Below are 72089 nucleotides of genomic sequence, written 5' to 3'. Positions count from 1 at the left end.
CAAAAAAAATTACAGACCACAAGACAACCTTGCAAGTCAATGACAACATCTCCCTTCTAGACTCTTGTAAACAGGTGTACCGTGGAGAGCATTCTGGCTGATTGTATCACTGCCTGATATGGAGGCACCAACTCTCAGGACAAGAATAAACTCCAGAGGGTTGTTAACTCAGCCTGCGACATCACAGGCACCAGACTTCACTCCATCGAGGACATCTACATGAGGTGGTGTCTTAAAAAAGCAGCCTCTATCCTCAAAGACCCCACCACCCATGCCCTCTTCACTCTGCTACCATTGGGGAAAAGATACAGGAGCCTAAAGACAAGCACTCAGCGGCACAAGGACAGCTTCTTCCCCGCTACAATCAGATTCCTGAATAATCAATGAACTAAACACACTGCCTTACTTTTTATTGTTATTTTTTTATATATAGAAATGTCATAAAATGGTTATAATATGTATGCTTGTAATATGAGGCTACTGCAAATCATCAAATTTCATGAGTTGTTCATGACAATAAATCCTGATTCTGATTCTGATTCTTCCATGCGTGGTTCAATGAGAAGAACAGGCTGACTCCACAAAAGGACTGTCTGCTCTGTTGCAAAGTTACATTTTCGTCTTGCAGGGGCTCTGGCAGAAATATTTAAAATGTCCTTAGCCACAGGTGTGGTGCTGGAGGATTGGGGGGTAGTTCACATTGTTCCATTGTTTAAAACAAGGCTCCAAAAGTAACTCTGGAAATTATTGGATAGCCAGGAACTGATTAGGATAGTCAACATAGATTTGTGCGTGGTAGGTCATGTTTAACCAAACTTACAGAATTTTTTGAGGAGGTTACCATGAAAGTTGACAAAGGAAAGGCTGTGGATGTTGTCTACATGGACTTTAGTCAGGCCTTTGATAAGGGCCTTTGATGGGAGATTGATCAGGAAGGTTCAGAGGCTAGGTATTCATGGTGAAGTAGTGTGGTGGTACACCATTGGCCTACTGCAGGGGGCAACCTCTGTACCTGCAGGAGTGTAAGGGGACAGGACAACACCTGGCCGGCTGTCAATCAGTCGGCCTGAATAGATCAAGCCCCACCCGATCGGGAGTCAATCACCCTCCGGGATATAAGCCTGCGCCAGCCTCCCGAGGCCTCACTCAGAGTTGCTGCAGCCACAGCCAGCCTGGCTCTGTGGAAGTCTTTGTGGATTAAAGCCTGTTGTACAGTCTTTATCTTTGTGTGTGTCTGATTCCGGCTAACAGTGCACCACAAGTAGTAAAATGGTTCAATAATGGCTGGATAGGAGAAGCCAGAGAGTAGTGGTGAATGATTGCTTCTCAGACTGAAGGCCTGTGACCGGAGGGTATGCCTCAGAAATCAGTGCTGGGACCATTGTTGTTTGTCATCTATGATCTGGATGATAATGTGGTAAGTAGAATCAGCAGATTTGCAGATGAAACTAAGATTAGATGATGAGTTGTGGACAGCTAAGAAGGTTTTCAAAGCTTGCAGAGGGATCTGGACCACCTGAAAAAGTGGGCTGAAAAATGTCAGATGGAATTTAATGCAGAAAAGTGTGAGGTGTTGCATTTTGGAAGGACAAACCAAGAAAGGACATACACGGTAAATGGTAGGGAACTGAGGAGTGTGGTAGAACAGAGGGATCTGGGAATGTGGATACAAAATTCCCTGAAAGTGGTGTCACAGATGGATAGGCATCTTGGCCTTCATAAATCAAAGTATTGAGTATAGGAGTTGGAATGTTATGTTAAAGTTGTATATTACATTGGTGAGTCACAGGGAAAGATTAAACAGGTTAGAACTTTATTCCCTGGAGCATAGAAAAATGAGGAGAGATTTGATAGGGGTATTTAACATTATGAGGGGGATAGACAGAGTACATGGAGATAGGCTTTTTCCATTGAGAGTAGGTGAGGTACAAACCAGAGGGTATGGATTAAGAATGAAAGGGGAAAAGTTTAAGGGGAACATGAGAGGGAACTTCTTCACACAGAGAGAGGTGGGAGTGTGGAAAGACCTGTTGGCTGAAGTGGTGAATGCAGGCTCAATTTTAACATTTAAGAAGAATTTGGACAGGTACATAGATGGGAGAGATATGGAGGGGTATGGGCTGGGAGCAGGTCAATGGACTAGGCAGAAAAAATGGCTTGGCACAGACCAGAAGGGCTGAAGGGGCCTATTTCTGTGCTGTAATGTTCTATGGTTCTAAAATAACTGTGAATATTTATTAGCTCTCTTTTGTATTTATTATCTCCTTTTAGTTTAATTTAATATATTCCATTATAATATTTTTTCATAAGGTACCTGTTTAGTTGCAGCAAGTAAGAATTTTAGTGCAGCCGCACATGGTACCACAATATATGACAATGATCTCATTTTCATTATCTTGCCGTTCTATTGGGTGGAACAGTTCGTGTCGTAGTTAGCACAAAGCTATTACAGCACCAGTGACCCGGGTTCGAAACTGCTGCCTCTGAGGAGTTTGTATGTTCTCCTCGTGAAATGCTTAGGAAATTCTTCTGGGTGCTTCAGTTTACTCCCATGTACCAAAAATGTACAGGGTTAGCAAGTTAATTGGTCACATAGATGTATCCAGGAGGCATGGGTTCATGAGCCAGAAGGGCCTGTTACTGTGATGCATCTCTGAATTGAAAATTAAGATTAAGTACTACTAGGGCTGAAATGCCAATATGGGAGAAAATGGTAGCTGCAGAACCTGAACCTACAATGTCTCCATCAGAGTCTAAGTTTAGTTAGTTCTTGGTCTTGGTGAGTCACTCCTGCTCTCGTGTTGCTTTGCATTAAACATTAAGATGTGTTGATCCTAACTCAGGCAGAGCCGAGAGATGGCTTGTTTCCCTCACAGCATCACAGACTGAGTCGGACGCAATCATTCCTTTGATCCAAGGCATGGCATTTCAGTGGATGATTACAACCTTCTCTGGGGAGCTTGCAGTAAGAAACCACGTTGATGATGTGAGGATGTACGCTAAGCTCTGACTCTCTTCACATGGAATCTATAATGGATTGAATCACAATTACATTTTTCCCATTTCTCTGCTTGACACTGAAAATTAAAATAGGGCCAATTAATTCCATTACATATTGCCACTTGCTCATGACGTTGCTACAGGACTTTTGCTTCCATACAAGGCTATGGTGGGTTCTAAAGTGGCAGATAAGACTAAACTCTGTAAGGGGGGAGGGAGAAGAACACAAGAATAATGCCCAAAAATATAGGAACAGGCTATTCGGTCCTTCAAGCCTGTCCTGGCATTCAATACGATCACGGCTGATCTGCCCAAGGTCTCGACTCCTCTCCTGAACCAGTTCCCTTCAGCCCTCAACCCCCTGATCTTTCAAAAATGTATTTACCTTCACCTTAAATACTTCCAATGACCCAACCTCCACTACTCTCAAGGGGAGTTCCAGCGATTCACCGCTCCTCATAATAGGAAATTTCTAAAGGGCTTGGTTTTAAATGCCCGACCCCTTGTTTTTAAACCATATGCCCTCGTTCGAGATATTTCCCCAGTGAAAGCATCTCAGCAACTACTCCGTCTTTCCCCTTCAAGATCTTATATGTGGCAATAAATTAAATTAAATCTTATTCCTCAAAACTCCCAAGAAAGAGCATCACTAGATGGGTAGTTTCTGAGGTGGGAGATATTGTTGCAGTTTACCCAGGGTTTTCATGTGTTCCTAATGTTAAAGCATAAAATTGCTGGAGGAACTCAGCAGATCTCACAGCGTCCATAGATGGTAAAGATATATAACTGATACTTCAGGAGAATTTCTTCACGGTAGGCGTCCCTCAAGGGGAGTACTTCCTTCTATGAGTACTTCCTTCTATGAAGATTCCTTCTGTGAGATGGAATGGAACCATGTCCAAAAGATGAAGCAGGTTCTGAAGTGGGGTCAGCTCTGTGAATTGGCTTGGCAAAGGGCCTTCTTATGGTGCACAAGATGCAGCAGGTTCTTTTGAGTGAATCATATGGGTTGGGGCAGGGCTTAGCCTGCTCAAAGGCCTTCAAAAAGCTTTAAATAATCTCCGACTATCAAGAGACACTTGAAAGTCATTCAAACAGTTTTAAGTAGTTGATCAATATGACTTAAAAATAACCTACTTAAAAAATGAAACATAAATTGCTTAAAAATATTAAAATCGCACTAAAATTATGATAGAGCAAACATCATGTAAACAGGTACTTAGCCCCAATGTCAATTCTGACATTCTACCTCCCTGTGTTCATCACATTTGTCTGCATTCAGCCCATATTTCTCTCAAACTTTCCTTCTCATGCATCTGACAACTTTCTTTAAAACTTTAAATTGTCTCTGTCCCTACCATTTCCTCCGACAGCTTGTTCCATACACCCACCACACGCTGTAAGAAAAAATTGCCTCTCAGATCAGATACCATTTCTTTCTTCTTCTTTGGCTTGGCTTCGCGGACGAAGATTTATGGAGGGGTAAAGTCCATGTCAGCTGCAGGCTCGTTTGTGGCTGACAAGTCCGATGCGGGACAGGCAGACACGGTTGCAGCGGTTACAAGGGAAAATTGGTTGGTTGGGGTTGGGTGTTGGGTTTTTCCTCCTTTGTCTTTTGACAGTCATGACTGTCATGAAATAAAACAAATGCAATATTGCACAAAATTGCCTTTTGTCTGCCATAAGGCAGACAAAGAGACATCATTAGCACTGGCTGCCACACCTCACTGTCAGAGAAAGAGAAGCCAATCAGAGTGAAGTGTCCGTGGCTTCTCCTCCACCGCTCCCGCAGCCTCCGCAGCTGCATAGACTCCATCAGCAACCCAAGTTCAGATCCAAACCACTGACATGACAAGGAAACCTTCAGCACTCAGGGCCCTTCGGGAGCCCTCTCGAATCCTGGTCCCCCGACATACGGCTCCCACGAGTCAATCTCCAGCAGCCCGTAGCCTGGTGTGAGTCCTTTTTATCTAATGGCACCAGCAGTCCGTAGCCTCTGCGGTTCCTCACCTGCAAGTCACCAGCATCTCATTGCATGTACATTTCCTTCAGCCGCAGAACCTCTCCGGTCCCTTTGAGGTCTTTGCCTCCCTCATCTTACATTTGTACCCTTTCGTTTCAGACTCCCCTTCCCTGGGGAAAAGGCTATCATCCTCATCCGTTTCCTTTTTGATATAGCTCTGGACCTCTTTAGCAAGATCTGTTTCCAAGCTCACATGATTGATCTTATTTAAATTAAATTTATTAAACTTGGACCCATTCTTCTCTTCATCAAACTGCATGTAAAATTCCACTTGACCATAAGACATAGGAGCAGAAATAGGCAACTCAGCCCATTGAGTCTGTCCCACCATTCAATCATGAGCTGATCCATTTTCCCACTCAGCCCCACTGCTCGGCCTTCTCCCCATAACCTTTAATTCCCTGGCTAATCTCTGCCTTAGATGCACACAATGGCTCGGCCTCCACAAATTCCACAGACTCATCATTCTCTGGCTGATGAAATTCCTCTGTTCTAAGCAGATACCCTTCAATCCTGAAGTTGTGCCCTCTTGTCCTGGACTCTCCCACCATGGAAACAACCTTTCTACGTCTACTCTGACCATGCCTTTCAACATTCAAAATATTTCAATCATATTCTGATCCTCTCTGCCTCAGAACTAATTATGTACTTTTATGACATTGTCACATTGCCTATTTGTACACAGCAAGCTCCTACAATTTTGTCATATTTCTTTAGAGCAGACTGGGAGGTTCATCAGCAAAGTTGGCATGTTACTATTAAGTCCCACCCTTCTCTATTTTCCATGTCACTGGTTTTCCTCTACGTACCCTCCCAATTCTCCTACAACCACTTACATTGGAGGTCATTTAAAGTAGGCCATTCACTTAACATCCAATAGGTTCATGGGATATGGAAGAAAACCGGAGCACCCGGGGGAAACCTAAATGGCCAGCGAGAGAACATGCAAACTGCACACAGGCAGTCCTGAAGGTCTGGGCTGCACTACCTCCATGGCCATGTGCTGAACGTCATCAGGGACTACTCCGTTAGCCACTTGTGAGTTGGATCTTTTGAATGGGGCGGGCAATGCCCAGGTTGCTTTTTGCTTGAGGATTAGTCACTACCCCCATTTCATTTGACAGCAATGTGGCAGCGCAAAACTCTGGTTTCCTCCCACCATTCAAAAACGTACTGGAGGGTTGTAGGTCAATTGGTGTAACTGAGCAACATGGCTAATGGGCTGAAAAGGTTTGTTACTTTGCTGTTTATCAAAAGAAAAAACGCTTTCTCATGGAAGAAGCTGGATTGAGACCCACTCCATGGCTCTTCCTCTATATATAGATGTACACACACACACACACATTAATAGGCTAAATGCAGAGACAATGTTTGTCCTGCTTGGGGTTTGTCGAATGAGGGTCACAGCCTCAAAGCACTATGAGAAAATAAATCTTAACTCAAAGCATTCTCTTCCCTAGAGGGCAATAAGGTCAAGTCACTGAGTATACTTAAGATAAACGCTGATCTTGGGACATTGGGGTTGGTGCAGGAAAGCTGAACTGAGTCGAATGATGAGCGTCCTTCTGCTTCCATGAGTCACAGCTGCAATGGAAAAGCACGTTCAGTGAAAACACTGCCACATATCCTTGCTGACCTGCAGGTGGGCTCTGGTACCGGATCCTGCTTATCAATGATTTAAAACAGATGGAACTGTTGATTGGAGGAAGTGTTGATTGAACTGAAAGGTCAGGACAACATTGAAAAGAATTTTCAAGCCTAGTAGAATTCAATTCAAATACCATTCATGTGTTATCACTGTCAAAGATATTTTAATTGAGATAAGAACACTGTAATGATATGGTTTATTGTATGTACTGACCAGTACAGGCACGGGCTGGCCCGCCCTCCTGATGACATCTTCTCCTAGACTCCTCCCTGGACTCCTCCCCTGTGACCCAGGCCATAAAGGTCGAGCCGCCTCTTCCTTCCCTTCATTTTCCTAGCTTGGACCCGGCCAGCAGTCTTGTGTGTTATAAAGCCTATCGTTTCCCTTCAGTCTTTGTCTCTGTAATTATTGGGGCAACTGGTAGTGCCCAACAAACACAAGGCTGGAGAAACTCAGCAGGTCAAGTAGTGTCCTTTATGCAGTAAAGGTAAAAGTACATATCTGACATTTCGGGCTTGCCTGGTTATGTATTTTTACCTTTGCTGTATAAAGGACACTCCTTGACCTGCAGAATTTCTCCGCTCTGTGTTTTTACTTCAATCACAGTTGCCTATAGTTTTTCATCCTTCTTTAATTGAGATATTCTACACACCTTCAATTCATTAATTTCTCTCTCCTTCACAACCAATCGCATTTTGCACTTTATTGTATGAAGGACTCCATGATCATTATTTCTTTTGGTTTTATAATCTTGATTCTCCAGCAACAAGAACACTGGAAGACAAAGATCCGGATTTTCCCCTATTTCTTCACATCTTCTGTGCAATTAGATGGAAATCCAGTCAAACAAAACCTGAACCTGAGGGTTAATTGTCACCATGAATTGGTGGGATCTGGATTGGGGAGGGGGGTGGGGGTTGTTGAGGATATAAAATGGGATTACTGTAAGTGGGTGGTTGGTTCCTAACCAGCACGGAGATCTCTCTCTACAAAATGATTCGATGACCCTTTATTCACCAACATGTTTGGAGTAATTGGCCAATGACTAGCATTTGTTTAATTACATCTAGGATTGAGTTTTCGCAGTCAACTTGAAAAATGGAAATGATCTCAGACCAGTTCGTGCAGCTGAAAACGTCTTGGTAAGTTTTATCCCTGAATGAAAAATAAGCTTTTGAAACAAAATATACAGCAAGATGATCAAAACTCTCCCATCCTCCCAACACAGGAGCCTACTCTTTGCCCACAAAGAGCTGTTCAAGATACCATTCTTTTGATCCATTAACAACCTATCTCTCAATGACCTAGTCAGGTTTTTGCTCAAGTGCATCTTCAATATATTAGAATCAGAATTTATTGTCATGAACATGTGTCACAAAAATCATTGTTTTGTGGCAAAATTGCTATAAATTACACTTTTTAAATAAAATAAATAAACAAGTGGAAAAGAAGAGAAAAAGTGAGGTAGTGTCTGTGGTTCACTGTCCGTTCAGAAACCTGACGGCGGAGGGGAAGATGTTTTCCTTGTGCTGCTAGGCGTTTATCTTCAGGCTCCTGTACCTCCTTCCCGATGGTAGCAGTATGAAGAGGGCATGGCCTGGTCCATGGAGAATATGAGTTTATTACAGCTTGACCCAGTTTGTTCCTCCTGCAGATTGTGTTTGGCTTCATATTCTAGCATCCTCAATCTCTAGTGTGTCTTAAAAATTTTGGTGCACATGTACCAATGGATATGACAACAAACTCTCATTCTCATCAGCTTCTGACTTAACCCACCAGCATTTCAAATTGCAGTTGTTGACTGTTAACTGCTCAAGGACCTTCACCTCTCAGGCCATGCCCTCTTCATGCTGCTACCATCAGGAAGGAGGTACAGGAGCCTGAAGACAAACACCCAAAGATATAAGGACAGTTTCTCCTGCTCCGCCATCAAGTTTCTGAATGGACAATGAACCACAGACACGACCTCTCTTTCTCTTTCTCTCTTTATGCACTAATTTATTTTTTTTAATGTCATTTTGCAACAATATTTGCACCTGTAACGCTGCTGAAAAACAACAAATTTGATGTCACTTTCATGACTATAAATTCTGATTCTCAACTGTTTAGTTCCAAAAAATCCAGGTCAGTTTTTATAGGCATGGAGTGGGAGAGTGAGTGGGAAAAGTAATGGAAAAATGCTCCATATTTGAAAAACCTAATAACATCAGTTCCACGGCATGTGATGTAGAAGCTATTCAGTTATAGCAATAATGTGATAAAAACTCCATTATCTGCTTTTATTATTTCACTGGGTTCCAAGGAGAGTAATCTGGAGGAGAATGCTGATATCTTCTGAGCTTAAGAAATGCCTGAGCCAGTTCTCCGATGATGTCACCAGGCCTGCAGTCAGTCTGTGCTCTCCTATGGGGACCAAGAACACAGTTAACACCCACATAAGCAGCAAGATGAACTTCAGGAAATTGCTGCTGAGCTGCAGAGAAGACAGACAAAATTACAGAAAGTTAATATTTACCTTTATTGATTGTGGGTAATTTACAAAAGTGTGGAGATGTGGGGATGGGGGAGTAAAAGAAAATTAAATAATCTTCATTTCTTGTACATTAAAGTTCTGCAATTAAATTATGCCTGCAAAATGTTTTACCCCTGTAACTAATTGCATTTTGTCCAATGTACATCTCTTGGTCAGGACCATCGACGTGACTGGTTCAGTGGGAGCAGGTGACCCTGGCCCTGTTTTTTTTAAAGCCTTCTTATGTCCTGAAAAATTACCCTTTCAAAAGACAGCATACAAAGGATTACAACTAAGTGAAAAACACTTGTTAATAAATGGATATATCAGAAAATGAAGAAGCGAAGTTTCAACCATCTGCCAAATTGACAATGTTAATTAGGCACAGATTTTATGGTGAACTTTTTGATTGTAAGAGTATTCTGTTCAAATTCATAATCATATGGCTTGGAAATCAATAGGGAAAATCATTGCTTTAATTTAAACTAAAGCTGGTTTCTTAAATCTATTACACAAACATAAAATACAATGGATACTGGAAATATGAAATAAAAACAGAACATGCTGGAAATATGATACAGGTTAAACAGTATATGTGCAGAGAGAAACAGAGTTAACATTTTAGGTTGATATCCCTTTATATGAACAAGTTACATTCCAGGAGCTTGGGTTGAGATACTGGAACAAACGCAAGTTTCACTAGAATGATTCTGGAATTATTCACTTGAACGATTCTTTAGGTGGCACAGTTGGCACAACGGTTAGTGCGATGCTGTTACAGCACCAGTGAAACGGGTTCAAATCCAACGCTGTCTGAAAGGAGCTTGTATGTTTTCCCTGTGTCTGTGTGGATTACTTCGGGTGCTCCAGTTTCCTCCTACCCTTCAAAATGTTTGGGGGTTGTAGGTTAAATTGTGTATTTGGGGGGCAGGGGCTCGTGGGCTGGAAGACTCTGTGATTGTGTTGAACATCTAAATTTAAATTTAAATCAGAGGTGATACTAAATGGGAAAGAATAAACGGGTTGCATCACGTCCATGGAAATTTAAGAAGAATTTGAACAGGTACATAGAAGGGAGATGTATTGAAGGGTATGGACTGAGTGCAAGTCAGTGGGACTAGGTAGAAAAATGGTTCACCGCATAGTAGAAGGGCCAAAGTGCTTGTTTCTGTGCTGTAATGTTCTATGGCTCTATGGTTCTAAAGGTGAAGAATGAAGGTGATGTCTTGGTGGTCTTCATAATTACAGAAAAGTTTTATAGAATAAACATGACGGACATGTCCCCATTCATGGGGATGCCAAAACTTGGTGTGTAAAAACTTAGATATTTAATAGTAAAACATAGAACATAGAAATCTTTAACAAAGGCCCCTCATCCAGGTATCACACCTTGACAAAGGGTTCACGCACAAAACTTTGGTGATATATCTTGACCTCCTATGGATGCTTTGGGACTTGCTGAGTTTCTCCAGCACTTTTGTTCATTCGGATGACTATTGTTCAGTTCTCTAGGTGAAGCAACAAGGTGAGTGAAATTTACACTTTAGTTATGGAGCATGAGTCACTGAACCTGATCAAGGTCTTTGTGTCATTGTCATTCGCATGTAGCTGCTGTGAAAGAAAATCAATAACTGGCTGGTTCTGGTGACAACGCTTGTCAAAGAACCAATAGAATGCTGATTTACAAATAGTATCCTGGCAACTTGTTTGAGTTTCATTGACACATGACCCGAGTTTGATTTATTCCTCTTTTTTTCCCCACAGGCATAAAGTTAATTGGGAAAATGTCAATATAATTGGAAAGCAGAACCCTCTTGCCCAAGTTCTAACTTGCACTAAGACTACCACCACCCTCTGCTTGGCAACATTGGCTCCTGGTCAAGCAAGGAATGAATGAATGAACATATTAGAGTTGTAGAGTTATTGAGTCACACAGCGTGGAACAGACCCTTCAGCCCCACTTGCCCACAACCACCAAAAAATGCTCCACCCACACCATTTCCATCAAAATCAAAATCTATTTTCATGAACATGCCTGCATTTGGCCTTATCCTTCTAATCCCATCCTATCGATGTATCTGTCCAATTTTTCCTTAAACATTGAAATAGCACCTGCCTCAACCACCTCCTCCAGCAGCCCGTTCCGTACACCCACCACCTTCTGTGTAAAAAAAGTTACCCTCACATTCTTGTCAAATCTCTCCCCCCCCCCCCCCCCCCTACTACCTTAAACCTACGTTCTCAGGTTATGGATTTCCCTACTCTAGGCTATAGACTCTGCATTCACCCGATCTGTGCTTCTCGTGATTTTGTGCACCTCTATGAGGTCACCCCTCATTCTCTTGCAAGTCAAGAAATAAAGCCCTCACCTGCTCAACCTCTCCCTACAGCTCCCTGAGTCCTGGTGACATCCTTCTGAATCTTCTCTGTACCCTCTCCAGCTTGATGACGTTTCCTGCAGCATGGTGACAAAAACTGAACGCAATATTTCAAATGGGGCCTTACCAATGACTTATACAAGTATAACATAACCTCCCAACTTCTATACTCAAAAAGTAATTTAAAAAATACTCTGACTGATAAAGGCCAATGTTCTGAAAGCCTTTTGACCACCTTTTTTGCCTGTGCCATCTTGGAATTTTCAAACATACAGCATTAACATTGATTTCTCCAAGTTCTGTTAACCCCTCCTCTGGGTCTCTTTCATTCCCTAACCCCTCTCTCTCCTTTCCTCCAACTCCCCACCCCTTCCCTTCCTTCTCCTATCAGAGTTACCCTCTCCCTCTATCACTTTTCAGCTTCCTTCTTTTCTCCCTCCCACCTGTGTCCCCCTATGACCTCTTACCTGATGGCCTGTGCTCCTCCTATGACATCTTAGCTGTTACCCTTCCTCCCTCCTTTCCTCTGCTCCTCCCCTTCCCTGCACCTGTTCATTAAGATGGCTGCCTGTTTTTGTCTTATACCTAATGAAGGGGCCAGGCACAGAAGGTTGGTTACCCTTTACTTCTTCTTACGGATGCTGCGTGTCCTGCTATGTTTCTTTGGCACGTTTGTGCATTGCAGTCGACCCCAGCATCTGAAGATTTTCTTGTTGAACTGAATGTTCATGCTATTGGGGCTGAAGCTACCCAGACAGAACACAATCTGATCAAACAAAAAAATTGCTGAAGAATTCAGTGGGACAGATGGCATCCACGGGTAGAAATGATCAGTCAACAATTTCTAGAATATGATGTGATGTTCTTTAAGCTTATATTTGGCCTCACCCAGACAATGATTGACATCAAGGACAGACAGGTCTTAATAGAATGGCAATGCTAACTCAGTCCCACTACCAAAAAGATAAAGCATCCTGAAATGGGCAAGTAGTGATAAGAAAGTGTTCAAAGTTCAGATTTATTGTCAGGGTACATGCGTGACATCACATACAACCCTGAGATTCATTTTCCTGCAGGTCAGGCAAAATTTCTACTTATTGGTCGTGAATTTCTACTTGTCGGTGTGCTACTAAATAGAGATAAAACCTTGATCTCTGATCATTCACCAGAGGAAATGTTAATAAAAATGAAACAAATGTCTGCAGGTAGTTAGGAAAGAAGCAAACCAGCTGTGGGCTACCTGTGATGGACAGGAGCTGATTACAGGGGCCTTACTGTGTACAAATTAGCTGTAAGCTCCAACAAATATAAGTTAATTGGGGGTATTTGTGTGACAGGGGCTTGTGGGATGGAAGGGCCTGTTACTGTGCTGTATTTCTAAATTTAAGGAAAAAAAACTATCACGCAATAAATTGACCCTCTCTTAACTGAATGGTGCATTAAACCCAGTAAAAAGTGTGAAAGGAATGAATGAATGTTCTGCCACATGGATTCCAATGTGAAAGAGTGCCACAGTCACTTTCTATTGCCACTAGAGTTTACTGTCATGGACAGAAGTGCACAGAAATTCCTACTTGCTGCAGCCATCGGCAATAGTACAAATTAAATCACTACAATCTGCCAAGACAGAAAAAGAGGTTATAAATAGATAAGGATGGATAAATAAATATTCACAGTTGCAGATAGTGCCCTGAGGTCTTTCTTTGGCTTGGCTTCGTGGACGAAGATTAATGGAGGGGTAATGTCCACGTCAGCTGCAGGCTTGTTTGTGGCTGACAAGTCCGATGCGGGACAGCCAGACACAGTTGCAGCGGTTGCAAGGGAAAATTGGTGGGTTGGGGTTGGGTGTTGGGTTTTTCCTCCTTTGTCTTTTGTCAGTGAGGTGAGCTCTGCGGTCTTCTTCAAAGGAGGTTGCTGCCTGCCGAAGATGCACGGTTTGAGGCGATATCAGCCCACTGGCGGTGGTCAATGTGGCAGGCACCAAGAGATTTCTTTAGGCAGTCCTTGTACCTCTTCTTTGGTGCACCTCTGTCTCGGTGGCCAGTGGAGAGCTCGCCATAGAACACGATGTTGGGAAGGCGATGGTCCTCCATTCTGGAGACGTGACCTACCCAGCGCAGTTGGATATTCAGCAGCGTGGATTCGATGCCCTGAGGTACCCTTTGGAAATAATGCATGGTCTTTCCACAGGGTAATAAAAATGGGAAAGTTTGTCCTTCGGAGATCTCTATGCAATTGTTGCAGCAGCGAGGGTGGCTCTCCTAATTAACATTCCCAAGTTTCTGGATGGGATTCTAGTGAAGGACAGAAAGGCTGCAACCTCTTGTTCGCCTATAAAGAAACGTGCCCAGCACTGTGTCACAGACGAGGGAAGAGCAGCGAACAGGAACTGCATAATCTAATTATTCCTGGCGCTTCCTGTCTTCTCGCTCAGTTCTCAAGGTTGAAGCAGCGCTGAGTTTGCTCACACGGTGCTTGGACGAGGGGAGAGGGTCTGGTGATGTGCATGGGAGCCGTTCAGGGTGCCACGGACAGTCAGCTCTCCGGCCAGACGGGGATCAGCACCGCTCAGACCTCAGGTCAGGGATTCGTCTCTTCTGGGACTGACAGCTGGTGCATGGCATTGCAGCTTTAGAACGTGCTGTTGCAACAGGTAACCCCCCCTCTCTCTTTGTTACACGGTCGTTCTTTCTCACTGAGAGCCAACCCCTCTGTCAGTTCACACCATGTAGAGGTGATGTGAGCTGGAACTCGGATCCTCATTCGTCTTTATTAACATCTGCATTTATGCCAGTCGTGCTGTTTTACAAAGAGTTAAAAATAATCCCTCAGGGTTAAAGTCGGAGATTGTCCCTTTAATTATCGTCCTCCCATTTCTTTCATTTCTTACCTGCTTTCTGTCGAAATCCTTTCAATTCCGTCCAATGTTCTTCAGTGTTCTACCGTTAATTACCTCTGTCCTTGAATCGGTTTTTGTTTGGCCTCTGCTCTTGGTACTCTCACTTTGATTCTTTCTTACTCCCACTTTTCCTTTGGCTCGCTGTACTAAATACAAACTCTCAAATCTCTCCCCATCTCTCCACCTCATTCCCCATCTCTCCCCTCAGACCCATCTGTCCTCAGTTCCCATCTCTCCCTTCCCCATCTCACCCCCTCACTCCCCATCTCTCCACTCAGACCCATCTCACCCCTCACTTCCCGTTTCCCCCTCACTCCCCATCTCACCCCCTCACACCCCATCTCTCCCCTCAGACCCACCTGTCCTCCGTTCCCATCTCTCCTTTCCCCATCTCACCCCCTCACTCCCCATCTCTCCCCTCAGACCCATCTGTCCTCAGTTCCCATCTCTCCCTTCCCCATCTCACCCCCTCACACCCCATCTCTCCACTCAGACCCATCTCACCCCTCACTTCCCGTTTCCCCCTCACTCCCCATCTCACCCCCTCACACCCCATCTCTCCCCTCAGACCCACCTGTCCTCCGTTCCCATCTCTCCCTTCCCCATCTCACCCCCTCACTCCCCATCTCTCCACTCAGACCCATCTCACCCCTCACTTCCCGTTTCCCCCTCACTCCCCATCTCTCCACTCAGACCCATCTCACCCCTCACTTCCCGTTTCCCTCTCACTCCCCATCTCACCCCCTCACACCCCATCTCTCCCCTCAGACCCACCTGTCCTCCGTTCCCATCTCTCCCTTTGCTATCTCACCCCCTCACTCTCCATCTCTCCCCTCAGACCCACCTGTCTTCAGTTCCCACCTCTCCCTTCCCCTTCCCCATCTCACCCCTCACTCCCCATCTCTCCCCTCAGACCCATCTTCCCCCTCACTCCCCATCTCTCCTTCACTCCCCATCTCTCCCCCTCATCCCTCTCCTCACTCCCCATCTCTCCTCAGTTCCCATCTCTCCCTCTCACTTCCCATCTCACCCCTCACTCCCCATCCCTCACCCTCCACATCTCTCCCCCTCAGTTCCCCTTTCCCTCCCCATCTCACCCCCTCTCCCCTCATCCTGCACTCAAGCCCATTACACCCCTTAATTTACATCTCTCACTCCCCAGCTCCTCTCAATCTCCTCCCCCTCCCCATCTCTCCCCTCATTCCTCTCACTCCACATCTCACCCCATCTTCCCTTTCCCCATCATCCCTCAGTTCCCATCTCTCCATTCCCTATCACCTCCTCACTTTAATCTCTCAAACCAATCTCTTCCCCACAGTCCCCCCTCTCCACTCCCCTTCTCCCCACTCAATCTCCTCTATTCTTACTGAGTCATAATCTCTGCCTCTCATTCCCTATCCTCATCACCCACCACCCCCTCTCCCCTTCATCCCATCTCCTTTCTTCCCTCCTCACTGCCATCTCAAACCCCATACTCCCCATCTCATTGCCTCACCCCCAACCCCCTCACTCCCCATCTATCCTTACTCCCAATCTCACCCCTTCATTTCCCATCTCATCCCCTCTCTCCCCCTCACTCCCCATCTCACCTCCCTCACTCCCCATCTCACCCTCCTCACTCCCCAAATCAACCCCCTAGCTCCCCATCCCCTACCTCTCTTCCTCATGCCTCATCTCTCCTTGGTGACTCACAGCTTCAGTGACCTGGGTCCTGGGTTCAGTCCTGGGCTTCCAGTACTGCCATAATTCCATGTCAATTCCCCTCCACTTTAAAAAAAATCTTCACCAGATTTACCAGGCTGATGCCAGGATTTAAAGAATACCTGCAACATGATGAAAACAGGTCCATTCTCAACAGACAGCGCAGTCTGCGCTATCATAACAATTCCATGATTCAAGGTCATGTGAGCCAGGCCAATTAATGTAAAATGATTCAAGTTGATTGGACAACTCACTGGCTCATCTTGTGAGTGGGTCATGCTGTTAACATCTGGGTCAGGTTTGCTGGGGTCATATCAGGGAGAACCTTTTCATGCAGAATAGGGATATGGAGCACTCTCTTCTAAAAGCCAGAAATCAATTTAAAATCCCAAAGCAGCCTAAGAGAGATTTCAGTTGTATAAAGGTATTGATGGAATTGGAACTGGGGAAGGTGGGTAGAAATTAACACGCAGAACACCCACTGAATATGGAGCAGATCCAATGGGCAGAATGGTCTCCTCAGTTCAATAAATTTGAGAAGTTCTTGGAACATTATTTTATTCGCTTGTTGTGTACACCTGCACTTGCTCCATGCTTTACCCATCATCCCTGGAAAATGACACTGAGGGGCGAGCTGAACAATTCGGGAAGGGATCATTAACAAAGTCTGCTTTGCTTATGAGTTCATCCAGGCAAAGATTGCATCTTCCTGTACTGTTTTTCTTGCCGAAAAAAATCAGCTGGTCAAGTAGCATCCATGGAGGGAAATGAACTGTTAACAATTTGGGGTGTCTTACAGCAGATTCAAGGAAATTTTGTGTAATACAGGTACACGATCCTTTATCCGGACATCTAAAATCCGGAAAGCTCCAAAATCCGCAAGTGGAGACCGGCGATTGGGGGAGGCAGCTGAGGGTCTGGCGGTTAGGGGAGGCAGCGAAGGGACCTGCGGTTGGGGGAGGTGGCTGGGTGGCCAAGGGACTGCAGTTGGGGGAGGCGGCCGAGGGACCGGCGATTGGGGGAGGGGGTCGAGGGACTGGAAGGGGATGTGGGTGAATACGGCAGCATAATTTGGGTGGGCTTTCCGAAATCCAGAAAAATCCGAAATTCAGAACACACTGTCCCCCAAGGGTTCCGGATAAAGGATCGTGTACCTGTATTACATTTTCTGTTTTATTACATGACAATAAAAGAATCTTGGAAACCCTGTTCTAGACGCCGGCACCTGTGTCTCTGCCTCTTCTCTTATTCATTTCTTGTCCTCAGCCATGTCCAGTTTATCTCTCCTTCCTTTGTATTCTCACTGTACATTTTCTCTTCAATTCCTTTCTCTTGTAGTCCCTCAGTTAGCATTTTTAATCATATTTTCTCAAATGCATCTCTTCTTTATTTTAGCTAATTGACCTGAACAGCTGTTCTTTTCCTGTAACTTTTTTTTAATCATTCACTCCAGCTCTTTCTAATTTTAAGTAGTGTAAAATAGTGGAGCATCATATAAATCTACAACTGATCCCTTGATGGTTGACATAAATGATACTGAAAATCACTGATTGTCAAATTAACAAATTCCTTCAACTCGTTTTACAGAATTAAATTATATGCATTCACTTGGTATGTGGATTGTGTGTACAATGTGTGTGTTTATATGTGTGTATCATATTCATGTATTTACATGTGAGAAAGATTTATATGCTGTAAACAGGATTATTTGTGCGTGTGTCTTATTTTATTGTGTTTATGTAAATATCTTCCCAAATGTCTATCTATGTCTGACTGTCATCTGACTCACTGGCAATATTCTCTTGCCATATTTTTAAGAATGCATCCCACTTGCTGAATAAGAAACTTCCTGTCAGATTATTTTAGAGAAAAAGCATAATAAATGGGGAAAAAAATGAAATAAATGGAAAAATGCCATCTTTTATCTTCCCACTCCCCAAATGTAGCAGCTGTGGAATTTTCGCCTTCTTGCCTTTCTTTACCAACGGTGACCTTAAACCAGCAAATTAGCAGAATAAACTAGCAATTAACATAAAAGTAGACGGTGAGACTCTCTGCAGGTAGTTCGACAGAGTACAGCATGGTTAACGTAATTGTTAGAGTGATGCTATTTCAGCGCCAGTGACTTGGGTTTGAATCCGGCGCTCTCTGTAATGAGTTTGTTCGTTCTCCCTGTGTCTCCATGCTTTTCCTCTGGGTGCTCCAGTTTCCTCCCACCCTCCAAAAGGTTGGTTAATTGGGATGTAATTGGGCAGCATCAGTTTAAATGGCTGGAATCGGCTTCTACTGTGCTGTAAATAAAATTATTTTAAAAATTTTAATAAAGTAAACTTAACTCCACTGGATCAACCATTCTCCACAGGGACCACAGGGGGCCACAGACTGAAACATAAAATATTTTTGAATTTTTTTTAATGTAGTCGGTAGGAGAGAAGTACGGAGGAAACCAACTGCTTCTCAGGGAAGGGGGCCCATAAACTTTGAGTAAAGTCCTAAGCAGCCATAGCTAAAATAAAGGTTTAGAATGGTTGGTCTAGAGAAATAATGAGAAATAGAGAAATGGCAGAGGTTCTAAATAATTATTTTGGTTGGGTCTTGAAGGATCTATAATCATCCCAATATCAGGAATCAACAAGCTGTAGAGATAGCAAATGAATCTCTAGAACAAAGAAGAAATATGCAAGGAACTAAAGGCCAACCAGTTCCTTGGAAAGTGATGGTCTACATTCTGGGGTCATATAAAGGACATAGCTTTGGAGATAATGATGTTCTGCCTCAATTCCCTCTACTCTGGAGAGGCTCCAGAAGGTTTAAAGACCCATAATCTAATGTCTCAATTAGAACATCAAACACAGAGCATAGAACATTACAGCACAATACAGGCCCTTTGATCCTCGATGTCTCTATATTCCTACCAAAAAAAAATCTAAGCCCTTCCTCCCTCGTAGCACTTCTATTTTCCGGTCATTATTGTGCCTGTCTAAGAGTCTCTTAAATGACCCTAATGTTTCAGCCTCCAACATCACCCTGGCAAGGTAATGCAGGCACCCACAACTCTATGTGTAAAAAAAAAACACCCCTGACATCACCCCTGAATTTACCTCCCTTCATTTTGTACAGATGTCCTCTGGTGTTTGCTATTCCTACCCTGGGAAAAAAGCACTGGCTGTCCACCTTATCTATGCCTCAGAATCTTGCAGACTTGAATTAAGACCTCTCTCATCCTTCTTCACTCCAAAGAGAAAGCCCCTAGCTCTGCTAACCTTGCCTCAAGAAAGGAGCAAAATAGAAAGTAGGAAACTATAGGACAGTTGATCTAAAGTCATTGGGAAAAGTTTAAAGATGTGTGGTGGGGGGGTGATGTTTTAACACAGAGAGTAGTGGATGCCTGGAACGGGCTGCCAGGGATGTGGGGGAAAGCATTTAAGAGGCTTCAAGACAGAGTCTCGGTACAAGCAGCAGAGTTTTAATGTAGGCATCATGTTCGGCGCAGGACATCAAGGCTGAAGGGGCCATTCTGTGCTTTTTCATCTTTGGGAAAATGCTGGAATCCACTATAAAGGGGTTTTTTGAGGAAATTCTGCCACATGGATTTTCACAGTATATTTCTATTCTTTCCCCATTCTTCTTTCATTACATTTCTTAGAAGAAGGCCATTCAGCTTATTGAGTCTATCGCCACTCTCGGATCAATCCCATCAGGGCCTTTCCCACACATTTTCCCACACCTATCCTGCCTCACTTCTCTCTAAACTCCCTTGGACATAATTTCTTTACATTAAAGGGCACTGTGAGGAATTCACTGTACAGTACTACAGTATTTTAACATCAGTCGCTGTAAAACTCCACGTTCCATGTTCTATATAGTACAGAGACCAGCCTTTCTGCCCAACTATATGGTTCTTAGGAACTTCAGTAAAAGGTACCTTGGCATAGTGACAAAGGGGAACAGAGGATTGATCCCTGAGGACTCTGGTCCAATATGCATTCAATGTCATAAGTACAGTCAATCTGCCCATTATTGATTTGAGTTTAGAGATACAGCATGGTTACAGGCCATTCCAGCCCACGAGACCAACAAGCCAACAAGAATCACTAGAGTTTGCATCATGCCATATTTCCTTACTGTGCTCCTGATACCAGTCATTTCTAGCAGGGGTCATACATTCCCCCGGGGCGCCACAGCATTTTTAGCAGGGGCCATACATTCCCCGGGGCACCACAGCATTTTTAGCAGGGGGTATACATTCCCCCGGGGCGCCACAGCATTTTTAGCAGGGGCCATACATTCCCCAGGGGCGCCACAGCATTTTTAGCAGGGGCCATACATTCCCCCGGGGCGCCACAGTATTTTTACCAGGGGCCACCAATTGAAATCATAAATTATTTTTTTTATGTAGTCGTTAGAAGTATGGAAGAAACCAACTAAAGTTGACTGCTTCACAGGGAAGGGGACCTATAACCTTTGAGCAGAGTCCAAAGGGGTCCATAGCCACAAAGAGGTTGAGAATGGCTACCCTACCCTACACAAGTAATTGCATTTCAAAAGCCCTTTATTCAAAGGACTTACATAAATACATGTATCTCTCTCTCTCTCTCTCTCTCTCTCTTTACTAAATCAGTGAATACAGATATTGAATCTTTGCACCCCCCACCCACCCCCATCCCAATCTCACTGCCTTCTTCCACTTCAGGTTTGGCACTGCGTCTACCCTGGGGGAAGAAAAGGCAAAGAGTTGGAGTGGGGTGAGCAAGGCTTGCTCAGGTTCCTGAGAACATTACCAGGTCTGGCAGGCTGAGATGTTCAATATGCTGGAAACTTTCTCCCTGGAATGTACAGGGGGGGATCTTCTAGAGGTTTATAAAATTATGAAGGACAAAAATAAGATAAATAGTCAAATCTTTTTAAAAAAATCCCAGAATAGTTAAAACTAGAGGGCACAGATTTAAGGTGAGAGCTGAAATACTTAAAAGGAAGTTGAGGGTCACCTTCTTCACACAGAGTGGTGGGTGTGTGGAATGAGCTGACAGAGGAAGTAGTAGAGGTGGGGACAATTGTAACATTTAAAACATTTTGACAGGTACACGGAGAAGAAAGAATCAGAGATATGTGAGTGAACGCTGTAGCTTAATCGGTATGGACAAATAGAGCTGAAGGGCTATTTCCGTGCTGTAGAACACTATCAACCCTATGATTGTGAACTCAAAGAAGTTTGCAATATTTCAGAAGTGTTGCCATCGTTTTAACCTAGGGACAGAAGCAGTCTTTCCAAGTGAAGCAGCTCTTCTCTTGTGAATCTGCAGGGGTCATCTACTGCATCCGGTGCTCTTCTTGTGGTCTACTCTACATCGGAGAAACTGGGTGCATGCTAAGAGATCACTTTGTTGAGCACCTCAGCACTGTCCACCGCAATATTGTGGATCTCCAAGTAGCCACCCATTTCAATACCCTGTCCATTTCCCTTTGCTGAAAAGTACGTCCATCCATGGTCTCATACACTGCCAGACTGAGACCAAGATGTGAAGATCCCTTGCCTGTTTTCAATGAACTAGCAAATTGGAGGAACGTATCATGGGCACCAGCCTTCACTCCATCGAGGACACCTACAAGGGCAGTGTCTTAAGAAAGCAACCTCTATCCTCAAGGACTCCCACCACCCAGGCCATGCCCTCTTCACTCTGCTACCGTTGGGAAAAAGGTACAGGAGCCTGAAGTCCAGCACTGAGCGGCACAAGGATAGCGTCTTCCCTTCTGCTACCAGATTCCTGAATGAACAAAGAACCAGAGGCATTGTCTTACTTTGATTTTTCTCAAGAACTTTTAAAAAAATTTTGTATGGTTGTTAATATAAATATTTGCTCTGTGACGCTGCCATAAAACAATGAATTTTGTGACATGTCCATGACAATAAATTCTGATTCTAATTCTGATGAGGATAGAAGAAATAGGAGCAGGAGTCGACCATCCGTCCCATGGAGCCTGCTCCATCATTCACTGAGATTGTGGCTGATCTGATGATAGGCTCATCTCACCTACCTGCCTTTACTCCATATCCCTTAATTCCTCTATTTGTAAAAATCTATCCAACTCATTTACCAAGTAAATGACAGGAACTTGGGTGCAAATGATGTCCATAGCTGCCAGAAAGTGGTGACATAGGCAGGTATTGTAGAGAATGTTGAGTCATTGAGTTGAACAGTGAAGTCATCATGTTGCAAAAAAAGGAGTTGGACCACATTGGAGTATTGTGCACAGTCCTGGTCACTGCACTATAGGAAGGATGAGGGAGCAATAGAGAGACTACAGAAAAGCTTCAGCAGGATGTTGCCTGGAATGGAGGACAGTCTTTACTTTTATTTTCTTGCATTTAGTTTGGGTGAGCTTGCCTGGATGGCACATTATTCTCTGTATCTCATTAAACATGATAATAAATATTTCAATTAAATCCAATAGTTATAAGGAGGGATTGGATGAGTTTCTTAAGATGGGCTAAAGAGCCTCTTTTTGTGCTGTTCAATTTTATGCCAAAGAAGTGCCAATTGGTAGGTTGATTTGCCAACTGTGAATTATCCAAACAGGTGAGTGGATGGAGAATTGGGGGTTAATAAAGATGCAAAGTTTTGGGTTTCAGTTTACCTGGTACAATGAAAAGGGTTCTCTGTGGACAGTGTGACACATGAACATTAACATAAATATAGCCGTATCAAGTAGAAGAACAAAAGCACAATTACAGTGTATAGAGTTACATAAAAAGGGCAGCATGTGAACACTGTTATGGGGCTCATTCAGGAGTCTGATGGCTGTGGGGAAGAAACTGTCTCGAAGCCTATTGGTGTATGCTTTCATACTTTTGAGCCTTCTCTCCAATGAGAGGACGGAGAAGAGAATGTGTCTGGGGTGGGATGGGTCCTTCAGTATGTTTGCTGCCTTTCCTAGTCAGTGGGAGATGTAAGTGGAGTTCATAGAGGGGAGGAGAATTTGCATGGTGCGCATTATTTATTATTGAATATTTATTTTCCGTATTGCAGTTCATTTGCACTGCTTTCTTGTTTACATTTCTCTGTTTTGTAGGTGTATCTTTTCTAGAGTACAGTTTTTTTTTGTATTACTGATGATTATAAATTTTGCTTGGTCCACATGAAAAAGAATTTCAGCATTATATGTGGTCATGTATGTACCCTGACAATAAATATGAACTTTGAACTGAATTCATCAACTTCTTCTGATCTTGAGCAGAGCAGCTCCCATCCTACGCTGTGATAAGTACAGGTGCCTAACCTATTATCCAGGATTCTGAACACCGGCAACCTCCAAAAACTGGCATTTTTTTTGGTAGACAACATTTCACATAAGTAACGTTAATTTTCCATAATAAATTCTGTTTTCAGAGGGAGACACCCACCCCCCAGTCCCCCATCCCCCGTCCCCACCCCCATGGGCGCAGTCTCTTACTTTGGTGGAAATGTGACATGGCCCCCAGCAGCCGGTGGGAAAGAAGTAGGTGGCAGCTTGCTCAATGCAGGAGCAATGGTCGTCTTTCTTTCCTATAATCTTCCAGAGCTGGAACTGCTCTGGTGCTGGGGAGGGAGGGGGGGAGGGGGTGCGACAGATGGTGCTGCACTGCCGGGGTGTGTCTGAGGGCCGGCCCAACAAGCTGGTGGAGCGTCTAAAAGCCGCTCGGCTCCACCTACCCGATGGCCTGCTTCTCCTGCTTGGGTGGCTTGGGTGCCCGCTCTGAGCAGCTGACGCTGGCCGCCATTTTGGCTGAGCTCCTGCACCACCCTGTAGCCTCCAACCTCCACCTGACTAACGCGCTGGTCAAGAGCCTCCTATACAGCGCACATTGAACCATCACAGCCCCAGGGTAGGCACCAAGGGGGGGCAACTGCAGGCATTGCCCCTCCAAGCAAAGTGCTGTTCCCCCAACGGTCGGGGCCATCGCTCGCCATGAGACCCGTCCCCACCCTGACCAACATCACTAATGTGTGTCATGTCACTAGCCACTAATAATATGTGATGCCATAAAATCAGCACCTCTCGGCACCTCTATCAGTGGGGCGGATTATGGTAATAGCATTCCCTCCCCCACCACTGAGCGAGTTTATGAGGGTGGCACTGTGCCCCCCTCTAACATGCTAATGCCGCCCTCTAACATTTGCTCTGGCACTGAAACTGCTCAGCCAAGTCAGCACCCCACCTCAGCCCAATCAGCCTGTCCTCAGACCAGTTAGCCCCTCCCTCCCCGAGACTGGTCAGAACTTCCCGCCTCCCTAGCTTGGTCAGCCCCTGCCCCCCACCCTCAGCCTGGTCAGGCTCCTCCACTCAGCCCAGTCTGTCCCTGCCCCTCTCTCCAGCCCAGTCAGCACCCCCCCTTCCAGCCAAGTTAGCCTCCCCTCAGCCCGGTCAAACCCCCCCCCCCCCAACTGCTGCTCAGCCTGTCCAAGGGCGCAAAATAGTCTGGCAGTGGCCCTGGGTGGGGGGCGGCGACATACAGATGGCCAGGGGCCGGGGGAGGGAGGCAAAGGACAGCCGGGGGGGTGGGGTGGGGGGAATAGACGGCAGGGGCTAGGAGTGAGAGATTTGCTTAAAGGGACAGAAATTAAAATAATTCCAAAATCCAGAAGATTCCAAACGGCTGGGGTCCAGTCCTGATGATCCCAGAAAAAGGATTGGCACCTGTCTGATATTTAGATGATTGTGATTCGGTGTGGGATAGTATCAGGCAGACTGGGCTGAAGGGTCTGTTTTAGCTGTTTATGGAGTGAGATTAAACAGAGAGAGAGAGAGAGCAGGCAGAAACTCCGCAAGAGACACGTTCAGCAAAAGAGCCTGCTTCTGTCCTGTAGGCACCAGGTGTCAGTTCAAAATCTCCCACACATCAGAATAGACGACCCCTGTCAAACAGCGGCAGAGAAGGGATGGTTCAGCATGTTAAGGAAGAAGAGGAGAGGATACACAGAGGGTTTCCAGCGCTCTCCCAAGGCAAGGCTGCTAACAGTGCAGTGCAAGCCATTCAAGGTGACTTGTAGCATGCCTCAGTCACCACAGAAACATGCGTTGAGCAGCACCGCTGCAGAAAGCAGCGGGTGCATGAAGAGCTGCTGATAAATACTTTACACATAACTTGAATTAATGACACCCTCTCAGAGTGGCTGTACATTCACACTTGCCTGACTGCATGACCCATTTCCTTCTCCACCTCCTAGGATTCCAAAGCAGATTTAATCACACAGAGGTTAATCAGTTCATAGAATTCAAACATGTCTCCAGAGGAGATTCAGACCAATAGAGAGACAAGAATATGACTAAGTTTGAAGCCAAAGCTGAGAAATAGGACATTAAAGGTGAAGGGAGAGGTAGAGAGATTGGAGAGTTCTAGAGGAGTGTGAGATTTGGAGGGATTGGAAGAGTGCAGAAAGTGCATTGACCTCTACCCAGACCATAGCTGTCCACAATCTTCACATCCAAGTACTGTACCTATCCATATTTTTCTTAAAATATCAAAATTGAGCCCTCATTTATCTCATCAGCAGGCAGTAAATTCCATATTGTCACCACTCTCTGTGTGAAGAAGTTTCCTCAAATATTTCCTTTAAACATTTCCCCTTTCACCCTTAATCCATGTCCTCTCGTTCTGGTCTCACCCAACCTCAGTGGTAAAAACCTACTTTCATTTACTCTTATCTATAGCGCTGATAATTTTGTACATCCATCAAATCTCCCCTCGCTTTCCAGTGTTGCAGGGGATAAAGTCCGAAACCTGTTGAGGAACTCATTTTCCCAACTCCTGGCAACATCCTTGTAAATCTTCCCTGCACTCTTTCAATCTCAGCTAGTTTACCATCTCTCGGAAGTAAACTGTTGGAGACCATTACCGAGGTCAAGGTTTTCAGGTGAAATTAACATGTTTGGCTTGGCCTATCCATTGTGAAATGGAAAAGCTCCAGATGCTACAATCTTGAGTAGATAAAGAATTGCCAGAGGAACTCAGCAAGACATCCAGCATCTGTGGGTAGAAACGGTTCATCAATATTTCAGTTAAACCACAGAAATAAGGGAGGAACTCAGCAGGTCTCGGCATAGGAAGTAAAGACATATAACTGACATTTCGGGCCTGAGCTCTTCTTAAAGGTGTGAATAAAAAGCTGGCAGGTGCCTTAATTAAAAGGCTGGGGAGAAAGGAAAGAAAGGGGAAGGAGACAGAAGGTGTTAATGGGATATGGATAGGAGGACAGGAGAGAGGAAAGGAGCTTGTATGTTCTCCTCCTTGTCTGCGTGGGGGAGGGTTGGCTCCGTGAATGCAGAGCTTGGGGAAAGGAGAGAGAGGAAGAAACAGAGCTGGAGGAAAGAAGACAAAGGGATAGATTGGCAGGGGGTGCCCAAACAGAATATGAAGTGTTGTTCCTCCAATTTGTGAGTAGTCTGGCAATGCATGAGATCACAGATAGACATGTCGGCAAGGGAGTGGAGCGGGGAATTGAAAAGGAAACCTTGAAGAAAGACTAGGTCCAAAACTTTGGCTAGTTATCTTTACCTCCCATGGACGTTGCGAGGCTTGCTGAGCTCCTCCAGCATTTTTGTGCTTTTACTACAATCACAGCATCTGCAGCTTTCGTGTTTCATTCAACATTTCAGGTTCTTTATCAGGACTTAATATTCTTGGAAGCAATGGCATCTTCTGTGAATGAAGATGAACAAGACAAAAGTACACTAGATTTCCACGACCACCTTGCCTGCATCATGTTTCTGTTTAAAATGACATTAACTCAGCATGGCAAGCCCCAGTTAAAATAACTCTTGATGTGTGTCACACGTCTGACTGCTTGTCCCCGCTGCAAAAATTAATTATAAAACGGTAACCTCTTTTAAAATCTGGGTCAAGGTGATACTGTACATGGATTCAATGGGAATTCATTAAGTGATTGCACCTTGCTTCAACACAATGTAATTCCCATTGGTCTCACCCCAGGCTTTGTTCATAACCATTCGAAGCTGACTCACACATGCTCTGAAACAACAGTCAGCTGAATCATGCCTACTGCTCCCTGAAGACTGGTCTTTCTGTGCCAGTTGGAATTGAGACTTGACTGAAGACTCAGTTAGTAGCCCTCTCACCTCCGATAGACGTGTCTCATTCTAGGCAATGTACAGAAACTTACCACATAAATGAAGTGACATTAGTCCGTGAGCTCAAATACCCCAATTAACCTGGAAACTCCATAGGTTTTGAAGGGTGCAAGGAAACCGGAGCACCAAGAGAAAACCCACGCAGACAGGGGGGAGAGCATACAAACTCCTTATAGACAGTGCAGGATTTGAACCCAGGTTGTTGGTGCTGTAACAGGATTGCACTAACTGCAATGCTAGCTGGGCCACTAACCGTATCTTTGGAGAAAGGGTTAAAGTGTAACTATAACTGCCCTGGCTAATGGTGTAAAAGATTCTACAGCATATGTGGAATATTGTGTTCAGTTCTAATCACTTCATTACAGGAAGGATGTAGACGCTTTGGAGAGGGTGCAATGGGGATTTACCAGGATGTTGCCTGGATTGGAGGGCTTGTCTTATGAAACAAGGCTGACAGAGCAAGGGCTTTTTTCTTCAGAGGAACGACAGTTGAAAGGTGACTTAATGGAGGTCTACAAGATTATGAGGGGCATAGGTAGGGTGGACAGCCAGCATTATTTTCCTGGGGCAACGATAGTAAATACCAAAGGAGAACCTCACCCCCCCCCCCCCACACCTCCATCCACACCTCAATCCCAACTACTAACACACACTTCCACCCCCACACCTCCAATCACACCACAAACCTCTAACACTTCCAAACTCAACATCAAACCTCCAACACTTCAACTCTCACACTTTAAACCATCATTTAACCCCATCACCTCATCACCTCAATCCACCACATCTTGAACCATACAGACTTCTATATTTCAATTTCTAACACCTCAAACCATCATAATACCACAACTCTTCGAGCCCCATCAACACAATATTTTATGCTCCAACCCCCCAAAACTCCAACCTCATCCCTTCAAACAACCAACACCAACCCAATTCCAAAAACTTCAAATTCTAACCCTCAAAGTAGAACATGCCAATCCTCAGCACCTAAACCTCCTACCACATCCTTTAACATCTCCACCCCTCCATCCTCTGAAACCATCAACATCCCACTCCAACACTTCAACAACCCCAATACTCTAAGGCATCCACATTTACCTCTCAAAACCCCACACCCAAAGATCCACAAGCCTCACAGCCCAGTACCTCATCACAGATCTCAACCCAGCAAAATTCACCCCCCATATTTCAATCACAACACTTTAGTCCACAACTTAAATTCCAACACCTCAACCTCTCAGCTTTGCAAACCCACCCCGACACCTCAAATTCCAAAACTCAACCCCCACCACTCAGTGCTTACAGCTCAAACCCCAACACCACCCTGCACAGTGGAGGTCTGTTTAGATTAGCAGTTCTAAGCATTCCCTTTGACGATAAGGGAGGAATTCTCTCGTGCCTTTTCTTGTACATTTGAATAGGCTGGTTGAATCAACGATGGAGCCAATTCCACACTCTGTGCAGAAACTATGCACCTGATCAGCTGATGCACAAAAGTGCTGGAGAAATTCAGTAGATCTTCTAGTGTCTACCAGAAGCTGGATGAGTGTTGGTGATCACCCGGGAGGAATTCTCTGCTCTTCCTTTGTACAGTTAATGGGTGAGTGGAGTAAATGATGGAGTAAACTGCACACAGTGCAGCATCTATGGGCAGGAGGAGTTGAGTGGGTGGTGAGTTTGGGACTTCCTGTGAAGCAAAGTCATTGTAGCATGCTTGTTTTGCAGGATCCCCATGGCAGGCTGTGCAGACCTGTGCAGTCGGGCCCACACAGGGGAGGAGCAGCGCTACGGGGTGCGTTCCTACCTCCACCTGTTCTACGAGGACTGCACCGGCTCGGTTCTAGAGGATGAGGACGAGGAAGCAGTCGGGCTGCGGATGCAGCGCTCACCCAGGAACTGGCGCTCTGCCCTATGGAAGGTAGGATTAAAATGTTTACCGTCAAGAGACAAGGCGAAGAGCAGTTCGCAAAAACCCGCCATGCACCATTCTGGAGCCACAAAGAAAAACTTCACAGAAATCTGCAAGTAACAAGATGAATCATGAAAACCGCAGCATTTCATATTAATATAATTTTATTTTATTTACCCATTCCTTACACAGGTCATGTGGAGAATGTACATACTCCTTATAGACAGTGTCAAATTTGATCCCAGGTCGTTGGCACTGTAAGAGCATTGCACCAACCAAGCAAGTTAAGTTTAAATCCAAAGTAGCAGTAGCTACTTTAGTGTGCTCAGGTCAGTAAAACTGAACTCGTCAACCCCCACAAGTCCACAAGATATAAGAATAGATTAGGCCATTCAGCCCATCAAGTCTGCTCTGCATTCAAGTAATGGCTGATGTATTTTTCTTTTCAACCTCGTTCTTCTGCCTTATCTCCTAACTCTTGACACCCTTAATAGTCAAAAACCTCTCAACCTCCACTTTAAATTTTCCCAATGACCTGGCCTCCACAGAATCAGAATCAGAATTTATTGTCATGAACGCGTCACAAAATTTGTTACTTTGCAGAAGCATCGCTGTACAAACCACCTTACCAAAAAAACTAGTGCAAGTAAAAGACAAAGTGAGGCAGTGTCTGTGGTTCATTATTCATTCAAGAATCTGATGGCAGAGGGAACGAAGCTATCCTTGTGCCGCTGAGTGGTTGTCTTCAGGCTCATGTACTTTTTTCCCAATAGCAGACTAAAGATGGCACAGTCGTCCGTGAATCCCATAGATTCTTCACCCTGAATTTTTTGCCGCTTTACCTGATTTAAATCATTATTCATTGATCTTAGGAGGTGATTTTAACTGTTGCTTAGATACCAGATTAGATTGTTCCACTGCTAGAGCTACTGCTTTTTCTAAATTGGCAACTTTAATTCATTCTTTTCAATCGAATTTCGGTGTATCAGATGTATGGCGATTTTTAAATCCTAATAATAAACGATATAACAATTACAGTACAGCAACAGGCCATTATGGCTCCTCTAGTCTGCACCGATTTAAGTGAACTCCACTAGTCCCATCTACCTGCTCCCTCTCCATAACCTTAACCCACCAGTCCTCTCACATCCATGTACTCCTCCTACCCTCTCTTATTTTTTATTAGATAATCAATTGATTGCATCACCTCAAGCTTGTGATCATCAAGCAATAGTTATTTCTGATCATGCACCTGTTTTTCTGATATCCCTGCCTTAAAAAGAAAATTAAGATTTAATACTTTTCTACCTTCAGATAAAGAATTTTTACATTTTTTGGAACAACAAATACAATTTTTTTTAATACCAAATCCTCCCTATCGATATCTAATTTGATATTTTGGATGCTATGAAAGCTTATTTGAGGGGCCAAATTATTTTTTATTTAACAAAAAGGCTAAGAAAGAAAAACTAGAACTGATAAATCAGATGAAACAAATTGATACATTATTTTCTCAAAATAAAAATCCGGATCTATATAAAAGACGTGTTGAACTTGAAATTAAGTTTGATCTTCTTTCCACATATCCTATAGAACAGCATTTAATGAGAAGCAAGAGTCATTTCTATATTCTTGGTGAAAAAACTGGTAAGTTACTTGTTGGTCAATTGAAAGGAATGGGTGCGAGAAAGCAAATTAAAAAGATTTGGATAAGAGATGGTACAATGACAATAGATCAATATAAAATTAATAAGACTTTTAGACAATTTTATTCTAATCTCAGATTCTAATCTGAGTTTAAGAATAATTTCATTTTGATGTCATAAATTTTAGATTTAAAGATGGAGGCTCCTATTTCTCAAGAAGAAATTTCTGTTGCTATTTCTTCCTTACAGTCAGGTAAATCTCCAGGACCAGATGGTCTCCCTGTAGAATTTTATAAACTCTTTTCTTGTACCATATATAAATTTGGTGTTTGAAGATTCAATTAAAGAAGGAATGCTTCCATCATCTTTTAATGAAGCAAGCATCTCTCTAATTTTGACAAAAGGGAAAGAAGCAACAGAATGTGCCTCCTATATTCCTATTTCATTGCTTAATGTTAATATGATTTTATCTGAAGTGTTAGTTCATAGGTTAAAAAATATTTACCAACAATTATTAATTCAGATCAAACAGGTTTTATTAAAAATCATTATTCTTATTATAATATATATCATGTACTGAATACAATATATCTACCTTCTACCTATATGATGGAATGTGTATTTTCAATAGATGCTGAAAAAGCATTTGATCAGGTAGAATTAAGCTGTTTATTCGCTACTTTAAAGAAATTTAACTTAGGTCCAGATTTTATCAATTAGATAAAATTATTATATTTACGATCTATGGCTTCAAACCATACTAATTTACAACAATCAAAAATGTTTAGGCTATTTAGGGGAACACGTCAAGGATGCCCATTAAGTCGCTTACTTTTTGACAGCATTAGAACCTCTAGCAACTGCTCTTCGACAGTATAGAGAATTTATGGGAATAACCAGACATGGAAATGAACATAAAGTATTTCTTTATGCAGATGACTTATTGCTGTTTATTTCAAATCTGGAGATTTCTATACCTAACCATATAACAATTACGGTACAAAAGCAGGCCATCTCGGCCCCTCTAGTCCACACCGATTTAAGTGAACTCCACTAGTCCCATCTACCTGCTCCCTGTCCATAACCTTTCAATCCCCTCATATCCATGCACTCATCCAACCTTCTCTTAAATGACAGAATTGACCCTGCTGCAACCACCTTTTCTGGAAGGTCATTCCACTCAGCCACCACTCTCTGAGTGAAGAAGCTTCCTCTTATGTTACTTCTAAACTTTTGCCTCCTAACTCTTAACTTATGACCCCTCATTTCAATCTCACCTACCCTCAAGGGGAAGAGCCTATTCACATCTACTCTGTCTAACCCCCTCATAATTTTAAATACCTCTATCAAATCCTCCCTTAACCTTCTACACTCCAATGAATAAAGACCCAGTCTACTCAATCTTTCTTTGTATTCTAGATAGTACAATCCAGGCAACGTTTTAGTAAATCTTCTCTGCATCCTCTCTACCTTATTGATATCCTTCCTATAATTTGGGGACCAGAACTGCATGCAGTATTCCATATTTGGCCTTACCAATGCCTTGAACAGTCTCAACATCACCTCCCAGCTCCTATAGTCTATGCTTTGATTTATAAAGGCCAGTATATATTAAATATATTTGCTCAATTTGGACAATTTTCAGATTATAAAGAAAATGTATATAAAAGTGAACTCTTACCTTTAAAGGGACCTATTTCTATGTATTCTAAATTTCCATTCAAGATAGTTAAGGACCATTTCCAATATTTAGGAATTATAATTCCCAAATCATTTTTTGAGACATTAGCTTCGATTATTTCCTCATATAAATGGCAGGGAAAGCAGCCTCAAATAAATAAAACCCATCTTCAGAAAACAGTGAGGAATGGAGGACTTTCATTGCTAAATTTTTGAATTTATTATTGGGCTATTAATATACATAATTTACTTTTACTATTAAAATTTGATCAACTAATTAGTCACCCTACTTGGATAGAAATTAAATTGATTTTTTCTTGGAAAACATCATTGTTGGAACTTTTAGGTTCTGCTTGTGATAGTACAATTCTATCACCAATGTGTATATGTACATATGTACAGATGGTCGTGTAGGATGACTGTGATTGGCTGAGAGTGTAGCCCCACCTACTGGCAGATCTTAAAGGATTGCTCCTAGCCAGACCAGGTCATTCTGGACTGGTCGACCTACTTGTGATACGCTCCAGTCTTTTAGTTAATAAAAGCCTTGGTTTGGATCAACAAGTCTTTGGTTCTTTCGACGCGCTCTACATGGTCTTTGACGTGCTCTACACTGCTTTACCACTATCTTCTTCTCAACTGATTCATAATCAGGTAATGAGGAATAGACCAAGAATATGGAATCAATTTAGGAAATTTTTTTGGTTGTAATCATTTTTCCCTGGTGAGTCTCATTATAGATAACCATATTTTTCCACCTTCTGTTATAGATGCAGTTTTTACGGAATGGTATAGATCAAGTATTAAAAGTTGCAGAGATTTATTTATCCCTAAGAATTTTGCTTCCCTGAGGCATTATTCAGATCTGGAAAGAGACTATCGTGTAAAAGTATGGGTGCTCGAAACATTTTGGGGAGGGGCCCAAAATGTTCATTTGAACTAAAAAGCCATCTAGCTATATTTTTGTCTTTTAACTTTTCATTCTTTCATTTCTTTTTCCTTTCCTCTTTCTTTCCTTTCTTTTCCCTGGTTGGGGAGGTGAATGCCAGGGCTGGATTGACCTGGATTCACAGGGTCTGTGCCCCAGGGCCTTGTGCTGATGTGTGGGCCATGTTTGCACACCTGTAATCCTTCCAGACCAGGCCTACAGCATTCAGGCCTTTCTGCAAATGACTGAGACCGCATAAACTTCAGCACGGTCCCGAGGGGCCTGAAATGCTCACCCAACTACCAGGCCACAGGCTGCAACCAGTGAGCATACATCTTACAATGGCAGACCTTCCAGTATCCAAAGGGAGTAAACGGTAATCAGTCCTTAGTCATGCATCTTTGAGACCCTCAGTAACTCTGGGGGACTCCCTTTTGCTTCTCTTTCTCCTATTGTTAAGAGCTCCAGGCAATGCTCATGGCGACTCTTTATTTGCCTTAGGACAGGGAAAAGGAAATTCCATGTATATTTTATTTCATGTCTTATTGCATAACAATAAAAGGAATCTTTATCTTGAGCTTGAGGCAACCCTTTACTTCCTGTGGAGAACTGTGTGCAGTTTTGGGCCTCCTATCTTAAAAAGGATGTGATGTTGTTGGAGAGGGTGTAGAGGAGATTCCTGGAATGCAAGGGCTAACATATGAGGAACTTTTGTCAGCTCTTGGATTGTATTCATTGGAGTATAGAAGAATGAGTGAGGAATTTTGAAAGATTTTGACAGAGTTGATGCAGATAAGATGTTCTCCTTGGTGGGTGAATCAAGGAGGCACAGTCTTAAAATTAGTTATCCATTTAAAACAGAGATGAGGAAAAACTTCTTTAGTCAGATAGTCATGGATTTGTGAAATTCACTGTTGCAAGAGCGGTGGAGGCCCAATCTCTCGATCTTTGGCTTGGCTTCGCGGACGAAGATTTATGGAGGGGGTAAAAAGTCCACGTCAGCTGCAGGCTCGTTTGTGGCTCACAAGTCCGATGCGGGACAGGCAGACACGATTGCAGCGGTTGCAAGGGAAAATTGGTTGGTTGGGGTTGGGTGTTGGGTTTTTCCTCCTTTGCCTTTTGTCAGTGAGGTGGGCTCTGCGGTCTTCTTCAAAGGAGGTTGCTGCCCGCCAAACTGTGAGGCGCCAAGATGCACGGTTTGAGGCGTTATCAGCCCACTGGCGGTGGTCAATGTGGCAGGCACCAAGAGATTTCTTTAGGCAGTCCTTGTACCTTTTCTTTGGTGCACCTCTGTCACGGTGGCCAGTGGAGAGCTCGCCATATAATACGATCTTGGGAAGGCGATGGTCCTCCATTCTGGAGACGTGACCCATCCAGCGCAGCTGGATCTTCAGCAGCGTGGACTCGATGCTGTCGACCTCTGCCATCTCGAGTACTTCGACGTTAGGGGTGTAAGCGCTCGAATGGATGTTGAGGATGGAGCGGAGACAACGCTGGTGGAAGCGTTCTAGGAGCCGTAGGTGGTGCCGGTAGAGGACCCATGATTCGGAGCCGAACAGGAGTGTGGGTATGACAACGGCTCTGTATACGCTTATCTTTGTGAGGTTTTTCAGTTGGTTGTTTTTCCAGACTCTTTTGTGTAGTCTTCCAAAGGCGCTATTTGCCTTGGCGAGTCTGTTGTCTATCTCATTGTCGATCCTTGCATCTGATGAAATGGTGCAGCCGAGATAGGTAAACTGGTTGACCGTTTTGAGTTTTGTGTGCCCGATGGAGATGTGGGGGGGCTGGTAGTCATGGTGGGGAGCTGGCTGATGGAGGACCTCAGTTTTCTTCAGGCTGACTTCCAGGCCAAACATTTTGGCAGTTTCCGCAAAGCAGGACGTCAAGCGCTGAAGAGCTGGCTCTGAATGGGCAACTAAAGCGGCATCATCTGCAAAGAGTAGTTCACGGACAAGTTTCTCTTTTGTCTTGGTGTGAGCTTGCAGGCGCCTCAGATTGAAGAGACTGCCATCCGTGCGGTACCGGATGTAAACAGCGTCTTCATTGTTGGGGTCTTTCATGGCTTGGTTCAGCATCATGCTGAAGAAGATTGAAAAGAGGGTTGGTGCGAGAACACAGCCTTGCTTCACGCCATTGTTAATGGAGAAGGGTTCAGAGAGCTCATTGCTGTATCTGACCCGACCTTGTTGGTTTTCGTGCAGTTGGATAATCATGTTGAGGAACTTTGGGGGACATCCGATGCGCTCTAGTATTTGCCAAAGCCCTTTCCTGCTCACGGTGTCGAAGGCTTTGGTGAGGTCAACAAAGGTGATGTAGAGTCCTTTGTTTTGTTCTCTGCACTTTTCTTGGAGCTGTTGCAAGAGCGGTGGAGGCCCAATCTCTCGATAAACGGGAGATTAATCTGCCTGTCCCGCATCGGACTGGTCAGCCACAAACGAGCCTGCAGCTGACGTTGACTTTTACCCCCTCCATAAATCTTCGTCCGCGAAGCCAAGCCAAAGAAAAGAATTGGTCAGGGCATCAGCGGATATGGGGAAAGGGCTGGCGATTGGAACTAGGCATGAATATAGTTCATCTTAAGGTAGAGTTGCAGAACAGACTCAATGGGCCGAGTGGCCTACTTCTATTCCTTTATCTTGTGACCTTGTGATCATTGGCACATGGCGTGTTTAAAACTGCCATTGCTACATGTATCAAGGAGGAATCAAACTTCCTCGCTTGCAAGGAAATGAGTGAATCCTCCTCCTTTACTCAGAGAATGTATGAAGCTTAGGGGGGACCTTATAGAGGTGTATAAAAAATCATGAGAGGGTGTGTCCAAAGAGAAAGAAATCTAAAACGAGAGGCTTAAGGTGAAAGGGGAAATATTGAAGAAATCTGAGAGGCACTTTCTTCACCCAGAGGGTTGTGGGTTTATGGAACAACCTGTTTGATGAAGTAGTGGTGGGGGAGGTACAATTGTAACATTAAAAGATATTGAGACAGGTCTATGGATATATATTTTTTTATTTCAACACGGTTCCAGGCCCTTTCAGTCCACGAGTCCATGACACCCAAATACACTTAATTAAACTAAACCCCCCCCCCCATATGTTTTAAATAGAAACTGAAGCACCCAGAGGAAACCCACGCACTCATGGGGAGAATGTACAAAATCCTTACAGACAGTGCAGGATTCGAACCCCGGTTGCTGGTACTGCAATAGCGTTGTGCTGACTGCTATACCCTAATAAATGTTTAGAGGGAAGAGGGCCAAATGCAGACAACTAGGGGTTGTTTAAGTAGAAAACTTGGTGAGCATGGACAAGATGGGCTGAATGGTCTGTTTATGTGCCATAAAACTATGTCTCTACATTCCCTGGGCTGACATGACATCAGTTCTTGAAAGCATTCCCGAAAAACTCTTTGGAATGTTTTGCCAATTGCAAGGTGCTATACAAATGCAAATTGCTACTTATTATTCTTTCTTGGTGCTGGATCTGTTGTAACCCACGTCCAGTCCCATTTGAGGATGCTGTAGAAACTTTGCATTTAATCATTTAATGGCCCACAGCACATCTCTGACAAATTGACTCAGGCAGCGGAAAGCTGACATGGAAATTCAATTAGTCTTCCCTGAATCTTCACTGGTTAACATTTGTGGAAAGGGTCATCATTCAGAGAAATTGGGGAGGTTATTTCTGATTAAATCAGTCTGTTGTTTCTCAGGCTGGGGATAGAATTTGCCACAAGAGTGAAATATTATACTTTATCTGTATCCTGCATAGAAGAGAGAGCGAGAGAGAGAGAGAGAGAGAGAGAGTGAGAGAGAGAGAGAGAGAGAGAGAGAGAGAGAGAGAGAGAGAGTTCATGTGTATCACTAGAAGTAAATCACCCTGCAATGCTGGAGGAACTCAGCTGGTCTTTCTGCATCCATAAGAGACAAAAATATATTGCCAGCAAAGAAGAAGCAAAATGAGCAAGTTTGTTGGTCTGGACTCCTTCCCCCAGCCAGCACTGTCTGTATTCTGAGATTTCCTGTTTTTTGCTCATTCTCCTTCTTCCTTGAAATGTCGGCAATATATCTTTGTCTCCTATGGACGCTGAAAAGACCAGCTGGGTTCATCCAGCATTTCGGTGAGTTTTTACTTTTCTTTGGCTTGGCTTCGTGGACGAAGATTTATGGAGGGGGTAAATGTCCACGTCAGCTGCAGGCTCGTTTGTGGCTGACAAGTCCGATGCGGGACAGGCAGACACGTTTGCAGCGGTTGCAGGGGAAAATTGGTTGGTTGGGGTTGGGTGTTAGGTTTTTCCTCCTTTGCCTTTTGTCAGTGAGGTGGGTTAGGGTTAGGGTACTGCACAATTTTGTGTTTCATCTCTGGGAGTACATGAGGAAGTGTGTTTTGGTATGGCTTTGTTGGATTATGAATGTGAGAATATGTGAGTGTACATGAAGGTGAATTTGTGACGTCACTGTATTTTTTACGATGTATTAATTTTCATGTCCTGTTGCAGGGTCTTGACCCAAAACATCAACTGACAATTTTATTCCCTGGATGCTCCCTGATCTGCTGGGACCCTCTAACCATTTGATTTTGTCCTAGATTCCAAAATTATTCCTTACCACCACTAAAAATGGTGGTGGTGAACTGTTACACTGAGGGATGTGCCAGGCCACGAAGTTACCAACTATGGTGGTGTGTGTACTGATGAGAATTTGTGTGCGTGTGTGTGTGTGTGTGTGTGTGTGTGTGTGTGTGTGTGCGTAGGGTGTGTGTGTCTGCGAGAGAGAGAGTGAGTGAGGAGAGACGGAGACAGAGTTGGAGAGAGTGGGAGGCAGACAGAGAGAGAGCAGGAAAGAGAGAGAGAGAGAGAGAGAGAGAGACTGTTGGCGAGTGTGCCTGAAGCAGTGTGAATCCCAGTGTGAGACTGATTGTTGACGATTATACAGCAATTTCGTTCAGCTCAGTGAAATTAAACAAGTGCCAAGTACATTGTGATGTTCCCCTCTGGTCCCTTGGTTCCGTTGCAATTAGTTGAGGATCAGGAGGAGAGCATTACAATCCTTCAGCATTTGCAAAACCCTGGCTGATTCCATCTTTAATGGGGTTGCTGTAACCTGACTGATATGGCAAACCTGATTTTCTGACACATTCCTTATAGCACCAGCAATAACTGTTCCTGGTTTCTCCATGAATCAAGCCTGCTCAGGTAAACATTGTGGTGTGGCGCTGAATCCAAAGTGCAGGACCAGAACTAATCCCAACATAGCCAAGAAGAACAATGCCTGAATCTCAGGTATGGCCCTGCATTGAATATTCTTTTTATTTTATGTGATGAAATACTTATCACATTACCCTAGGATGATTCTGGGAATGAAAGGGTTATCATATGAGGAGCATTTGACAGCTCTTGCCCTGGAATTTAGGAGAATAAGGGGGACCTCAATGAAACATTTTGAATGTTGAAAAGCGTGGACAGAGCAGACGTAGAAAGGTTGTTTCACATGGTGGGAGAGTCTAGGACAAGAGGGCACAACTTCAGGATTGAAGGGCACCTGCCAGAAAAGGTAAATGTAAAGGTTCCATTATTGTCACATAATACTACATTTAGAATGTAATGTACATGAAATTCTTTAACTTTTGTCGACCCCTTTGTCCAGCGTCCCTCACAGGAACCTACAGCACCTGGTGTTACAGAGGTGGTAAATCTGTGAAATTTGTTGCCACAAAAGGCCAGGTCATTTGGTGTATTTAAGACAGAAATTGATAAGTTATTGATTAGCCAGGGCATCAAAGGTTATGGGGAGAAAGCCAAGCATTGGGGGCTGAGTGGGAAAATGGATTAGCTCACAATTGAATGGCAGGGTAGTCTCGATGGGCTGAATAACTTATTTCTGCTCCTATGTCTTATGGTCTTATGTCATGGGTTACATCAGCCTGCATCAAATAAAGAGCAGTTGGCATGAGAAAGATATGGTGAGGCTGTTAGGCTGTTGTTGGGAAGGGAACCAATAGGACTGTGGTCACCTTTGACTGTGAAGCAAACAGCAGACTGTTGAAGGACAGATGCAGCTGTCAGTAGATCTATAAGTGCCAGGGTTTAACAGGAAAAAATGAATTCACAAACAGCCCCAGATGCAGATGCACATGTTTTCTGATGACTCCATATCACTGGATAGATTCTACTCTTGTCGAATTAAAATCAGCATTGTTCCTGTTAATAAAAAAGGGTTGGAATGAGTCATCCATACATATAAAACATTGCCTTTTCATAATGTCTTTGGTGTTCCACAGATGTGTAATCAATCAATTGATGCGATCATATGAATTCAGAGCAGGAGTCAGCCAATCGGCCCATCAAGCCTGCTCCTCCATTCAATAAGATCGTGGCTGATCTGGCCTTGGACTTTGCTCCCACTTACCTGCTGTTACTCCACAACTCTTATTTCTTCTATGACCCAAAAATCTATCTATCTGTGTCTTAAATATATATGATGAGACAGCCTGTACTGCTTCCTTGGGCAGAGAATTCTACAGATTCACTCCTGGGAGAAGCAGTTCCTCCTCATCTCTGTCCCATATCTACTCCCTTGAATCTTGAAGCAATGTTCTCTAGTTCAGACCCACTGCCTCTTATCAATCCCTCTCATAATTGTAACTGTTTCTATAAGCTTCATTCTTATTCTTCTGAATTCTAGCAAGTACACCCCAAGTTGATTCAATCTCCGTTCATAAGCTAACCCTCTCATCTCTGGAATCAATCTGGTGAACTTCCTCTGCACTATCTCCAAAGCCACTAAGATCCTTTTTCGAGTAAGGAGACCAGAACTACATGCAATGCTTCAGGTGCTGCCCCACTGGTACTTGGTACAATGGTAGCAGAACCTTGCTGCTCTTAAATTCAACCCCTCTAGCAATGAAGGGCCAACATCCTTTTTGTCTTAGAATCAGAATTTATTGTCATGAACAATACTTGGCACTTGTTTTGTGGAAGAATTACAGTGCAAATGTTTATATAAACCACCTTACAAAAATAAATAAAAATAGTACACAAAAAGTCAAAGTCTTTGGTTCATTGATCATCCAGGAATCTAATGGCAGTAGGGAAGAGGTTATCTTTGTGACACTGAGCACTCATTCTTAGGCTTCTGTACCTTTTTCTTGATGGTAGCAGAGTGAAAAGGGCATGGCCTGAGTGGTGGGGGTCCTTGAGAATAGGGGCTGCTTTCTTAAGTCACCGCCTCTTATAGATGTCCCTAATGGAGTGAAGTCTGGTGCCATTGATGTCACATGCCAAGTTAACAACCATCTGGAGTTTTTTTCTTTTTCTGAGCATTGGCACCTCCATTCCAGACAGTGATGCCATCAGCCTGAATGCTCTCCATTCTACACCTGTAGAAGCTTACAAGAGCTTTCGGGGACGTGCCAAATCTCCTCAAACATCTCTCAAAGTATAGCCACTGGTGAGCATTCTTTGTGATTGCATCGACATGGTGGCTTCAGGACAGATCCTTGGCGATCTGATTACCTATTCATTACCCGTTGCACCTGTAAACCAACCTATAGTCATTCATCAAATCAAATAAGTTATGATCCAATAATTGGGTCACGACACAAAGCAACTGGATGCAGGAGATGAAATGCCTTGTGAAGGAGCTAGGTATAAAATAGTAAAGTGGCTTGGGGAGGAATTTTGTGCCTTGTTACCACAGCTATAAGAGATGAAGTTATCATATTCAGAGACAACCAAGAGGCTGGAATAAGAGAGGGAGGGAGGAGAAAACATATCCCTCAGAGGTCGAATGAGAGATTTTCATAAAGGCATTTGGGATTTTTTTAAATTGGTGAATTATATATGAATTGACAGATGCACTGTTAAGCTGTATTTGATGTGCTATCAAAGCAAGTCAGCCCATACCTCAGTGCAGCAGACAGTGCAATTGTAAAACAAATGAGCAGGGAGTAGTGCAGAGTGAAGGGTACAAAGTCAGAGTGCAGGGGATAGAGAAAATGAGTGCAGGGGCATTACCTTTTGGCAGTGTGAGGTCCATTTAAGAGTCTGATAACAGCAGGAAAGAGGATGTCGTTGAATCTGGAAGTTCACATTCTTAGCTCATGTGGAACGATCCGTTAATGGGATAGAATGAAGGAGACGGGGCTGCAGTACAGCCACATACACCAACAGATTCTCATTGGGCCAAAGAAGATGTTCCTGCAAGTTGGATCTCTGCGCTCTTTGGAACAAGGTTCAGGAGGAAGGCACAAAAATGCTAGAGGAACTCAGCTGGATTTGCAATGTCCATATGAGGTAAAGATATATTACCAACGTATTACCTTGAGGAAGGGTTCAGGCCCGAATCGTTGGTAATATTTCTTTACCTCCTGTGGACACTGCGAGACCTGCTGAGTTCCTCCAGCATTTCTGTTTTGACTGTAATCACAGCATCTGCAGACTTTTGTGTTTTACTCCTCAGGAGGGAGGCCATCTCCATCCTCTCAGGGCACAAAATATTGAAGAGGGGCATCGAGAGGTAAACACTCTAGTGGCTGTGGTCAGACCTTGTTCAAAGTGGAATGATGGAGTTGCAAAAGAGAAACACTGAGTCAGGACGGAGGAACAGTTAATAGTTCAGATCTCCATAGAAATGAAATGTTAATAACTTATCTTTCCACAGATGCTGCCTGAGTCGCCAAGTTTTTTCCAGAATTCATTTAAGATTTCTCGCATCTGCAGTTTACTTGACTTTCATGTTGAGTTATTTTGGGGTTTTGTGTCATTTTCACTAATCCACTGGTCCAATGGTGACTTCACATCAAGATGTGTTTCACTGACCTCAAACTGATGCCAGAAATTCTGTAAAGGAGGAAGGAATTGCTATGGAAATGTAGGTTTGCTTCCATGCCATGTGGTGTCAGGGCTGAGCTTTATGTTCAAGGATTTATGTTGTTATTCAACACTCGTTCTCAAGTTGCACTTGGCCAAGACTAGTCACCTGATGATTGATGAATTGACAAGGCAGAACTAATAAACTGGTGCCAAAGATGAAAGACACAGCTGCCACAATGGATTGGTTCCACCTTTCTTTTGTTATAAAAGTAAAGGGTTATGGGTGTGAGGGAGAGAAGGATTAGATTGTTTCGGAGTAGATTTACATAGGTAAGCACAACATTGTGGGCTGAAGGGTCTATGCTGTAATGTTTTGTGTTCTATGTTCTAAGAGCAACACCATTACATCTTGTCTCTGGTGTTCTGATGTGTATCAGAACAATCTGGGCTATACTGTAAAGTTGCTTTCACATAGGTGATAGGTACAGTAATGTTATAGAATCAGTAGTTCATAATTTTCCCTGATTCTCTTTGAGTCACTTCACTCTCAATTACAGAAAGACTCACATTTGCAGTCATAGCTTCCTCTGGAAATCTATTCATGATCAACCACTGCTGGAATTATAGAAGTTCAAGTTCAAATTTATTATAATCTGACCTGTACATAAACATCCAGAAGAAACAGCATTTTTCCAGACTACAGTGCAATACAAAGACACACATAATGCACAGCACATAATAATCACAGATATATATTTTAAAATATATTTTTTTAAATATATTTTTTGAGGCTTGTTTGTGGAGTTTGAAGAGATTTGTATGTCACTGAAGACTCTCGAAAACTTCTACAGGTGCACCATGGAGAGCATTCTAGCTAGTGGCATCACTGTTTGATATGGAGGTGCCAACGCTCAGGACAAGAAAAAGTTCCAGAGGGTTGTTAACTCAGCCTACAACATCATAAACACCTATCTTCACTCCATCAAGGACAAATACATGAGGCGGTGCCTTAAGAAAGCAGCCTCTATCCTCAAAGACCCCCTCCACCCAGGCCATGCCCTCTTCTCTTTGCCACCATTGAGAAAAAGGTACAGGAGCCTGAAGACGAGTTCTCAGCTTCTTCCCCTCTGCCATCAGATTCCTGAATGAACAATGAACCACAGACACTGCCTCACTTTGGCTTTTTCTTTTTCTTGCACTATTTTTATTTATTTTTGTAAGGTGGTTTATAAAAATGTGTGCACTGTGACGCTGTCACAAAACAATGAATTTCATGGCATGTTCATAACAAATAAATTTTGATTCTGATTCTAAAATAAATATATATAAATGTTCGGGATGATTTTCGTAGTGACAGAATCCTGTTCATCAATCTCACAGCCTGCAGGAAGAAGACATTTCCCAGCCTGGCAGTCCTGATTTTGATGCTCCTATACGTCCTTCCTGATGGTAGCAGGTCAAAGATACCGTGTGCTAGATGGAAAGGTGCCTCATTAATTCTTAGATAAATGTCAATAGAGGAAAGGAAGACCCTAGTGATCTTCTCGGCCATTTTGATGATCCTCTGTATTGACGTCCGGTCCAATGCTTTGCAGCTACCATCCCACACAACGATACAGCCAGACAGGACACCCTTGTCAATTGTGCTCCTGTGAAAGGTTGTCACGATGGGGACCGGTAGCTTTGCTCTCTTCAACCTCCTTAGGAAGTGTAGGCGCTTTCCTGGCTCTTGAGGTATTGTGAGAGGGATGGAGACTAGGGAGAGCATCAGAATCTTTTTATGGTAAGGACCAAAGGATATTCGCAGAAGGTGAGGGTACCTGGATTGCATTGCCAGGGTGGTGGGGGAGGCTGGTACAAGAGGGACTTTTAAAATACCTTGGATGCAGGAAAAATAGAGAGTTATGGGTGTGAGGTAGGGAAAGTTTAGATTGTTGAATAGGTTTATGTAGGTCAGACAAAGGGCCAGTACCATGATGTAATATTCTATGTTCTAAGAGGGTACAGAGACGTTCCTGTGCTGTGATATTCTATGAAGGAAAGAAGAAGGAATCCTTAAGAAAGCAGCCTTTGTCCTCAAGAACCCCTAGCACACAAGCCATGCCCTCTTTGCTCTGCTACCATCGGGACAAAGATACAGGAGCCTAAGACGCATACTCAGTGGTACAAGGACAGCTTCTTCCCCACTGCCATCAGATTCCTGAATGATCAATGAACCGCAGATATTGCCTTACTTTGACTTTTCCTTTATCTTGCTCTATTTTCGAGTGAGACAGGAACCTTTCTGAGGGAAGACAGGGATCGGGTGATAGATCGATAAATTTTCCTTTGTTGTCCTGCAGGTGGGCCTGTCAGCAGGGACCATCCTCTTCCTCATCGGCATGGCAACGGTCACCACCGGTTACCTGGTGCCCCGAAAGATGGAAGGCATCGGCGAAGATGACTTTCTGGTGGTGGATAAGCGGGCCATCGAGTACAACGAGGCGCTGGAGATCAGCAAGCTCGTCGGCGCCGTCCTCTTCAGTGTGGGTGGGACAGCGATAGCGGCCTGCGTCTTGGTTCTGACCATTTCCAGACACCTGCCCAGGGATGAGGAGAGACAATTTTCCCCTATCCTGATTGAAGGGCCACAGAAGAGACCACATAAAGCAGTTCTAAAGACTGGCACCCCAGGGAGCGCCCAACTCCCTGTTGGCTTCACGCGGGTACAAAGTGTCCAACCTAAGGCCGGAACATGAGGAGACACATCCAAACCCTTGTGAAACAGGTCATCTCATGAAACGACAAATTTCCTGCTTGAGAGGCTCCTTCATTAGTGCTGTATCCCAATACTTTCCCCTGCACCCTGCCGTACAAAGCTCCACCAATGCTACAACCCTGCCTTCAGTTCTGGTCACCTCAGTGCAGAAAGGATGCAGATGCTTTAGAGAAGCCATTCTTTTTTTAAATTTTTTTATTTTTCACACTGTGAACCATACTGACCAAAATACACACAAATATTTCCCTCTTGAATATACACAGTGTCATTTTCTCCCCTTTTCCCACCTCCCTTCCCTCCCTCCTTCACCCCCCCTCCCCACTCACTCAACGATCAATCTATAATGTACATTAAACCCATTAAACAATGTCATCACACAATGAAAATAAACAAGAAATTTGTGTCATTCACTTTTACATACTGGGTCAGTTCATTTCGTCTTCTTCTCCTTCTGTCATTTTAGGTGTAAGATCTAAACCAGGTATTAAATAAAATCACAAAAAGCAACATACCAAAAAATCCAGAGATCTTTCTTCTAAGTAATATAAGAAGTAAAGAACTTGGACTCGATTTGGATGGAGCACAAAAAAGATTTATTATGATAGCCTTAGCTGTAGCAAAAAAATGTATTATGTCAACCTGGAAATCAGAAGATAGCTTGAGAATACAGCAATGGTACATAGAAATGAATAAATGTATTCCATTGGAAAAAAATAACATTTCTTCTTTTCTTTGGCTTGGCTTCGCGGACGAAGATGTATGGAGGGGTATGTCCACGTCTGCTGCAGGCTCGTAGGTGGCAGGCACGGTTGCAGCGGTTGCAAGGGAAAATTGGTTGGTTAGGGTTGGGTGTTGGGTTATTCCTCCTTTGTCTTTTGTCAGTGAGGTGGGCTCTGCGGTCTTCTTCAAAGGAGGTTGCTGCCCGCTGAACTGTGAGGCGCCAAGATGCACGGTTGGAGGCGATATTAGCCCACTGGCGGTTGTCAATGTGGCAGGCACCAAGACAGCCAGCCTGAAAAAATAACATATAATTTAAGAAATAACATCACAGTATTCGAACAAATTTGGGAAGAGAAGCCATTCTTAACCTTTATTTGGCTATAATCCCCTTATGACTGCGCAGAGTTTATGGGCCCAATTCCCTTGTGAAGCAGACAAGTTTAGTTGGTTTCTTCCATACTTCTCTCCTAACGTCGACACAAAAACCATAAAAAGTATTTTACAATTTCATTCCATGGCCCCCACTTAAATATGCTGTGCCCCCCCCCCCCCCAGGAGGGCCGTACAGTCCCTGTTGTGAATGGCTGCTTTAGAGAGGGTGCATAAGGTATTTGGCAGGATTGGAGAATTTTTCTTCTGAAGAAAGGTTGACAGAACTAGGCTTTTATTCTTTGGTGCAGCAAAGGCACGCAACAATCTAATTCTTCCCCATATCTTTTTATTTTTCTTCCATCCATGTGCGTGTTGAAGCCTTTTGTATGTCTCTATTGTACCTGCCTCCACCACCACCCCAACAAGGGATTCTAGGTACCCATGACTCTCTCTGTAAAAAATGCCTATGATACCTCCCCTAAAATTCCCTTCACTCACCTAAAACATATGTCATCTGGTATTTATTATTGTCACCCCGGCAAAAATAAGCCCCTAGTAATGTTATACACCTTTATTAAGTCACCTCACATTACTCACCCTAACTTTGTTGACAATGCTTCATATGGCAACATCCTGATAAATCTCCTCTGCACTCTCTCCAAAGAATATACATCCTTCCTGTAATGACGTGATCAGAACTGAACACAATACTCCAAAGGTGTTCTAACTAGAGATTTAAAGAGTCGCAACATTACTGTATAGCTCTTGAACTCAATCCCCGACTTAATGAAGCCAACACACCATAGACTTTCTTAACTACTCGATCAACCAGTGTGATAACCTTGAGGGATCTCTCTGTTCCTCTGCCCTGCTAAGAATCTGGCCATTAACCATGTTCTCTGCTTTCAGGTTTGACCTTCGAAAATGCATCACTTCACACTTATCCAGATTAAACACCATCTGCCACTTCTCCGCCCAACTCTGCATCTTGCTACATCCCGTTGTAAACTACAACAACTTTCTATACTATCCACACCTCCTACCTTTGTATTATTTGCAAACATTGACCCACCTCTCCACTTCTTCATCCAAGTCATACATAAAAATTACAAAGAGTAAGCCTCATGGAGCAAATCCCTGCAGAATATCACTAGGATGCTTTTGTTATGAGATGCTTGGTGACATGACATCACCAGTGACATCATAGCCATGTCAACAACAAATGAGTCACAGAGCACTTGGCCTTTGAATTAAAATTAGCAGCCACCCCGCCCACCACCATTTTTTTAATACATTTGTTCTAAGGTAAAACAGGTTTCATGAAAATCAATTCTTCAACAAAGGATCAAGGGATATAACCTTAAGATTCCAGGGGAGTCCATTTAAAATGGAGATGAAGAGGAGCTGCTTTTCTTAGAGAGTAGTGAATCTATGGAATTCTCTGTTTAAGGAACCAGTAGAGGCTGCCTCATCAAATAAACTTAAAGCATAGATAGATTTTTTTTGCATCATCGGGGAATTATGGGGAAATGGCAGGTAGTTGGAGCTGAGTCCACAGCCAGATCGATGCACCAGACCTCCTCGATGCACCAGATGGCCAACTGCTGCTCCTATTTTTTATGAATCACTTTTATTCCGAGGGTCATTGTATGAATACCGTTTGACAGCTCCTGGCCTGGACTTGTTGGAATTTAGGAGGGTGAGGCGGAATCTTGTTGAAACATTTTGTATGTTGAAAGGCAAGGATAGAGCAGATGTGGAAGGGTTGTTTCCCGTGATGGGAGAATCTCGGACGAGAGGGCAAAACTTCAGGATTAAAGGGTGTCCACTTAGTACAGAGATGCGGAGATTTGCTTTCACCAGAGATGAATGGATCTGTAGAATTTATTGCCAAAGGCAGTTGTGGAGGCCAAGTTATTGTGTGTATTTAAGGCAGAGATTGATAGGACATCAAAGATTAAGGGGAGAATCCCAGGCAGTGGGGCTAAGTGTGGAGTTCATGATAAAATGAAACAGAATTAATGATTAAGGTTGATCAGAACAGTGAAAAACCATCACTTGATGGGCAGAATAGCCTATTTCTGCTCCTATGTCTTATGGTCTTATGTAAGTTCTTTCCTTTTGTTTGAAATAGATTCTGAGGGCAAAGTTGTGAAAATTTATGGGGTCACAGTGAAAGAGGAAAGACTGAAAAATCATCTTCTCTTCACAACGCCCACATTTTCACCCCATGAAATAATTCTATTGACTCACAGAGCCATCTTCACCTCCAGGTGCAACTAGGTGGCCCCTGCCTTCCACCCCCCCCCCCCCCCCCCCACTACCCTCCACCACCATCTTCTGTCTGTCACAAGTCAAGATATCAGTCTTAGAATTGAGGTTCCTGCAAACCGATCATTCATTCACAGGATACAGGTGTTAATGTGAAGGCTGGCCTCTCATCTAATTGCCCATCTCTGCCACTTCAAAGCCAACCTGCAGAGTTTACCTTCCCCCAAAGTCAACAAAGGAACCAATATTTTAATAACATCCTGCCATTTTTGGCAAGCTCATCACCATTTAAAAAAAACTCCACGTCTATTTCATCAATGGAATTCAAACTCTCCAACTCTTTTGATGGATTTGAACTCTGATCCCCAGGATATTAGTCCTGCCTTGGGCACTTCGAACTAAGTAATAAGACTACAATGCACGCCGTGACCTGTTTCACAAGGGCTGTGCATATGCCCTCCTAAAATGCAAAGTACTCAAGCCATCCAATTATGATGAGCTAACTCCACCTTCATCCCAAAACAATTCTGTCACAACTTCATGAGATATAAGAAATGGAAATACATGAATAAAAGAACCCCATCACTACCAGCAGGCACAGTGTTGGTGAGCATTTACTCAAACTCTCTTTATAAAATTATCTTCTTCTTTTGCTCCTCTATTCTTCAAAAACCTTCTGCCATTGTGATGTTCCCACCTGCTTTTCTTTGGACTGAGAATAACAGAAGATGCCTTTTATTCCACCCCATTGTTACAGCACAGATGAAGGCCCTTTGGACATCCCAAATAGAATCATCCTATCAATCTTATTCACCCCTCCTTATTCCCCTACGGCCCTGAAACTTATTCTCTCCTACCAACCTATCAACTCCTCTTTGACTGTTATTGCCATTGACCTCCAGTAAGGGATGATGTTTACCCAGGCAGCTCATCCTTGGGAAAGTGGGAGGATGCAGAAGCTCCAAAGGAAACCCACGTGGTCACAGGGAGACTGTGCAAACTCCACACAGACCGTGCCCAAGGTCAGGATCAAACTTGGGTTCCTGGAGCTATGAGGCAAGCAGGGCTACCCGTTCCTTTCTATGGTGGGTTGTGGGCGAGGGCTTTGATGCAGTAGAGCCGTGGACTAGGTCTTTCTCCACACACCCCTGCAATGTGAAGGCACACTTGGGGAGGAGGGGGAATGGGTTTGAGCCTTGGGGTTGGAGAGAAAGCCAATGAGAGACAGAAAAAGTAGCCAATCCTGTGATTGCAGCTCCGGCTAATCTTGTTCCATGACCTGTTCCCTCTCTTTGTCTACTCAACCGTTTCTTCTTCATCTCCCACACCTACACTGCTGTCAGTCAGAAGCATCTGAAGAAACTTAACAAACTGCTGATACACGATATCTGAGCTAAGAGAAACAGAAACTGCTGGAAACACTCAGCAGGCCAGGAACCATCTGTGAACAAAGAAACAGAATTAATGATTAAGGTTGATCAGAACAGTGAAAATTCATCAATATATTTCTCTATAGATGGTGCCTGACCTGCTGAGATTTTTCCAGCACTTTTTGCTTATATTTCAAATTTTAATTCCAGCTGCCTTAGATGATAGAACATTACAGCAAAGTTCAGGCCATTCACCACACAGTTGTGCTGACCTCTATAAACCTACTCCACATCAATTTAACCCTTCCTGACCTCACACCCATAACCCCCTATTTTTCTCACATCCGTGTGCCAGTCTAAGAGGCTTTTAAATGTCCCTATTTTACCAGCTTCTACCACCACACCTGGCAGTGCATTCCAGATGTTCTTGGGAGCATCCCCAACAGTCCTCCTGGCCAGAATAAGGTGGGAACTCTTTGTGCTGGGATTGCACACGGGTTAAAGGACATTAATGGCCAATTCTCAGCAGCCACTTACTCAGACGATGCAGTTCTGCAAATTAACTTCCCTTTTTCAGTTGTGTGCCTGGTGCCTTTTTTTGTGGGCAAGAGGATCATCTTCCCACCTGACTTCAGAGCAGCCCCTCACCAACATTTGCGCCTAAATCTGATGTGCTCTCTAGCCATCTCCTTCCACCTCCGACACGCAACCCTTATTTTGGGCTGTCCGGTGAAGAAATAATGTTTGTGATTCAAGATTCTTTTATTGCCATGTAATAAATCAGAATATGTGATATTACATGAAATTGCTTTTAGTCTACCAGAAGGCAGACAAAAATTCGTCATCAGGAGAAATTGCCTGGCGCCCCTTACAGCCAGAGAAAGAGATTCAAAAGATCCAGAGTTACTGAGTGTCTGTGGAATCGTCTCCAGCACTCCTGCAGATACACAGCCATACAGATTTTAGTGCAAACCATCAACAACCTGAACTCCAGATCCAAACCTCCAACGTGATCAGCAAGTCTTCGGCATCCTCGGAACTCTCTCGCATCCCGGTTCCAATACCCGGTGCCTCTTTAGCCAGTCTCGAGCAGTCCGCAGCCTGGTGCGAGTCCCTTGACCATAGTCACCAGAAGCCTGCAGCCTGCGTGGGTTCCTCCCATTGAGACACCAAAAACCCCTATCATCTGTGTGTTCTTCTGCCTCAGAGCCACTCGCTGGTCCATGGGCAGGCTTTGCACAGCATTACTGTAATGGCCATTCAGATGAAGAAAGACCACCAAGATGGTACAGAGAACTTGAGCCCAAAGAAAATATTTCATCGCCCGTAAGACACTCAGTCTTTCTGAGCACACATAGAAAGTTACAAAAATGCAAGTTCTCTCCTTTGAGCACTTCAAGTAACCACAGCATCACTTTTTAAAATTTAAAATTTAATTTACAGTGCAGCAGAAACCGATTCTGGCAATTTAAACCTGTGCCCCTCAATTACACCCAAATTAACCTCCATCCCCCGTACGTTTTGAACGGTGAGTGGAAACAGGAACCCCCAGGGAAAACCCACACAGACACAAGGAGAATGTACAAACTCCTTACAGACAATGCCAGATTCGAACGGGCATCACTGGCGTCGCGCTAACCTGAGCCACTCACTTTCAATGCTTCTAGAATAGTTTGTCACCACACATTGTCAGCGTGCACAGAGATACTGATAAAGAGCTTATGGAACACAGGCACCAAAATTCTTACTTGCTGCAGCCAAACAGGTACTTATAAAGAAAAAATTATAATAGTAAATTAATTGAATTAGATTAAGAGAGACAATAAATAAGATAAATTCTAAATATTCACAGTCATTCTCTTGCAAGAGTGCAGACAGTCCTTTTGTGGTACCGGAGCAGCCCCTAATTAGTTTAACAAGGGGAGGCTCAAGTCTGAGCTGTTGGAAAGAAACTGGTTTTCAGACTTCTGTATTTTCTGCCCTGAGGCAGCAGTGAGGAGAGGTTGTGACCAGGGTGATTGGGGGGGTCCTGTATGATGTTGACTGCCTTCTTGAGGTAATGCCTCATATGGATGTCTAGAGTGGATGGGAGGCCGGAGCCTGTGATGGACCTGCCTGCGTTTGCTCCCTTCTGCAGCATTCTGCATTCCTGGGCACTCAAATTACCAAACCAGGCTGTATTCTTATCAAAGTGCACATAAAGAAGTTAGATAGATCATTCAACTGCATGCCAAGTCTCCTTACATGCCTTGGAAAGTAGTGTCATAGAGTTATACATGACAGAAGCGAGTCTTTCAGCTCAAGTCATCCATACCAGCCTCATTGCCTACCTGAGTTAGTCCCATTTGCCTGTATTTGGCCAATATCCCTCAAAACCTTTGTTATCCATGCATCTGTCTAAATGGTGTAATTGTCCCCCTCTACCATTTCCTCCAGGAGCTCGTGGTATCCTTGAACCCTCCAGCTTTAGATTCCACTACCTGGAAAAGTAAATAAGATTATAAAAGGAATAACTGACACAGAAGCAGGGAAGGTTGTTTCCACCAGTAGGTGGGGCTCGAACTAGGGGGACACAGCCTCAAGATCCAGGGGAGTAGATTTAAGACAGAGTTAAGGAAAGAGCAATTAATCCATGGAATTCTCTGCCCAAGAAAATAGCAGAGGCTGCATGACTAAATATATTTAAGAGATAGTGAACTAGATTATTGGATAAAAGTGAAATTAGGGGTTTTAGTTTACAGGTGAGCACGTGGAGTTGAGTCTTCAGCAAAACCAACCATGATTTTGATGAACGGTAAAGCAGGCTCGACAAGCCAAACGGCTGACTCCTGCTCCTATTTCTAATCTTATAGAAAAAAATTGTGGCCATTTCCCTACATTCAGATTTTGTGTACAGTAAAATCCAGAATTCAAGCAACCAGCAGCCCTCAAGCATCTGGCGCAAAAAAAAATTGCGGAAAATAAGTAGGTAAAAAATACGAAAGTTTAAAATTGGTGCCCCAGCGGTTAGTTTGCCAATCACACAACACGCAATCTCAAGCATCTTCACTTATCCAGCATCTACCCAACCTTATGGGTGCCGGATACCAGGGGTTTTACTGTATTTTGATAACCATATGATCACAAACCACAGGAGCAGAAGGCCCTCGAGTCCACTCCACCATTCCTTCATGAACTGATCCATTTTCTCACTCAGCCCCACTCCTCTGCCTTCTCTCCATAACCTTTGATGCCCTGACAATTTGAATATCTATCAATCTCTGCCTTAAATCACCCAATGACCTGTCCTCCACAGCTGCCCATGACAGCAAATTCCAAAGGTTCACCACTCTCTGACTAAAGATTCCCTCAGCCTCCTTTGCTCCAGAGAAATAATTAAAGCATTACATGAGAATAATCACAGAATGATAATAAGTTTATTGTTCTACACATGAGTACAATGTACAGAGGTAGAACAATCTGTAGAGAAACAGAAAAACTACAGACACTATAATCTTGAGCAAGCAAAGAATTACTGGTGGTCCTCAACAGGTCAGACAGCATCCATGGGTAGAAATGGTCAGTCACCGTTTCAGGTCAGGACCATAAGATATAGGAGCTGAATTAGGCCATTTGACCCTCGAGTCTACCCGCCTTTGTGGAGACCTGCTGGCTGACTTTCTGAGTTCTTCCAGCAGTTCTTTGCTTGTTATGGGATAGCATGTGTTTAGAAAACTCACCCACTTGGTCTCTCAAAGGAGAAGGAACTGACTGCTTAGGTCAGGAAGGCCATGTGCCAAACAGTTGATGGAGGGCCATTGATCTGAAACATTACTAGCTTGATTTTTGCTGATGCCTTGAAAAAGGTGACAGGCGCAAAACATTATGAATATATCTTTACCTCTTATGGACGCTGCGACTCCTGCTGAGTTCCTCCAGCATTTCTGTTTGTTTTTGCATTAATTTTGCTTCTCTGCTATGTTTCCCCACAATTTTACTTTTTGGTCTCTGCAAGTAACAGGGTGATAATTAACAGATAGTCCATTTGGGTGATGGCTGAGGAATAACTGCCATTCAGTGCACTAGGGAAACAGCCTCATTCCCCAAAGCTCACACATCCTTGAAATAATCTCCTCAAAATAATCAAGATAGGCATCTCTACTTAGAGGTGTAGTCAAATGACAATGGATCTAGTGGATCCTTTCATTGCCAAGATCACCTCCCTGAAGAATGTACTCCACTTTAAAGTTACTGTTATCTTAATTCCAACTTTAGATTGGAGTCAGTTTGAAGAAAGGCCTCAGTTGTAGTGATGACCAGCAGGTGGTGCTGTGTCCCCATACAGTTCTTCTACACGTCTCATCATTCCCACTTCAATTCCCAGCTTCTCTCTTCTGCCTACTCACCCACGTCCACCTATGACCTCTTGCCTGTTGGCCTGTGCTCCTCCCCCTGCCCCTTCTTCACTCTTCCTTCCACTATTTTATTTCGGGTGCCCGCCTGCCTTTTGCTCATACCTTGATGGAGGGTTCAGGCTTGAAATGTAGGTAATGAATGCTGAATGACTGGCAGAGACCTCCAACACATTTGTGCATTGACTGCAATCACAGCACCTGCAGACTTTCTTGTTTCATTCCCACTTCAATCACAGGTTACACTTTACAATCCCAGAGCATGCAAACCGAGACTGCATTACAATGTCATCTGCCACTGTGTTATAGTACAACCTGACACCACGTTACCATACAAACTGAGACTGCATTACAACGCAACCTGAGACTGCGCTACAATACAAACTGAGACTGTGTAATAAAGATCCTTGTATCTGATATGTATCTCTCTATTCCCTGTCTATCTAGAAGCCACTTAAACCCACATTTGTAACTTCTCCCACCAATGCTCCTAACATCAACTCTCTATGTAAAAACATCTCCTTTATGCTAAACCCCATCTTCCAATCATCTCAAGTTTGCAACATTTTTACCCCAGGAAAATTTTATCATTATCTACCCTATAAAGGTCTCCCATTATTTTATAAACTTCTATCAAGTCATCCGGCACTTCAGATAAAACAACCGGTCGATCCAACCTCTTGTCATAGATCCTGAAAGGCAGCACCCTGGTAAATCTCTGCAACTTTCCTGCAATGGGGCAACCAGAACTACACGTCGTATTCTAAATGTGGCCTAACTAGCGTTTTACAAATCTTCAACATAACCTCCTTATGCTTACACTCAATGTCCTACTGAATGAAGCCAAGTATTATATACCATACGCCTTCTTCACCACCTTGTCTACTGATGTGACCATTTTTAAGGAGCGATGGACCAGATCTCGCTGCACATCATTGTTTTTAGAGTCCTGCCATTAGTTGTATAGGTTCCCCTGACATTTGACCTCTCAAAGTGCAGCACCTCCCACTCCTCGGGATTAAACTCCCATCTGCCATTTTTCTGCCAGTATCTATGTCTGATCTGTACCACTTTGTATTGCCCTCTAAACCAGCCATTCTCAAACTTTTTTTGACCATGGCCCTCTTAGGATTCTAATCAAAGTTTATGGGCCCCCTTTCCTGTGAAGACTACAAGACCATCATTAAGAGGAGCATAAATTGACTATTCAGCCCATCGAGTCTGTCCAGCCTTCTCCCCATAACCTTTGATCCCCTGACTAATCAAGAACCTATTAACTTCTCTCCATTAAATACACCCAATGACCTGGCCTCCACAATCACTGTGGCAACAAATTCGATAGATTCACCACCCTCTGGCTAAAGAAATTCCTCCACATCTCTGTTCTAAGTGGACACCCTTCAATTCAGTCCTAGACTCTCCCACCTCAGGAAACAACCTTTCTACATCTGTTCATGCCTTTCAGCATTTGGAATGTTTGAATGAGATTCCACCACCCCCCCCCCCAACTAATTCTTCTAAATTCCAATGAGTACAGGCTAAGGTTGGGGCACCAGGGTTAGCTTAGCGGTTAGCCTGACGATAATACAGCACCAATGACCTGGGTTCCAATCTGACGCTGACTCTAAAGAGTTTGCACGTTCTCCCCGTGTCTGCATGAGTTTCCTCTGGGTGCTCCACCTTTCAAAATGTACAGACAAAAGGTGTTAATTGGATATGAAAAAAGGTGAACATTAATTCTGACTGTGAAAGGAGACAGAGGGAACAGGGAAGAGAGGGAGAACTAGAGGAAAAGAGGGGGAGGAAGATGTTAACACCTTTCATCTCTTGGTCTGTAGTCTTCCCCCTCCCATTCTTCCCCCTTTTTTTCCCTCGCCTTTAATTCAGACTCTTGTCTTTTTTCACTCATACCACATATCATACTCATTCAGGGCTGAAATATCAGTAACATTTCTTTACTTTCCATGGACATTGCAAAACCTGTTGAGTTCCTCCAGCATCTCAGTGTTTCAACAACAGTCACAGACAGCATCTTTCCATCTTTCACTGTCCGCAACTCTCCACCTGAACTTCCTAACTGGACCAAGAGGGGGAGCAAGTGGCTGCACTCTCTCTGAAGTCAGCACCTTCAGGCCAACATCATTTCTCCTGCAGTTCTGAGCAAATATTGTGCAACACAGAATCCTTATGAATTCCTGTAAATAAGTAATTGAGACTGCAATTGCACATTGGAATTGGTAAGAATTGGGAAAGACACTCAGAGTTATTTCCCTGAATTCCTTCTCAATAATTACAAGCCAGATGAAAGGCTGAAAATCTGAAATAAAATTAGAAACTGTTAGGTGTACATTTTAGCATCCTTCTTCACACATGGATCTGAAGCATTAACTCTGCTTCTCAACTCCACGTGTATTGCCTGGCCTGTTGAATATTTCCAAGATCTTCTAATTTTGTTTAAATGGCACCCATTTCACACCAGCACCCCCCTCCCACCTTCCTGTTTAAATGGTACCCAATTCACACCAGCACCCCCCTCCAACTTTCCTGCTCTTCAAATTGGGCAGTACTGTTAGCGCTGCACTATTACAGAACCAGAGGGCTGGTTTCGAATCCAGCGCTGTCTGTAAGGAGATTGTACATTCTCCCCGTGCCTATGTGGGTTTTCTCCAGTGCTCAGGCATCCTCCCACCCTCCAAAACATACAATAATTTTAGGTCAATTGGCGTATTTGGGCAGTATGAGCGTGTGGGCCAGAAGGGACTGTTACCCTGTTACCCTGCTGCATGTCTGCATTTTTTAAAACCAGCTAATCGGAGTTACAGCTGCTGGTTTCCTAATCCCTTCTTTGACAGATGTCCTTCGGAGGTTCAGTTGTGGCTCTATAGGAGCTGACGTTACCTCACAGACAGGAAGCCCCACCTTTTCATGCAAAAACTAGCCTGGTTATTGAATTGGAATGGTTATTGTCATGTGTACTGAGATCAAGTGAAAAGCTTTGTTTTGTGTGCTATCCAGTCAAGTCAGCTTGTATCTAAGTAGAGTAGGCAGTGCAATAATAAAACAAGTGTAGGGTGTAGTGTTACAGCGAGTCACAAATATTATAGAGGAAACATGCAGGGCATTGAGATTTTCTTTTTAGAAATACAGCATGCTAACAGGCCCTTCCAGCCCACAAGACAAATATACCATGTAACTAATTAACCTCCCAACTTCATACATCTTTGGAATATGGGAGCAAACCAGAGCATCTGGAGGAAACCCATACAAGTCACAGGGAGAATGTACAAACTCCTTACGGACATCGTCGGATTCAAACCCAGGTCATTGGCGGTGTAAAAGTGTTACGCTAACTGCTACGCCAACTATGTTTGTACAGTTAAGCAGTGCAGAGTATCATGTTTTATCAGTGGGAGGTCCATTCAAGGGTCTGATAGCAGCAGAAAATAAGCCTGTGCTCAAATCTTGAGGTTTGTGTTTTCAAGCTCATTTATCTTCTGGCCTATTTAGAGGGGGAGTGGAGGAGTGACTGGGGTGGAATGAGGCCTTTTATGTTAGCATCTTTCCCAGAGTATCGGGAGGTGTGGACAAAGTCATTAGTTTATGTGCTTCATGGAGCAGCGTTCACAACTCACTGCAGTTTTGATGTTGGGCTGAGCAGTTCCCGTACCAGGATGCTCCTGTGCATTACTGAGGCAGTGCTGGACTGTCCAAGGAGATGCTTTTTTTACATTTATTTTTTATATTTTAAATTTTACATTTTCAAATGTTACAGCACGGTAACAAGCCCTTTTGGCCCACAAGCTTGTGCTGCCCAATTGTACCCGATTAACCGACCACCTCCAGGACCTTTTGAAGGGTAGGAGGAAACTAGAGCACCCAGGGGAAACTCACACAGGTGGGGGAGAGCATACAAAATCCTTCCAGGTGATGCGGGATTCAAACTCTGGTCCCAATTTCTGATCATGCTAAAGCAGTGGATGAGATCGCTCTGGGAGGGTCCCTTCTGCTTTCTCAGAATGAAGCCCTATATCAGTAGTTTTCAAACATTTTCTTTCCACTCATATACCACCTTAAGTTAAAATTGTTATTGTTAAAAGATGATGTCGTAACGCTATTTTAACCGAACATTTTGCTATACCTTGCCTGTCCTTTTGAACTTTATTCCCTGCACTAATTGACTTTTTAGATTATTACACCCCATGCTGTTGTTGTGTTTGTTAACCTGTTATTCTTGCACTCTCTACTGTGTGAATTGACTTGGCTGGATAGCCTGCAAAACAAAGATTTTCTCTATAACATAGCAGACTCGACAATAAGCAATTCAGAATCAGGATGCAACCAACAGATTAATATGTGCAGTCGATTCATTTACAAAATTATCCTGATGTGAAACATTAACTGTTTCCACAAACACCACCTGTTCTCACACTTCCTGTACTTCCTGTTTTTATTTTAGATTTTCAAAATCTGCTATCTTTTGATTCTCAGAAATGCATATTTTTTCAAAAATGATTTCAAGGAAATGTAATCACAACCAAATGTAATGGCAACAGCGGGTAAATATCAGAGGACATCTGTTTAGATGAGGCGAGCAACAGTTTGGGGTAGACTACAAGGGTATGTTTTTTTAACACAGAGTGGTGGGTGCCTGGCATGCATTACCAGGGGTGGTGAAGGAGGCTGGTAGAATCGGGACATTTAGAAGACTCAGACAGGCACGTGGATGTGAGCAAATTAGGGGGTTGTGGGTGTGAAGTAAGGAAGGGTTAGATTGTTGTGGATTAGATTTACAAGGGCCAGCACAACATTGTGAACTGAAGGGCCTGTACTGTGCTGTGAAATCATTAATATGTGTGGCAAATTATTTTCCAGACTAAGTCTTTATAACTTGGATTTTATGATCCATATCAGTTTAATGGTTTTCTTTGAAAGCACTAGCTTTGTTTGAACTGGAGCCACTATCACTCCTGATTCTGAGACATCAGCTTACTTATAGCTCTTTGGAGGAGTCATTCCTGAACTGCAGGGCAGGTAGTTTCAATTTTTTTTATTTACAGCACGGTAGAAGCTGATTTCAGCCATTGAAATTTTTGCTGCCCCAATTACACACAAATTGACCAAGAACTCCGTACATTTTGGAGGTGGGAGGAAACCGGAGCACCCAAAGGAAACCCATGCAGACATGGGGAGAATGTACAAACTCCTTACAGACAGCGCCGGATTTGAACCCAGATTCGCTGACACTGTTACAGAGTTGCGTTAACTGCTTCGCTAACCATGCGCCAGTGGCCCACAGGCATCGCATAAGACAGGGGAAAGGGAAGTCCCAAGATCAGCTTGTTGAAGGTGTGACTTCCAGTGCAATGATGCACAAGGGGCCACAAGGAGCACAGAAGCCATAGGGAATTATAATGCAGAAACAGGCCCTTCAGTCTACCGAACCCATGCTAACCATGCTACCAATCCTTGTCCACTTTATTCCTGCCACTCTCCCCATAATTCCTCCGCAGATGTTAACCACCCACCCACATCCTAGTGGTAAATTGCAGTGGTCACTAACCCACTGACCCACACATTTTTGGATGAAGGAGGAAATGGAAGCATCTGGGTGAAACCCCTACGGTTACAGGAAGAGTAAGCAAATTCCACCCAAACAGCACTGGAGGTAGGGATCGAACCAGGGTCAGTGGAGCAGTAAGGCAGCAGGGTAGTAGACTCATCCTAATTTTAACCCAGTTCTCCATTCCTGTCACGGAAAATAGTCACAGGTGTAGTTAAATAACTTTCATTTCCATCTCTTTGAACTCCTTTGCCTTATCACAGTGAAACTGACCTACAGCAGAATTTATGTTCCATACAGTCACTGGTATTAATCACCCTGACTAGCTATACCAGAACTGAAAGAGAAATAAAGAATCAACAGCATTCATAGGCTGGAATCACATGGAGGCTCAAATGGGAAAGGATGACATACCTCCTTCTCCAATTGAACCAGTTGTGTTTTTACAGCCATTCAATAGATTCATGAGGTTAGCTCCTTAACTTTTGGACACCAGGCTTATTTAATTACATCAATCAATTCCTCAGCTATGATAGAAGGATTTGAATTCATGTCTCTGGACAATTTCCCAGGGCTCTGACTGCTCACCACTACACCACTGTACCATGCATGAATCCCTCCGAGACTCTTCCTATCCAGGGCTGTTCAACCTGGATCATTGTGGTTAACAGGATAAAGGAGGTATGAGGTATGCTCGCCTTGGTTGGGTTGGAGAATATAAAAATTGGGACATTGTATGGCACTTTGCAAACCACTGTTAGACCACACTTGGAGAATCATGTGGAGTTCTATTGCCACACTGTAGGAAGGATGTGGTTGTGCTGTAGAGAATGCAAAGGATGTTGTGTGGATTTGGACAACTTTAGTTATGGGGCAAGAAAAGATTGATCAGGTTTCTATTCCCTACAGTGAAAGTGGTGGCCTAACGGAGGCATAGATGGGGCTGATCTTTTTACGCATGGACGAGGTGTCAAAAAGAAAGAGGGCATTGGTTTAAGGTGAGAGGAAGGAGTTGCAAAAGAGATTTGGGGGGGAAGTTTCTCAGATGGAGAGTGCATGATCTCTGAGACACGCTGCCAGAGGAGGTGGTGGGGTCAGAGTTAATCACAGAGTTCAAGAAACATATTGATAAGCAAAGCAAGGCATGGGAAGATACAGGGACCTTGTGCAAGCAAATTGGATGAGTGTCGATGGGCAAGAAGGATGTGCTGTACAACCCTGTGACTCCATTAATAGAGAGAGACAAGGATTATTTGTCTGCATTATATTAAATTTAAATTTAGATGTAGAGCACAGTAACAGGCCCTTTCAGTCCATGAGCCAGTGCCGTCCAATTACACCCAATTAACCTACAACATCAGTACGCTTTGAAGAGTGGGAAAAAACCAGAGCACCTGGAGGAAACCCACACAGTCATGGGGGGAATGTACAAACTCCTTACAGACAGTGCTGGATTTGAACCCAGGTCAGTGGCACTGTAGCAGCATCATGCTAACAGCTACGTTAACTGTGCCACCCTATTATGTCACTGTAGCAACCGTATTGCTAAGTCATTTTATTTTATTGCACTAGTCTAACTGTGACTATTTATTATCTATCTATGTTTTGAGTATTTATCATCTCTTTTTAATTTACTAATTTTTTAAAGTTTTTTTTAACAATATGTTCAGCTGCAGTAAGAATTCAGTGCATATGTACATTGAAGAAAATATATGAAAATAAACTCATTATCATAAATGTTCAGAGATGTATAAGGGCAATTAAATGAAATCAGTGGAAAAAAGAAAATTGGAGGTGGAAAAATCTACCATTCCACAGAGAGACCTGGGTTTGGAATGTCTGAGAGGGCATTACAACTACAAAGGCATCCCTTGAGCCTGCACTGTTTCTGTGGCTCTGTGGAAACTAGAATTGCTACATAGGTACACAAGGAAATTTCTGGACAGGCAATCTAAAGTTTGGTCAAAGATGTCAAAACCACATCAAACATAACATAACCAAGCCCTCCTCCAATTCACAGACTGTGCTTCGGTTTTGACCAGAATTGAAACATTCTCGCTCGCCAACTCTGAGCCAGATTTGATGGTTAAACCTTTGAGGTATTGAGCAGTGTTGAGGAAAGCAGGTTACACATTAACTGGGTCTGATGGTGCAATGAGGGCTTTTGATCTGGGAAGGTCCAAAGACTTCCAGATGGAGAAGTTCTTTCCGCATCCTGCGTGAATCTTTGGAAACTTTCCAAAGGGATAATGCTTGGGCAGCGGCGGACCCCTGCCTCACTGGCCTCCCCTCCAGATATGCTCACATCCCATCCCCTCAGGTCAGGGAGGGTTACACAGTCTGCAGCGTGGTATGTTGTAGTATGGGCTACAGGCGAGCTGCACCGGACAAGGCTGTGTTTACTGAGGTAAACAAAGCAGAAAAATAACATCAAGGCTTCTTTCAAAGAAGATGACAAAATCTTGAAAAATTTGGTCAGTCAATAATCAGAAACTGTTTCCGATAGTAAAAGCACACAGAAATGCTGGAGGAACTCAGCCGGTCTCACAGAATCCATGGGAGGTAAAGACAAATAACAATGCTTCAGGCCTAACCCTTCTTCAAGGTTTACAATAGGCAGAGGAGCTTGCATTGTCCAGAGACAAGAATTCAGTGCCTTCAGCAGAAATAACTAGAGGGAAAGATTAGCTGATTTTTTTTTAAAACATTCTGATCTACAATGCCCTCCCTCAGAAATGGAAGCAGGTTTAATAGGTACTTATAAAGGGAATGGATCTTTTCTTGTGAACTTGAGAAAGGACAAATGAACTGATGAGACAATAGGTCAGAATGAACACTGTGGACCAAATGGCCTCCTTCACCACCTGATCAGAAAGAATCAGAATCAGAATTTATTGTCATGAACGTCACAAAATTTGCTATTTTGCGGTAGCATTGCAGTGGAAATATTGCTATAAATTACATTTCAAAAATAAATAAATATTGTAGTGCAAAAACATAGGAGAAAGTGAGGGACTGTCTGTGGTTCATTGTCCATTCAGAAATCTGAGGCCTTTGTAGGGGAAAAAGTTGTTCTTGTGCTGCTGGTTGGTCATCTTCAAGGCTCCTGTACCTCATTCCTGATGGTAGCAGTGTGAAGAGGGCATGGCCTGGTTGGTGGGGGTCTTTGAGGACAGAGGCTCCTTTCTTAAGACATTGCCTCATGTAGAGGTCCTTGATGGAGTGAAAACAGGTGCCAGTGATGTCGCTGGCCGAGTTGACAACTCTCTGGAGATTTTTCCTGTCCTGAGCATTGGCACCTCTGACAGTGGTGCAACCGATCAGAATGCTCTCCATCATACACTTGTAGAAATCTGCAAGTGTCTTTGCTGGCATACCAAATCTTCTCAAACCCACTCACAAAGTACTGTGTTGCTGCTGGCAAGCCTTCTTCATGATTACGTTGACATGGAAGCTCCAGGACAGATCTTCAGAGATCCTATGATCCTCACTGCTGTCATACAGGAATGACATGGGTCAAACCTACAAAGACAATAAGACAGGTGTTTAAAAGCTTGGCCACAGGTCTCAGGCCCAAAACATTGGTTACCCTTTGCTTCCTACGGATGCTGCTTGATCTGTTGAGTTTCTCCAGCATGTTTGTGTGTGTTTGTACTTGACCACAGCATCTGCAGATTTTCTTGTTTAACAGCATGCACGTTCTTGCATCTTACAGTCGAGAGAGAAGTAGAAGCTGGAGAGAGTTGTAAATCAGGGATATGTAAGAGGACATCATGTAAGGAGTGCAGAAATCTTAGAGGTTGTTAAGTTGGGAGGACATTAGCAAGATAGTAAAAGCTTATTTATGGAGCAATTGGAACCCAATCGGAATTTTAAAATCAAAGCGCTGTCAGACAATGGGGGATCCTGGGTCTTTGAGGCTTAGACCATATTTAAATTTAGACATACAGCATGGTAACAGACCCTTTCAGCCCACAAGCCCGTGCCTTCCAATAACACCCAATTGAAGTATAACCCTGGTACATTTTGAATGGTAGGATAAAATTGGACCACCTGGATGAAATCCACAAGACATGGGGAGAACATACCAACTCCTAACAGACAGTGATGGATTTGGCCCTGGGCCACTGGCACTGTAACTGCATTGGACTAACCGCTATGCTGACTGTGCCCCTTGTTTAATAGCAGAGTATTCGATAATAAATATAAATCCAAATGGAGAGATGAAGGATTTGAGTATGAAAACAAGTATGTGAATTTATTGTCATAGACGCAAGTACCATGTACAGATGCACCAAAATTCTTTCTTGCTGCAACCACATAGATGTGAACTACAACAGTATAAATTAAATTATCACAATTTGCCAATAGAATAAAAAAGATGATAAATACATTCACAGTTGCAGTTATTTGAAAAATAAAGGGAGAAGCCTCGCCAAGTTGGCCACTCGTTGGGCAATTGAGGGTTCAGCCCAGGCTGACTGCATACCCATCTTCCGGGGTTATGTCCATGCTTGTGTGTCCCTGGAGCAGGAGCATCTGTTGTAAACTGTATGACGGGGGATTTCCAGGTGTGCTCCACTGGGGCTCAAATGTGTTCAGGACAGTGATAGCCATATTCTAATTTGAACAGTGTGTAACCAAATTACTGCAATATTGTATTAATGAGATTTCTTGTAATCACTGATTTTCTTTTTGTTTAATCACTGATCCTTTGTCAAAGGAAACAAATCAGCGGAAGTACTAAACCACACCAAGATGTACAATTGACCAGGGAACAGCACATGTGGAATGGAATGGATTGTATATATCCATGCTCTGTAATGTATGAAAACAGGAAATACTGACTCATTTGTTTAATTTCTGGTATTCCAATTCTTTAAATAATTTTAGGTAATTAAAACCTTTTATGATTTTGTTTTTGCAATCAAATTTGGCCATACAACATTGTGAAGTAATATCACACAATTAAGCACACTTCAGAAAATTATCAGTTCTACTGGTTAAAGTCAAAACTTTGGTTAATAAGTACAGGATGCAAGAGGGGAAGAGGGGCTGAAGGCTTCCTTATGTCGAAGGTCTGGATCTGGAGCTCAGGTTGGCCAATGGATAAAACAGGAGTCTATGTGGATGCAGAGGTTGCAGGAGCGCTGGAGGTGAATCCATGGACACTCAGTAACTCTGAAAGTACTCTCTTTTGCTTCTCTTACTGTGATTGTAAGGGGCACTGGGCCATTTCTGCTGATGGCGAATCTTGGCCTACCTTATGGCAGACTAAAAGCACTTTAATGTAATATTACATTTGTTTTATTACACGACAATAAAATAACCTTATTACATGACAATAAAAGAACCTTGAAATCTATACCTAGATTTGGGCTTATTTACACCAGTTTTGAACTACTTGCTCCCCCAATGGGAGATTGGACCTGACGTTTTCCGAGACAGTTCATCCCAGCTCTGCTGCTCACAAGGTCAAACCCTGCATCTAAACAATGGAAGTCCATCCTGTTTGGAATTCGCAAACCATCGCCAACTAGCCTGGGGTGTGGAGGAAAGGTTTGCTCTTGTGGAATTTACGTGGAACAAAACATAAATTAATGCAACTTTTCTTTTCTGTTCATCTTGCAATTCTTGTTGTGCATAACGCAGGGGTTGCTTGCATTTTGGTCATTGGACGGTATCGTCGATAATCTCTTAATGACTGAGGGTCACAACTTACACCAGCAACTGAGAACAGAGTTGGCTGTACACCTTTCTGCAAACAGTGAACCTTTCATGAGCTAAAATTGATACAAAGGGTCTTTTGATGGATAAAAAGGCTTGGGATAAATCTAAAGGTAAATGGGAAGCGGAGATTGGTTTTATTTTTTCCAAGGATGATTGGAATGATAGTGTAACTAGACTGATAAATGCACGTTATGCAATGATTAATTATAATTTTTTACATCAATTATACTTAACACCTGAAAAGCTAAAAAAATATGGTTTTCATGAATCAGATTTGTGTTTTAGATGTAGTAATGCTGTTGGAACTTTTTTTCATGCGGTTTGGTCATGTATATATATACAATCTTTTTGGAAGAAAGTACAATTGTTTTTGGAATACCTGTATAAGATTAAAATACCTTTAGATCCAACAGTATTTTTATTGGGTAGTTTGCAACTTCTGAAAGGTCTGGGATTAGATAAATTTCAACTTGCTTTTGTATATTTAGCATTATCTGTAGCGAAAAAATGTATTGCTAGTACGTGGAAAGATACGAATATGATTGATATTAACAGATGGCATAATGAGATGAAATATTGTTTAATAATGGAAAAAATCACATATGTTTTGCGTGATAACTAGTTTTTTTATTAATAAGTGGTTGTTATATTCAGAATATTTACATTTTGATCTTAATATGTATGCTTAATATTTATTTTATTTTTTTTCTCTTTATGGCTCTCCTTAAGAGAGTTGGCTGAAAGGGGGGGGGTTTACCTTTTTTTTCTCTTTTTCTTTTTTCTTTTTTTATTTCTTTTTTCTTTTATATATATAAAATATATCGTTCATGTTTAGTTTACTGTTATATATGTTACTTATTATCTGTATTTTGAACAAATAAATAAAGTTTAATAAAAAGGGTCTTTTGACACAAAACATTCAACATTTGAGATTCAATTTGTTAGATTTATTTATTTATAACACTACAATGTTCTATGGTTTTATAGTTCTAACACATTAGAATGCCCCTCTGGCCATTGAAATCAATGACACCCAATTGCACCCAACTAAATTACCAACCCCATATGCTTTTGGAGGATGGGAGGAAAGCAGAGCACTGGGGAAAAATGACGCAGGTCATGGGGAGAATGTACAAATTTCTGCAGACACCGCTGGATTTGAACCTGGGTCACTGATACTGTAATAATGTCACATTATCCATGCCCCTCATGTACACAAGACTAACAAGAACCTTTCCTTCACTCTCTCTACAAGGACATGCAAAGAGTAGCAAGTGTAATCATGAAAACAAGAAAGGGAAGCAAAACAGAGTCCCTTCAGAGACATTGAGTGGGTGTGAACCTCTCGCACCCTCCAATGTTGTCACCTCCGCTGCCCCTGTAACCCCTGCAGCCGCACACCCTGTGGTCCTGCCGTGAACCTGAGCTCCAGGTATCCAGATCACACCCTCCTCAACCCCTAGTTCCACACTCCTGAAATGTTCGGAAGCTATTGGCTCCTGATGCCGCACGGAAGGTTTGCTCAACTTCAAACCCTCACAAATCCTGGACTAAATTCCTGGTCCCCAGAAGCCAGTCAGCAGCAGGCCCACAACCTGGTGTGAGGCCTTTGGCCATTGAGCCTGAACTGGAGACTCCCACAGCAACCATGTTTAATGACAAACTGGTGGGGCCAACAGAAGCGTCCCAGCCACAAGGTTTCCGTGTTCTGGCATTCATCCTCTACTGTGGATTTTACATCTTCTCTTCAGAGCTTCTCCTTCCAGGCAGGAGGGTTGGGAAGGGTCATGTTCTTCTGCCCTGGTAACCTGCACCAATCTGCTGATTCCTCCATGCCCACAACCCTCCATGGATGCCCCCTAATAATCTGGTCAGATTCCCCCATAATTGCCATTTTAATTAAACTGCCATTCAAATACCCCCATCAACCATACAAATAACTGCTGGAGGAATTCAATGGGTCAGGTACTATCCATGGGCAGAAATGTTCAGTCAGCGTTTCAGGTTGGGTCCTTTTATCAAGAAGGAACGGGTTGATATTCAGTACATAAAAGGGTTGAAGCTGGGGGGAGGGGCCCAGAGATGGTAGGGCAGAAGATGTGAGAGGTGAAGGGACAGGAAGAGGGAAGTGGGGAAGAGGGGAATAAAAGCTCAAGAGAGAGGTAAAAAAATGTCTTGGTTGGCTCGAGATTCCAGCATCTACCGCTTTTGTGTACCCCATCAATCATGGGGGAAAGTGACATTAGATCATTAGTGTAGTGATTCAGACTTCAGATTTATTTTTAGAGTGCATACATGGCATCACATGCAACCCCAAGATTCTTTTTTCCTGTGGACGTGGCAGATTTACCCTCAATTGGTAGTGCAAAAATAAACTGTGCACAACATAAATTTAAAAAACTATAAACAGATAACGAATGTAAATAAATTGACTGTGCAATACAGAGAGAACAAAGAAAATCAATCAATAAAGTGCACAAGAAAAAAATCCTTCAATGAGTCTCTGATTGAGTTTGTCATTGAGGAGTCTAATGCTGCAGGGGTGGCAACAATTCCTGAACCTGGTGGTGTGAGTCTTGTGGCACCTATACCTCTTTTCTGATGGCAGACACAAGAAATGAAAGTGTGCTAGGTAGTGTGGGTCTTTGATGACACTGTTGCCCTCCAAAGGCAGCGTTCCCTGTAGATTTACTCAAGTGAGAAGGGTTTTGGCTGCAATGTCCGGGCTGTGCCCACTACCTTTTGGAGGGCTTTACGCTCATGGGCATTGGTGTCCCCATACCAGACCTTGATGCAGTCGGTCAGCACACTTTCCACCACACCTCTGTAGTAATTTGCCAGGGTTTCTGGTGTCATACCAAACCTCCACAAACTCCTGAGGTAGTAGAGGGGCTGACGTGCTTTCTTCATGATGCTGTTTGTGTGTTGACAACTACTTGCTGCCCCAGAAGCTGAACACAGAGCCCATTGTTTGTAGAATAAATATTGGCTGGAACAATGCAATTAGTTCCAGGGTTCCATCTCTGGATCCAAGCTCGAACTCCCAGCAGCCAACCATTCCAATTTCTCTCAGCATTCCCACACTGTGTCCTTGACCACCACAATTGTGAGGCCAAACTTTGAGGAACATCATAATCCTCTGGAGAGCCTTCAATCTAACAGCATGAACATCATATTTTGTTTTCCAATTTTAGGTAACCCCACCAACCCCATCTGATCTCTTGGTTTCCACCCACTCCAATTCTGACCTCCCCCTCCCTGTGGTCTCCTCCTCTACCTGTCTGTTCACCTCTCCCACTTTCTATTCAACTCCTCAACCCTTCTCCAGCTTCCCTCCCCAACACCCATATAGCAGTATTCAGCCCACCAAGGCTGCTCTGCTTTTTGAATCATTGCTGATGTATTTTTCCTCTCCACAGGATCTTCCCACTTGTCAGGAAACCACAAAAGGGATTGCAATTCCTGAGAAGGGTGAGGTAGGCAAGGCTATCGGGCACCTTCGACAGTAGTTCTACGAGAGCATTCTGGCTGGCTCCATCATGGTGTGGTATGGTGAGATACAGTAGTATGTGTGAGATGTCGAAGTATCAGAGCCAGAACCACCAGGCTGAGAAACATATTATTCCCACGGGCAGTAAGACGACTGAATGACTGATGAACTGCCCATGCAAACCCTCCAAGACTCTACTATTTATTTAACAATAATATTTATCAGTTTTAATATTTGTGTGTGCAATTGTGCATAAGTATCATTTGTCTGTATGTGTGTGTTATGTCTGTGTGTGTGTTGGCATTGACTTACACTGATTAGAGAACACTGTTTCATCCGGTTGTACATACAGTCGGCTGACAAATAAACTTGAACTTCTCCCCATACTGCTTCTTTATCCTCTCTTGATTTACTTGATATCTCCTACCTAATTTAGCCTTGATAAAGGGTCCCAACCTGAAACATTGACTGACCAGAAGATCACAAAAAACAGGAGCAGGAGTCGGCCATCCGACTCCACCATTCAATGTGATCATGGCCGATCTGACGATGGGCTCATCTCCACCAACCTGCCTTTTCCCCATATCCCTTAATTCTCCTATTATCTATCCAACCTTGCCTGAAATATATTTAATGAAAATGTACTGATCAATTTTACCCATGACTCAGTATCTAACAATTCCCTCCCTGACCTACTGAGTTCACATTGCTTGCTCAAAGCAGTTCTCTCATTGCCACCTACAAATCCTTCACCAACCTTCTTGAGGTAGGATGCAAACCTCAATTAAATGCTTCATCAGCAAAATGTTTAAAAAAAGTAGAAAATGTTTAAAAAAAAAGCTGTTAAACAAACTGGGGCTGATTCATGCTATCTGTGGGTGTAAATGTAATGATCACTGAGCTGTTTTTCATCAACATGCACGAACACCAACCAGCACCTAACCACTATTTGTTTGCTTGGCATTTTTCTGCGCTGAACTGGAGGCTCTGAGTCACACAGGGCCACGGAAGAGCAATAGGTCTCCAGTGATGCTGACAGACAGGATCGCAAGTGGGGCAATTCATTCACCAGCTCCTTGAAGAGCTTCATGACGTATTGCCAACAGCCTTGTGAGTATGTGTATTAGTTTGGAGATGAGTGGGTGCCTTTGCTTGTCTCTCCTGCTGGGATGTGGCTGTGTTGTGTTTGCTGATACCCTCCCAATGTCCCCTCACCAATCACCAGAGGAAGTGTCCCATGCGGATGGATCGCATCATGAGAAGGGAACTGCTCGGCCCAAGTGTTGTAGCTCAGGCCATCATCCAAGTTAACCTCCTGTCCATCAACTCCATTTATATCTCCCGTTGTCTCGGAAAAGAAGCCAACATGCGGAAGGACCAATCCCATCCTGGTCACCCTCTCCCTTCTTCTCCTTCCACTGGGCAGATGGTGCATGAGATCAAAAACACCAACTTCCAGATTCAAGGCTAGTTTTTTTCCTGCTGCATTTGGACTCCTACATGGATCTCTCGATGATAAAAGATGCCTCTGTATTCTTTAACTGTACATTTTCTCTATCCCCTGCACTTTGTCAGAGTAACACTTTGTTCTCTTTGACCTACTGTACCACAAGACCCTGAACTTTTGTTTTATTGTTGCACTAACTGCTTGATTTACATATGGATTGACTTGTCTGGATAGCACAAAACCCAACATTTTTCCCTGTATCTTGTAAACATTCAATAAACAATTTGATACAATTCATGATCACTGTGGAGCAGCACATTTAGCTTAGCGGTTAGCACAACCTTGTTACAGCGCCAACGACTTGGGTTCAAATCCAGCGCTGTTTGTAAAGAGTTTGTACACTCTCCTTTTGTCTACTTGGGATTCCTCCAGGTGCTCCAGTTTCTTCCCAGCTTTCAAAACATACAAGGATTTGAAGGCTAATTGGGGTATTTGTGTGACACAGGCTCGTGTTACGATGCTGTATGACTAAAATTTAAATAAAAATTATTCCAGCATTGCTATTGCTATTGACAGGTGTCTGACAGGAGTGTAGTTCTCTTTTTTCCTTTCCCTCTTTTCTTGAGCAGAGGTCACGTGTTTTTTTCTCTCCAGCCCACAAGAACAATTGCGGGATTTGCAGACTCATGAAGATGGGAGGCAACCAGAGCACGAAAAAGAAATCCACACAGTCACAGGAAGAAGAACCCATGGTGTCATCACCCACAACCAGAAATGAATGTGGTGAGACAGTGGCTCTGCTTTTGCTACTCCACTCTGCCATGGGGCTTGTGGGTATTTGTCTCACCACTTTCTTTAATGTTATATATTTTTCATCCATAATTTCTTTCAGTTCTACATCTTCACAATACCCTTTATTTGCTTGTATTTCTGGTTGTGTTATTCTGGCTTTCTCTGTGAAGACAGATATAAAGTGACCTTTACATTCCTCTTTGCTTTTATTTCCCCTTACAAATTGTCTCATCTGGAGGGTGAGAGTCATGTCTGAAGGGTACCCATATTTCCCCACACTGGCTTTTTCCTTTTTACATATATGTTTAGAAGGGCGTGCCTACTTGAGTTTCAATCCTACAGCTGGTAAATGTAAAACAGTGAATTGAAGTTATATCTTTGTGTATATTTATACAAGCATTATGTGCTGTGTTTGGATCGGGGATGCATCCAGGTAGTCTTCAGGCTGTCCCTCTGCTGAAAAAGGGTGTTTGTAATGACAAGCCGCTGATCTGCGCAGAGCTCCAACAGGAGGCGCCCGTTGTTGTTGCACTTGCCAACACCATGCTTGCCCAGGATTCCTGGCCAGGTTTCTTTGTCGACGCGAGCGTTGAAGTCGCCAAGGATGACAACCTTGTCGGCTGTAGGGGTGTGTTGAATGAGGTTGCACATTTCATCGGATGCAAGGATCGACAGCGAGATAGACAACAGACTCGCCAAGGCAAATAGCGCCTTTGGAAGACTACACAAAAGAGTCTGGAAGAACAACCAACTGAAAAACCTCACAAAGATGAGCGTATACAGAGCCGTTGTCATACCCACACACCTGTTCAGCTCCGAATCATGGGTGCTCTATCGGCATCACCTACGGCTCCTAGAACGCTTCCACCAGCATTGTCTCCGCTCCATCCTCAACATTCATTGGAGCAACTTCATCCCTAACATCG

At 43.4% G+C, this 72089-nt stretch overlaps 1 protein-coding gene across 1 annotated transcript; it reads left to right on the top strand.

The window, feature by feature from the left end:
* The first annotated feature begins 13984 nt into the window (after window positions 1–13984).
* On the top strand, window positions 13985–50515 carry LOC138735847 (neurensin-1-like). Its single transcript, XM_069884352.1, has 3 exons — window positions 13985–14214; window positions 29017–29209; window positions 44605–50515. Exons 2-3 carry the CDS (start codon window positions 29024–29026, stop codon window positions 44998–45000), a joined length of 582 nt encoding a protein of 193 aa, XP_069740453.1. The 5' UTR covers window positions 13985–14214; window positions 29017–29023; the 3' UTR covers window positions 45001–50515.
* Window positions 50516–72089: the final 21574 nt, after the last annotated feature.

The sequence above is a fragment of the Narcine bancroftii genome, chromosome 6 (assembly GCF_036971445.1).
Source record: "Narcine bancroftii isolate sNarBan1 chromosome 6, sNarBan1.hap1, whole genome shotgun sequence".
NCBI classification, from domain to species: Eukaryota; Metazoa; Chordata; class Chondrichthyes; order Torpediniformes; family Narcinidae; genus Narcine; species Narcine bancroftii.
This window is presented reverse-complemented; position numbering and strand designations above follow the sequence as displayed.

Bases quoted from the DNA above. Each gene is read 5' to 3' on its own strand.
- LOC138735847 (XM_069884352.1), top strand. From the start codon at position 29,024: ATGGCAGGCTGTGCAGACCTGTGCAGTCGGGCCCACACAGGGGAGGAG. The intron at 29,210-44,604 runs GTAGGATTAAAA...GTTGTCCTGCAG, and splicing joins GGCGCTCTGCCCTATGGAAG to GTGGGCCTGTCAGCAGGGAC.